General features: G+C 44.6%; 1 protein-coding gene across 4 annotated transcripts; it reads left to right on the forward strand.

Moving 5' to 3' along the window:
- Window positions 1-3432: 3432 nt before the first annotated feature.
- IRF2 (interferon regulatory factor 2) lies at window positions 3433-44260 on the forward strand. Of its 4 annotated transcripts, none has more exons than XM_084203781.1 (10): window positions 3433-4498; window positions 21036-21168; window positions 22096-22203; window positions 27044-27143; window positions 27752-27928; window positions 29898-29944; window positions 33429-33540; window positions 36377-36541; window positions 41533-41579; window positions 42914-44260. In XM_084203781.1, the coding sequence occupies exons 2-10, from the start codon at window positions 21163-21165 to the stop codon at window positions 43223-43225; spliced, it is 1074 nt and encodes a 357-aa protein (XP_084059907.1). In that variant the 5' UTR covers window positions 3433-4498; window positions 21036-21162; the 3' UTR covers window positions 43226-44260. The 4 variants fall into 4 exon arrangements, with proteins under 4 accessions (XP_084059907.1, XP_084059910.1, XP_084059909.1 ...); XM_084203783.1 differs by having other exon boundaries at window positions 3434-4498; window positions 21036-21164; XM_084203782.1 differs by lacking the exon at window positions 3433-4498 and adding an exon at window positions 5327-5500.
- Window positions 44261-71350: the final 27090 nt, after the last annotated feature.

Here is a 71350-nt window from a genome sequence, read left to right on the forward strand (position 1 = left end):
AAAAACCCCCAAACAACCAACCCTCCAACAAATGAAACTGATATCAGAGGACGAAATAATTAGAACTTCTTAAAAGGTTAGTCAACACTTTTCCATTACACTTTGGGTGATTATTTGTGTTACAGTAATATGCAAATACTTAAAATTCTTAGCCCTGAAAGTCTCATGGGTTTTTGTCTATTTTTTTCTTTTTTAATAAGAAAGGTGTCATTACTATCTAGTATCTAAAAGTATCAGTGCAAAAGATTACATCAGCATCAGAATGTTGTTCTCAGAACAAATTAAAGCTGAAAATAAATATAACTGTTCATAATGTTTAAAAATGGGTGTAGGCACTCAGGAAGATGTGGGTAATTCTATTAAAGTAAGAATTACATGACTCTTGCAATTGATTTATTTTCTTGACACTGTCCTGTAACATAAATTAGCTTTCCCACTTTAATGTATCAGAAAAATAAACAGGTCAGCTGTAGGTGAGTAGGTAAGCTTGAGTCCCAGCTCCAAGAGAAAATTCACCTCCAATTCTTCATATGAATAGTCCCAATGCCTGCAACAGTGATTTTAAGAACCAAAATAATGGTATAGTCAGCTCCACGTAAAGACAGCATAAAACCCACAAGACAAGCAGTAAAAAGGGAAGATGTAATAAATGTTATTTAACTTCTCAAAAATATTATTAAACTTACCAAACAAAATAATCAAAACAAAACAAAAAGAAACAAAAAAACCCCACACCAAAATAGATGGCATATTGCATATTTATTTACCTTCTGGAACCTAAGGGATTCCTAGTCTGAAGTTTTTTTCTCACAGAAATGAACTCCAGGTCAGAAAAAGAGACTAATTCATGAAGAAAAGGCAGTATGCTAATGGAAGCAACTAATTTCTGTAGGCAGATCCCTAAAGAAGGTGGTTAAAAGGATAAGTTCCAAACTTTGGCAGTTCTGCAGAGGAAAGGTGGTGGACACGTGATGCTTCTGGGTTAAATTCTCTGATTTTAAAGCTGCTGTATCTCACTGAAACAGCAAAGTCACAAGAGGTTAAAGTCTCTTTTTGGGGGGAATGAGTCACTGCTGAAAGTTAAGTTTAGAAAACTAAAGCTGCCCATTCCCATTACCTTTCAGCATTAAAAAAAGGAATCACAACAGAAGATTTAACTTCTGGTAAAACTTCTGATTTTGTGGTGCTAGGAGCCATGCAGGGAAAGGCCTTTGTCAATGCGCAGAATGCATCAAGATCCTTGAATGTGCTCCACTGAGATCAGGCAAAGGTGGTAGGAGGAAACGGCAAGTGGGAGCTGCAAATTCTGCCCAGTGGCTTGGCAAGTGTTTCTCAGGGAAGCTCACTGTTTCCTTTGACCAAAACCAACTCATGTAATCCATAGCAATCCCACTTAGTGAATAGTGTCCTCAGAATGAGACATTAAAGTATTAAAATGATGGTATTTTTTCTACACAATACTTACTGATACACAAATACAGTATTTTTCACAGCTGGCTCATTCTGCAAACAAATAAAAAGCACATTCTAGAAATAATAACAGCTACTGAGTAGTGCAAAAGCCAGCCCAAGTCACTCCACTCTTTGCTTGGAGGGAGGTGTTGGAGCAACATTCCTGCCCTGAACCATTTGCAGGCATTTCTATTCAGGACTTTTTGAAGGGTACCAAAGAGATTCTAGCCCCTAGAAATTTGTGGCTTTGGGGGCCGTTTGAGGCAGAATTGGTGTCTTTACATTTAATAGACCTCATGGAGTTTTTTTGTTCTGTGAATGTGTACAGGTGCTTTTTGGGATCCCCTGTGAACAACTGGCAGCTCAAAGGAGGATGTCCTACTGTTTAATTACCCGCTGCATTAAGATCTACCTCCTTCTGTTTGCTTTAAATTGGCCATCTGCTAGTTTTACTTGATGCTCTCTAGTTCTTATATCAGAAAAGAAAGCAAATAATCCACCCCTGCTCCTCTCTACTCATTATTCTCTCTGGTCTGACTGTTTTCTGTTGTTTATCACTTCTCCATCCTGAATAATCTTGGTCACTTAAATCCTTGTATCACTCTAATATCAGGGTGGCTCCATATTTTTCTTTATGTTCGTTGCTTTTCTCTGGATCTTCGCTGTTCCTGTTTCACATGGGCCAGGAGGCATGTTGCAGCCCTCCCCATTCTGTTCTTTGCATTTCATCCTGCCATCTCCCACCAGCTTTAGGACAGCTTCTGAGTGCTGGACCAATTCTTCCAGGAGTTATTGCAACTGTTAGATCTTACTTCTGAGTGGGAACAAGTTGGTTAGAAATTTCTCATTTTCAATCAGTTTACTCCTCTCTAATCCAACCTGGCCACAGTAACTATCTCCCGTCTGCTCAGAGGGCACTAAAACCCTAACCTTACCCTAGTTAGACCTTCAGTCTGTGAACATTTGCCTTTAATTATTGGGGTTTGCTGATTTTGCTGTTCTTTGTCATGGAGTTTATAGCCCCTTTCCATATAGCCACAGCCTGGTCTGACCCTCCTACATAAGATGTGGTCTGTTACTACCATGTCTTGCAGGGAAAGGAATATTTCCTTTCCCTGCACATCCATTCAGTCAAAATGCCAGTTTGAGCCAGGTGTCCCATAACCCTCATTCTCATTCCACTGTGGCTTCATGGAAATCAGTCTCTCCTGGAAGTAACTGGGAGTACCAGCCACGTGAGTAGGACCTTCCTTGCTTCTCTTGGGCAGCTGCTCTGGGAACCTGTGTCCCTCCACATGAATGTGGACCTCTCCTTACTGCTGGGAATGTTTCTAGAGAAGTTTAGAAGGAGATGCTTGATTTTACTGTCCTACCTGGCATGCTATCACAAACCTCTTCCTTGACCTTTCCTACTTCACTGGTGCGCATGTGGACCACAGCCACCTTCTAGGCCGCAATGGTTTTTTGGGAGGTGGTAGATTGCTGACAGCCATGCTCTCTGCCAACCTAATTTGTTTTGTGATTATGTTCTCAGTGCAAGGAAAGTCTTTTCACAACAGGTCTCGTCATCCACAAGGGTGGACTCCCTATCTCATTGCTAGCTCGGTGTCCTCTGCACGTCCAGGGATGCTGCCACAGAGGAACCTCAGTGCCCACAGCACCTGCAGAACAGCTGCCTCTCCATTTGCTGTACAGCTGGAGAGCACACAGCGCCTTAACCACTCCCCTGTGCCACTTCTTGCACAACCCCCGGTATCCCGGCACTTCTCCTGCCGCTGCCAGCCGTGCATCCTGTGCCTGCACAGGGAACTGCACCGCTTGGCTACCTGAGCTGTATGTACGTGCATACAGCACATACAGAGATAGATATGTGTGCGAGGGAGATATATACACCTGTCTGTCTCCATATACAGCCCTTTGAAATTACTACATTTCATATCTCCTCCAGCCTCCAAGTGCTCTTTTCCTTTCTCATTTATGGCTGGGGCTAGAAATGGCACATTGCAACCTCAGTGGATTTTATTTACTGTAGTTTGAATCGGGATTATCAAAATTCGGTAGAAAGCTTTGGTCTCTACATTGACTCCATAACTAACGGCAGTTTGTAAAATCTCTTGAAATCCAAGAGCTCTCTCTTGAAGTTAGCCAGCCGCTTGAGCCTCGCTGGGTTCAAAGGATCTGATATGTGATGGTCCTCCTTGTGGAACTCCGACATTGTACTTTTCCAAAGGCAATGACGGCTCTAGCATGCGCGTGTACCAGACCGAAACCAAGACTCCCATCTCAGCAGAGGGGCTAGAGACGCAAGGAGCGATTCAGTCCGTGCTGAGGGAGCTGAGCGGGAGGGATTTCTCCCTGGTTTCCGGGAAAACCTGCTTTGAGCGCTGGGTTTCTGCGCCCCAGAACAGTGCTCCCTCGCTCCTCGCTCCCCGGGGCTGGCTCCAGCTCTCGGTGCAGCCCTGCGAGCCCAGCGCGTGTTGCGGGAGGCCGGGGATCAGCGGGAGCCGGTGCCGGGCGGGGATCGGTGGCGGAGTCCCGTGCCGTGCCCCGGCGCTGTGCTGTGTTGTGCCGTGCTGTGCCGTGCTGTGTCGTGCCCCGGCGCTGTGCTGTGCCGTGCCGTGCCGTGCTGTGCCGTGCCGTGCCCCGGCCCTGTGCTGTGCCGTGCCCCGGCCCTGTGCTGTGCCGTGCCCCGGCCCTGTGCCGTGCCGTGCCCCGGCGCTGTGCTGTGCCGTGCTGTGCCGTGCCCCGGCGCGGCGGTGACGGGCGCAGCGCTTCCGCGCCCGCCGCCGCAGCCCTGCCCCCGCCGCCTGCGCGGCCGGCCCGGCCCGGCGGAGAGGCGGGGGGATTTCCAAGCGCCGGCGGCCTCGCCGCTTCCTCTCCTTGTTTTGCTTTCGATCTGGCCCTCTCTCCGCCCGGGCGGAGGCACTGAACTTTTAGTTTTGCTCCCGCGATTATTCAGCGCCTGTTTTCATTTCCATTTCGTGTCCCCTGGCAACGGCGGTAACCTTGAGGAATTATATAAGGGCCGCGAAAACGGGCCGGCAAGGTAATTTTGAATTATTTTCTCTTTTTTTTTTCCTATTTATTCTTTTCTTCGTGTTTAATTTTCATTTTATTTTTCCGCATTGCTGCCGTTTCCATGTGCGGGGCAGCGGGGGCTCCCGGGCAGATGCGCATCGGTTTTAAAAACAAAAGGTCGGGCTGCAGCGACCGGGGCCGAGCCCGATTCCGCCGCTACTTTTGAGAACTGGGGGGGAAGGGAAGAGGCGGCCGCGGCGGAGATGGAGCGGACGGGGGGTACCCGCCGCTTCCCGGGTCGGGAGGGAGCTCGGGCGCACAGACAAAGGCGGCGGCGTTGGGTCGGGAGGGCCGCGGCGCGGGCCGGGCCGGGCCGGGCCGGGGGGCCGCCGCACTTGTTGCGGGGCTGGCGGCTGCGCTGGCTCCGATAAGGGAAGGGGAGCGGCGGCGGCGCGGGCGGAGGGGCCGCGGGCGGGGGTCGGTGCTGGGGGGTGGGGGGGGGGGCGCTGCCCCCGCGGGCCGGGGGCGGGAAGGGGCGGGCCCGGCCCGGCCCGCCTCGCCGAGGGCCCGTTACACAAGCGGCGGGGCGGGGCGGGGCGGGGCGGGGCCGCCCCCCCCGGCCCTCAGCGCCGCCGCCCGCCGGGCCCGGGAGGGAGCCGGGCCGGGGCCGGGATCCCAGCCCCGTGGGGGCGCGGCAGCGGCAGTGCGGAGCGGGCAGATGCGGCAGGGCCGCGGCGGGCGGGCGGGTTCCGCGGGAGCGGCGGAAGGAGGAAGTGGCGCGGTCGCTCGGCTCCCTGCGGGAACGGCCTCCCGTGCGGGCACGGCGGCGCGGCCGCCTCTGCAGGCGCTGTCCTGCCCCACGCCAGCGAGCGGAGAGCCAAGCGCGGCGCGTCTAACCCCAGAGGGAAGTTAGGAACAAGGATTTCCTTTGTGCGCAGTAGGCAGGGTCAAATTTCCAGCGTCTTGCCATGGCTGGGATCGAATTTGCAAGTACCTGGAGGGTTGGATCCCTCGGCCCAGATTCCCAGAGGTATTTAGGTCTTTAACTCTCGTTTTGGTTGCTGTGAGCTCCTAAGCAGCAGAGTCTGTGTCTTAACCTTAATTCTTTAGACACAGAGCTCAGATAAAGGAATTCCGGAGCGCAGAACTTTCCTTCCGGTAAGTGTACGGTTGTAATTTATAGCCCACCTTACCATGCCAAGGTCTTGCAGACAGCATTTTCTTGAAGGTATGAGCAGTTTTACGTGAAAACCTCAGTTTCTGGAGATGAAATACAACGTGTTTAAGTTTACAGTTATTTTATTTAAGTCTTAACAGTCTTTGCAGAATGCCTGTGTTAGTACCATCAAAAGAGAGCGGAGCAGCAACATTTAAATTCACCCTAACACAGAGACAGTCACACAAAAGTAGCAGAACTGATCTCTGAGGCAGATGGTCTCAGTCTGAACCGCAGTCTTTCTTTGCTGCCAGCCCCTTCAGATGCATCAGTTTCCTTCTTTGGCCCTGTTGGTAACATGCTGCCAGGGAATTACTTCATGCGCCCCTTTCTTTTTGCTGGTAAACCACGATGAAAGATGTGAGAGCTCCAACTCCTTAGGCACACTATTGTTTCATGTGCCACTCTGCAGCTCTTCAGTGAGGTACAGGCACGGCAGTGTCAGCCTCCTGAGCCCTGTGTTATCTCCCTGAGGCTGGGGGTCCCAGCAGGTCTGCAGATGCAGGTAGAGCAGTCAGTCACTATTACTGTTTGGCACATATATTAGCACTGCTACCCAGTTACTTGCTGATGACAGAAGTGACAGATTTTAGGAGCTCTCAAGTCAGTCTCTAGAGATGAGCTGTTCATCACAGGCCATGCTGTGTGGAAATGGGTAGCCAAGAGGTATGAGGAGTAACATGCAGGCTATTAGGAAGGGGGGGATTAAAGGCCCCTTTCTTCATTGAGGAAAGGTCTTTAATGTGTGGGACCAAGTGGAGTTAGGGATGGTTTTAATACAGAGTTGAGAAAATGATGAAGAAAAAATGGTGCTAAGATTCAAGAGAAAATAAAAATCTTTTTTTGAATAAATGGAGTCTACATTAGAAGAATAGACTTTATGTAAATAAATTTGCAGCCAGGTTATGTGTGCCTTCAATGAAAACATGAGGTTATATATACAGTATATATAATAATATATGTTCAAAAACCAAACAGTGGGAAAAAGCTGTTGGATAGGGATTGCAAGGTTTGCCATGACACTCTCTCTCTCGAAGTGGTGCATCACCTTCATGGTGTTAAAACATGTCCATGATAGAATACTTGGAATATCAAAAACTTTGTGGATGCATGGAGACTGAGTAGCTTGCACATGCACAGTGTGGGAAACTTTTTGTTAAAGAGGAAATAACTGTTTGGGGAAGTAACACAGGGTCCCATGTCCTGATGTTCTAGGCCTGTGTCGGAAGAGTAGAGAGATTAGGGCTATGTGACTGCCCAACCTAGATGTTGATAATAACTGTCATGTATGAAGGGAGCGTAGAGGAATTCCAAGAGTAGGAAATATGATTGTCAATGAGGAGCCTCAGTTGCCCTTGTGTAGATTATGTCGTGGCCCAACATGAAATTTGCCCAGGTGCCAAAAAACCCTACTTGCTGGGTGTAGCTTGTACAGACACACTGGGGGAAACAACTCTGGACAAGGTCCTGGCCAGCAACAATTAAGTTCAGAATTTTGCATTCAAAATCCCAGCCAGTTCTGACATGACACTGGTCATAATGTCCTTAAAATCAATGTTGTTTCAAGAGCTGCAAAGGCAAGTGTTGTTGTGGCAGTGTTTACTCTTCCAAAGTAGTTCTTCCTATAGGGAGGAAAGAAATTAATCAAATGGTGAGGGGCAGCCAAAAGTGTAAAATAGTTGCAAGTGGCATGTAATTCTTCAAAGACACATAGTAAAGGCTCAAAGCAATTGTATGTCATCTGTCAAAAATACCAAGAAAGCTGAGCAGGCTGACAAGCAAACCAAAGCAGCTCAGTACGAGTGAAAAAAGACCTCTTTCAAATGTTAAGGTTTTGTTTTCAAATGGGAGAGGTGGAAAAGAACATAAAAAATGTGTCAAACGCAATTAGGTAAGCCAAAGAGTCATGTTGCTAAAGGCATGAGAACAATTAGAATATACTCTTTGCAGCTAATCAAACCCAGGAAGCTTGCTGATAAGTTATCCATGCGTAGAAGGAGTGCCCAAGGAAGATAAAGTCAGTGGAAGAGTGAAACAAATTCTCTGAGCCTTGCTTCACCAAGAAAGAGTTTATAGAGGCAAAAGCCTCTTTTGCAAGAGGCTTTCTATATTTTTTTAATGAGTGAACATGTCGGGGAATTTTCCAAAGTGAGGTGTTGGTGAGAGAGTCGGGAAGGATGAAGCTGAAGGCAGGAGGTGATGCTTGTTGCAGAGTTTTGAAACAACCTACATGGAAAGTTGCTGCTATGTTGCCTCTTGTGTGTAACTCCTTGTGTAGGCCTGCTTTGGTGCTCCAGAAATAGAATGTAACAAATGAGCTGTCCCTTTTTCAGGGTTTCTCTGGAGACTCCAAACTCGGGGATGGGCATTTTTGTTTGGTTGCTTGGTTGCCAAGGTTTAGTGAATGGGACTAGTGAACATGGGTATAAATGTGAAACAGTGACAAAGACTAGGCCTGGCTTTTGTTGCCAGGGAGTTGAGTGTCATGAGTCTTCTGGCGTTCTCTAAAGGTATTGCTGAGCTGTTGTCTGGTTGATGCAGTCCTTGCTAAAGCTGGGCCAGTTTCAAGGTGGGATCAATTTGCTTTGGGCTGTGTGGTCATGGCCTGTTTGCTCAGTGAAAAGAGGTTCTACCCCTCACCCCAAGTCTGCCCAGGGCCTATGCCATTCAAGGGATGGAGGAAGGGATAGGTGGGAATGTGACAGGTTTGCTGGTTGTATTAATTTCAGTGACCAATTTCAGTGTAATACACGTGGAAGGGATTGCAATCCTAATTTTCTGTACACAAAAATGAACTGGCTTTCTACTCAGAAAAAAATCATACAGCTTGTATAATCCAATGAAAAGATAAGCTCTGTGCTAAGATGTGGCTAATAAAGGACAGGACAGGTTAGGAATTATTAGGAAGGAGTTAAAAAAAGAAATAAAAAGCACCATCATACCACTACAAATCCATATTGCTCCCCTCTCCTGATTCAGGAAGTAGTGAAATTTGCTGAGCTACAGAGGAGGATGTCAAAGATGATGAAGGGTAGGAAGGAGCTTTTGTGAAAGAGTAAGTAGCTTGGAAAAGAAGTGACTGAAGGCACTGTGGGGATATTCTTTAAAATCATTAGTGTCATGAAGAAAGTGAAGAGGCAAGATAAATGAGGCCCAAATAAAACAATTGGGAGGCAACTTCAAAAAAACAGATGCTTGTCCTGCAATGCGTAAATTGTGGTGCTCACAGCCCCTGTGTGTATGTCAGGAGTTTACTCGGGTTCATGAGTGATTAGTCATTCTTTTGGAGAGAAACTTGCTGTGCAACTTAGCAGTCGGGACAGTTCAGTATCAAATTTTGGGCACTGACTGCTGACAGAGAATTACTGCAGATGCTGATCAAGAATCATTGCTGAAAAGTGCTAGTAGAAATTTCCACTGAGAAGCATAAGCTACCGTCCATTTGCAGATAACAGAGAGAAGCAAGGCTGCTTATTGCCCTTTGTTATGTGAAACTTGTGGCATAAGATTTTATCAAACTTCCAGGGAAAAAAATAGCCTATGATGATCCTGTTAAATGTGGGCTTGCTACCCCAGCCCTGGTTAACCTGACACCAGTTACAGCCAGATAAAGTGTATCCTGTATGCATTTAACGCTGCATTGGAGCGGTACTCCTGCAAAATTCCTCTGACATTTGCAGGATTAGAACCTCAGCTTGTATTTTGTGCATCATATATTAAAAGTCCTGGTCTGTTTCTAGGTAAAGATACAAAACTAATCACGTGTTACTCTTGCTTATCTCTGTGTCTCATTTGTAAAGATTGCTCTTTTGAAACCTGATTCTTCAAAGGCCTGCAATGATTGTGATATTGAGGGCATAAACCCATGAGGCAGTGTTTACAGAAGTTTTATTGTAGCTAGTGCTGCTACAAACTGTGATTAGTGCAAAACATTTTCTGGTTTGTCCTTTGAGATCTCAAGTGCAAAACAAAACAATAAATAAGCTTAAAAGATTCTGGATACAGTGAATGAGAGGAACAGATTTGTTAAGTTGCATATTCCTCATGTATGAACAGCACTATGCAAAATATTATTCCATTTAATTTAAAAAGTCCCTCTTGGGGTTTTTTTGGTTTTGTTTTGGTTTCATTTTTTTCAGAAGTTTTATTGGAATGTATGAAGGTTCTTCCTTGTATTGACTATGTGTAAACTCTTGTGTTAAGATTAAAATAGCCACTAAAAAAACCTGAAATCAACAATGAACAGTTAGTGGAATGGAATCCATGAGAACAGTTTAGAGTTTAATATCAGCCTGTATGTATGTAAATATATATATATACAGATGTACATATCTATGTATCTACATATGTATAAAATTAAGATATTTTGTATATAGCATAAATAATACATTGTACAGCACATACTTCTTATTAATAAACTGTGAAAAGGTTTTAAAACTTGCTCTTACAGTTAGTGCTGGATATGTTTGCAATTTCTTGGAAGCTAATGTAAAATTTCTGGTTTTTTGAATGACCTAGAGAAGAAAGAAAGAAGTGGTAAGCAGTACAGTAATGTTTGATTTCTTAATTTGTAATATATTGCAAGCCCAGCTTTCTGTATGCCGGAAATCTTCTGATCCCTTTGTTTGCTTGGGAGCAGATTGCATTAAATCAAGTACAGCAGTCTTTAGGACAAAGCAAACATTTTATCTTGTTGCACCTTGGACACACATCCAGGAGCAAATCTGCCTGCATGTGGCATATGGTTTCACACCAGGTGCAGAATTTAAATTTTAACTCTTAAGTTATTTTAACATTCAATTGTTGCTATATAGGTTGCTATCTTTCAAGATAAGTTTGGAAGCAATAATTTTCATATTCCTGTCTATTAAAGAGTAGGGCAGATTTCTGTTTGAGGGTTTTTCAGCTAACATTGACAGGCTTGGTTTGTAGCTCCCAGCATATGTCTGGTGTTAGGAATGGCATTGAGGTGTGTCAAAACTGGTTAAATGTGTCCTTTGTTCTGAACTGCACGGGACAGTGGATGTTGTCCAACCGTTTCCCTTTTGCTGTAAAATTATTTTAAGTACTTTTAAAAGACTTAGATACTTAAGATTAATGCAGCACAAAAGAAGGAAGAGTTGCTTACGCATTTGGTTTTGAAAAGTGTGACCTGTGGTTAAGTTCTGCTTTCTGATACGTACAGAGGGATATATGCGACTCGAAGGGCCTGATAAGTGCACAGAAGACAAAGCCTGGACTGTGATGTTTCTATTGATATTGCATCTTGCTTGACAGCATTCCAGGCAAGCCTCTTACAGCTTTATCTAAGCAAGATACTGCCTTTGTTGGTTAATAAATTAAGGTAGCAATAAATTCAGCTCTTTATGTGCACACATTTGGTGTGTGGTGTGGGTTTTTGTGCATTTGGTGTACTGTCTGCTCTTGTAAGGTGTTTTGTTGACTCCTGTATTCAGGACTATATATGCAACTGAGACATGAATCAAGTGGAAAATAGTGAAGTATTGAATTTAATTGGATGAGGCACATAAATCTGTAAAATCAAAACTAAGCAGCTCCACCCCAAAACACTTTCTAAAATTGTGACAGCATCTTAAAAAGTTTATCTAAGATAAAAATAATTCTGCAATAAGAAAACAGGCAGGATGGGAGAGTAATGTTTTTAAATTACTGAGAGCTTGCCTGCAGCATTTGAAATCCCAACAGTGTTACATTAAAAAGATGAAAGCAAAACTTGAGGATAAAATTGAAACCAAATATAAACAAAAGTGAAACCGACTCCGTTGGTTTTCATTTCCCAGTTGGCAAAAATGAAATAAGCACAGAGCAAAGAAGCATGAGAGCTTGAAAAATTAATTCAGTTTTACCATTTATTTAATCTATCATCTAAATTAGACAGTTGCATGGCAGCACTCCCTTAGCAAACTACACAATAGAGGGTAGGGGCTGCACTCCTGGTTTATCCAGGTACCACTTCTCACAGTGCAAAGGCCCTGCAATATGGGAAGTGGTGTCTTCTTCAGTCACAGAAGTGCTGTTTTGAAATGCTGTGGCAAACATGTGCACCAAGTACAGTGGAAGTGATGACATCCAGGATGATGAAAGGGAGTCAGTAACTCAGCTGGCCAGAGCATTCAAGCTTTAGTCATGTTGAGATTTGAGTTGCTAATAAAATTGAGTCTAAAATACATAAAATACATGGTTGCCTTTTTTTTTTTTTTTTTTTTTTTTTTTGCATTCCACCTTTGGGGTCATCCACTTAGACTGGGGGCAGATCAATGGTAACCAAAAGATGTAATCCAGTATCAGTTTTGCTGATGGCATGAAATGGCTGTGAATGGTTTCACTCAATTTCCACAGATCAGTCAACAGCTAGAATGTACTTTGTGATGTTGAGAACTACCCGGTGAATTAGTCAAAAGATAGACAAACATTGGATGGCTGTGTAATCTCAAATACATTCATTTGAGATTTCATTTCTCCTTCTCCTATTTAGATTTGAGATTTCATTTGTCCTTCTCCTATTTAGAGATGCATGCTCTTGGGCTGTATTGAAAAAAGGCTGGGTGTTGACAAGAAGTTTGGACAATCTCTGCTCTGCTAATGCTGTGCTGGGGTGAAATGAAAAACTTTATTTCCAGAGGTCTAATTCTCACACATTTGAACACATTGCATTCAAGCATGTAAAAACTAAATTTTTTCGATGCCAGAACAATTCTGAGATCTGAGATTGATGAGAGAATATGAAGTCTAACTTTGTTTAGTTTAATAATATTCATGCAGCTTAGATGAGAAATGAAGATGAGTTGAGTTGTCTTGCTCTAGCTCAGTAGTATTTTAGGAAACTTCCGAGATAGAAATAGCTGCTGCAGATCACAAAGTGAGGCTAATTGCTGTTGGTCTGTGGTCAACATAAAAACTTTAAATTAAAGGCACATTTTGTAACCAATCCTATTAACTATTCATATCCTGTATGTCCTGTGGCATAGAAAAGAGTAGCATTTTTAGAAAAAGGAGCATTAGATCATATCATTTCAACAAGCATAAAAGTACAAGCATTTAATACTTAGTACACTTTAAGTGCACTTTCAGTTGCGTGTACAAGAGAAAGATATTTCTTTCTTAAATTCTCCAGTGTCCAACAGTATCTCTGTAAAACTAATTCCATTTATTTTTTGTGCTCAACACATCTGTGTCTTTCATGGTGCTATTTTTGTAACTGTAAATAAGTTCATGTGACAGACATGTTTCCAGCTCACAGTGGATTCAGAGGATCCCAACCCCCAAGTATGTGCCTGCCATGATCTGTCTGTAAAGAAAGTGGCTAAGTAATCATAAGAGTGTTTTTTACAAATCTGAAGTAGTGTATACTTTTCTTGAATACCTTTTCTTAGAAATGTTGGAGAAACTGCTTTGCTGAAAGGGCTGCTTTTGCTTCTCTCAGTGAGGTTAGGCAGAGGTAGTTTTTGTCTTTTGCTGCTGGATCTGGGTGCTGTGCTAACAATTACAACTTTAGGTAGCAAAGGTGTAGTTGTGAGTTAGCTATTAACTTCAGTGGTAGAAACTGCCCTTGCTCAGACAATAAAATGAAAGCTTTAAGCAAATATTAAATCGCACTTTAGTGTAGTGTGCAAATAGTTCTTGCTGTGTGTTGCAGAACAGTGTGTTATATAAACAAAGGTAGCTGTGGGAAACAAGCCCAGTCCAAGCAAGGTGGATCATATCAGGTGCAGGCAGGTCATGGCCAGTGAATGTGAAAACTCTTCATTGAACACATTTCTCAGTGTTTGCTGTCTGGAATAATTTTTCTCTGCATCCATGAGTGCCTCTAAAATGTCATTGACTTCTTGCAATCCTGTCTGAGGCTCACAAGCCATCAGTGGGGGAACAATGAGATTAAGCACTTTTCTTTTACAATGGCTCTTTTCTAATATATAGCACCCTATAAAGCACTCACCCTGTACTTAGGCAAAGGAATGTTAGGCAGCCCACTGAGATAAAGACTGTCCAGGCTCTAAAAGGTACTCTCACAGTTTAAGATTCTGATCCTGCAGGTACGTGCATGCATAATTTCCCACTGCTTTCAGAGGGATCCAGGTAGTAAAAGTGTTTGTTAAGAGTTTTAGGGACATCTCCTGTAAACCTAGTCATGGAGCTCATGAGAATGCCGGGGTCTAACAGAACCATGACATCGAGTTGCATCAGTGAAGTGATTGTTTATAACTGTTTGAGCTTTAATAGCCTTCTAGTTTTCACCTTGGTGGAAAATTCTTTATGAATCAGGCGTCAAATGCTGAGTTTTCCTGGCAGCTTTAGAGAACACACAGAGTTTGGCTTCCATGGATCCCAAATGACACAGTTAAGGAGCAGCAGCAATTACCTGTGGGTATTCAGGAGTGGATTTGCATGTGAGTGCTTAATTCCAGAATAAAATTGATTATTTTGAGGATAACTGCTCCCCAATGCGAGGAATTAATTGCTCCCTGACAACCATGACAACAAATCTCTTGTAAACACGCCCCTCCCAAACTTGTATGAGTGAAATACGGGGGAAGTCACCACCTCTCTTTTAGGCAGCGTTTGAGAGAAAAATATTTAGAAATCCCAGGTACTGAGCACAAATCATGGTCAGTCGTCACATGTAACACAAAGCTTAAGAGGAAAACAAATCAGATATTGGACTGATTATAAATAATCGATTTATGGCTGCTTTTGAGACTCCTGGAGGAGGTGGCAAGATGTGTTGTCACCTGATGCCAGCAGATTCTGGCATCTCCTATCTTCACTCCCTGCAAGACCTGAGAAAAAAAATGAAAGAAACCCCCAGGAAACAAAGTATTCTTGTAAAGCTGAAACTAAAGCAATCATTTTGTGTTGTCACCAGACTAGCAGACGTCCATACTTGTGCAGATGAGCATTGTGGCAAGGATACCGTGCCCATGATCTTTGGCAGTCTGTTAAAAGCCTGGCCCAAATTCCCAGCTGATGTAGGTTGCTGCAATGCCAGAGAAGTGGATGTGCTCAGCCACAGACATTGTGTTCTTCAAGTGTTGTGATAGATAGAGCCATCACAAGGGAAATTTCATTGTGGCTGTTGAGAGGCTGAAGCCTTGCTTCATCATGGCTAAGTCCAGAAGCAAAAAAAGAGCAATCCTCTGGGTTTATTGTATTAAAATAAGATGGATTTTCTTCAGTGAACTTCTAGTCTGCAAATCCAAGGGCTAGCTTTAACGAAGCCTGAGATCACTGCAAAATAACTCATGTCTTTGCTGCTGAGGGAGAATAAGCTCTGCATGGAAACCAAAGGAAAGAGTCTGTTTTGATGTGTAACGCCTGAATCCCAGCCAGGGCATGTTAACACCCTTTGGGTGGAACAGAAATGCTATAGGCCTGATGAAACACACTCCATATACAGCATGAGTTCTCACAGTATATTTTCCTGGGTGTGTTTAACAGGCAGTCTGTAATACTGATTTCTGTACACGTTTAAGTTACTTTTGCCTTTGTTTTCTTTCGTTTTTGTTTTGTTTTGTTTTCAGAGAAAGACGGGTTGGTTGTTTTTTGCCCTCTGTCGCTTGAGGATAAAAGGGCTTTTCTTCATTCTACTTTGTGTATCGTTCTTGGGTACAGCAGCAAGAGAGGAGTGCATGCTGAATGCTTCCCTCCTCCATCTGCCTTGCAATGAGGTGGGCACAACCTGGACACTGCCTTGCAGGGCCTTGGAAGGTTGGGTAGCTGTTGCTAGCAGGAATCTGTCATGCTGCGGCTTGATTTCCCAGGTTTTTCACCCCACAAAGCTTTCCCCTTAGCAGCTATAGTCCTGTTGCAGCCCTGCCACATTTTGTTTGGGAACCTAGGGAAGCAGGTGAAGTATTGCCTGGTGGTTGCCTGTACAGGTTCTTCTTAATGGCCAGGCCATTCTGCCCAGGACCTGTGTTCTCCCATCCTGCCTGCTCTCCAATTCTTGGCTTTCTGGTCTTTCTTGATGAAGTTTCCTCCTTCCTGCAGGCAGCAGACTAAATAAGGTGCCACCTTTCCTGGCTGCAGTGAACTCTTTCTTGGTGAAGGACAGGAAGGGCATCATCTTTTCTGCTGCCACCAAAACATTAGGAAAAGCAGGAAAGATATTGCTGTGGCTACAGTGTGGATCAAGGTGTTACAGCCAACACAGGAGCTGGGTCTGTGGAGCAGACTGGCCGTGGTGAATACTCAAATGGAGCTCACAGCAAGAGGTGCTTAGTGAGAAACAAATCTGCCAATGATGTCTGCCCCTTCCCTCCCTGTTCAACAGGGCATCACTGACCAAATAATGGTAAGGGAAAAAGAGGCACCATTACATGCAGTTAAAAGACCAGAGAGCGTAGGTTTTGCTTTCCAACTTGCTATGAGTCTAGAAAGTCTGTTACTGGCTTTTATGGGTTTTCTTGCTTCATATCTAAGTGAGGATTTCACTTTGAATCTGTAACCCTTGTACCTCTAAGAATGCCAATGCCCACTTTTCCTCATTTACTACTCTTTAATGAAATGTTTTGCTGTTGGTTCCAAAAAAAGATGTTGGATAATTTGGAATTATCAGGAAGAAGGCATGTTCTGCAGACCTGTGGTAAGATCCTCCACCTCGTGGCAGACAGGAAAGGACCTCATGGCAGAGGTCTTGCCCCCCCACACTGCAGACAGGGGTAATTCAGGTGTCCATAGTCAAAGAAGCTGAGTAAAGTGCACTTCTGTTTTCCTTTCAGCGTCAATCTCACATTTCTGAAGCATTTCTGGGCAGATGAGTCTAACAGGTTTTTTTACCTGAGAGAAGGCTCTATCCCTCTGATGAGTTTCACTGCTAAGCAGAGCTTTTCTTGGAGTACAGATGGCGAACTCTTTGAAAGTGGTATTCCCAGCAGAATAGCTGAAAAAGGTGGTCATATTGCAAAATCCTATATGAAAGCAGAGTTCAGTCTGTGACCAAAGAGCAGAATTTTGTTCCAAGTACTGTTCTTTAAAAAAAGATCATGTTTCCGTGTATGCTGGAACAGTCTTGGCACAGACACAAGTACAGAACCCAGTTCTCTGAATCCTAAATTTAGCATATGGTCTCATTTCAGCATATCTCTTTGGTCACACGGGTTGATTGATGCTTTTCTTAACTGCATCAGCCTTAGTAAACAAAGGGAATAGTTTAAAAGTTTATCAGCAAAGCACAAGTAAAGATAACTTCTCAAAAAAATAATATTGCCTGTTCTGTATTTGCAGAGAAAAGATAAATTGATACCATGCAATATTCTGCACATATCCTCTGAGGAAGAGATGTTTTTCCACAGCTTTGAGCAGAGCCTGTGACCTACTTCACAAATGTCCCTCCAAGATCTTGTCCCACCATAACGTTTCACAACCGTTAATAATATTTCCATATACTGGCAAATCTTTTAACTTTTGTGATTGGGAAAGAAGAGCTGCTTTTCCAGAGGTTTTTTGCTTTGGGGGTTTTTTTGGTTCCATAGGATTATACTTTTAAGAAAGTAGCCACAGATACAGAGTAGCTTGTGGTTTTAGGATAACCTTTGTGCCTTTTCAGTTATCCAGATGCTGCCAGAATGAAACTGAAGGAAAGAGAACATCATGTACTGCTCAGATGTAATCCCTGCCATGCCATTGCTTTCGCTTTCTGTCTACAGCTGCTGTAATTCTAGTGAAGAGCTCTTCATTCTCAAAGGTTACACTTTCTGTATGGCAGGAGTGTTATCTCTGTGAAGGAAAAAACAAGTCAGACTTACTAGAATGTTCTTGCAGTGAGTAGAGAGGGACTACAAGCTCTTTATCAATCATTATGGAGTGAAAATATATGTATATGCATATTGCAACCAGTTTATACCTTGCTGGGGAGTAGCCTTCACCGTGTTCTTGAAGTTTCTCATTACAAAAAATAGGCTGAACCGACCACAGGACTAGCATGAATAGTGCAGTAATTAAAGCTTTGAAGAAGATCAAAATAATCCTTCCATAAACTGTGGTGACAGCAATCCATGGGCCATGCTTCTTGTGTGGGAATGGCTCTTCACAGGCTCCCAGTGACCTCCCCCTTTATGCAAATCCCAGTGAGTTGGGGCTGATGTCTTGCCCACTTTCCACTGCTCTGGGAATAATTTTATTGATGTCTTCATGTCCATCGATATATTTAAGCTCCCACCTCGGAAAGAACGAATGCCCCTGACTGTGGTCCCCTCTAATATTAAGACAAGTGGTTAAAATAGAGCAAGAAAAGGGAAATTAATTTCTGGAGCTACCAGTCAATACATTTGTAGGAGGCATGATTAAAAATACTGATTTTTGAAGACTGGCTGTCTTACTAAGAATCAAAGAGTGATATCCTAGTAGGTAGTCCTACTTACAGCATTTAAATGAGCTCCTCTTTTCAGATAGGGTGAAAAAAAGCTTTCTGAGGTCCCATCTGCAGTTGACTGTGTTTCTTGGTGATTAGTCTTCCTTTCCTCTACCATGAGAAACCAGAAGAAAAAACAAACAGGAAATATTTTCAACATAATGCCAGAAAGACTTCAAGTTTGGGTTTCTGGGAATATTAATCATTTTCCTGTGAAGCCTGCTAAATTCCTGGACTTCTTCAGAAAGCTGACAATGTGAAGTGTAGCATTAGCATGCAGCAAAACTGGGATGGGGCTGAAGGGTGATGGAGTGATGGAGTACAAGGTGCTTCTTTGCCGCTGGTGGAGCTGGTGCTGCGCCTCCCCTCTACTCCTTCCTTCCTCCCAGCTGGCTCTGCTCCTCTCCCTGGCTCCATCCATGGTCTCTGCGGTGTGCAGGAAGACGGTGTCAAGTGACCCAAGGCAGGCATTAAGCCATTTTTCTCCTGGTTAACCAGAGGGTGAAGGTTCAGGCAGTCAAAAGTAACCAGGCTTCTGGAGAGGTTTGCTTAGGCCAGCAGATGGGTACCCACAGCTCAGGAGATCGTGGTAGCGGTGTAGCCAGTGGGACCTGGGTGCCTTGGCAGCTCTGAAAATATTGTTAGATGTGCACTTGCCCCAGGTACAAAAAATATCAACAGCTGCATGTAGCTTCTTCTAAGTGTGAATGTGCAGGGAAGTGCAACATTGAGGCTGACCAGGAGTGGGAGATAGGTGGGTAAGTGCTTCTAGTTTTACAGCCAGCTCCAGATTACAAATGTTGATGTTTTGTTGTCCTTAAAAGGATGGACTGTTTCTACTTTTTTTCTTTCAGCTGGTAAACAGTGGAGAGAGGCTGGCTAGAAACTTTGCATACCTGCTGTTTTGTAGTGCTTACCTTAGTTTCTGACTTTGTAGGTTTGTTAAATAATTGATATATTCTGATGGATGGTGAAGCTGGTGTGGTGTTAGGCAATGGCCCCTGAAACTTTACATGTATTTGCTGCCTATTTTGGAGCATTTCAAATGTCCTTACAAACTGGAATGATTCTTAAAGTCAGGTGATTTAATCTGTACTCACTGATGGACGGACTCCAGATCCTCCCACCTGGAGTCAGTGAAATAAGGCTTCAAGTGCACTCAGTAATGCCATTTATGGACAGACAGGAGCTACTTTTAAGGCACTGCAGATGCTGATGTTTCTTTCTGTACAAATATGTCATGCATTTTACAGCTCTGGATGCAGATAAGGCACCTTCATTTCCCACAGGCAATTACTTGGTAGAGTTGACTTGGTATTTTCATCAAAAGAATCTTATTAACATGCAACTGATAAAAACCCTGCTACATTTTAGCACCATTGTGGTCATCGCTGTCCTGAGGCAGATAGGTCTGGGAATGTCTTCTGAAGACATCCAGCTTTATTTTCTGCAGCATGTGCTCTAAAAGGAGCACGAGGTAGGGATTGTGTTTTGATGAGCAAAAGCACGGCTGTGCTTGCTCCTTTGTGAAGGACATAACTCCAGAAGATTCTCACTGTTCCCTCCAGCTGAACATCGTTGTAGGATTATTTTTACCTGGGTTTGAATTTACTTTCAGATGAACAGTTCTTAGGAGCCACTCCTCTCTTCTCACAAGCTAAATTTCTCTCCTGATTACCTTGGATTAATTTGTCTTGGTGTGGGTGATGGATGGGAAGGTGTGTGCTGACAGCTGCAGTTGCTAATCCCAGAGGAATCCCAGAGTGCCAAAAGGAGATGAGCACCTCCCAGCAGCATCTACAGGGGAGCAGCTGGGGAAACCCCCAGGGATGTGGGAGGGAAAAGACAGGTTGGCTCAACTCTGCCGTTTTGGGCAGGACTAGCTTCCTTGTAGTAGCGATTGTTGGCAGCTTTCTCGTTTCCTGAGTTGTATTGGTGTTGTACAAAGGCAGCTTCTGTTTCTTCCATGTTGCCTGTCCCAAGTGGGATTCATTGCTGCTGCTTTCAAGATTACTTTCTTGCCTTCTGTCTAAGTTGTTCATTCAGATGGGTTTGAAATTTGTCTTAGGGGCTCATTACCCCAAAGACGAGTCCGACTGCTAAATGGGAACACTCATATTGAGTGTTGAACCTCATGCACAGTGTTTCCAGGAATTATCTCAAAGTGCATGCATACTCAAAGATAACTTACAGAGAAATGCATCTGTTGTAGAGAATTGTTTCTTCCTTGTCAGACAAATAAAAATTTGCTCATGTTTTTAGTACATTGCCATTTGCATTTTTCAGCTTTGACTCAAACTGTGGTAGGGTAAGGTGGTACAGATCAGATCTCTTGTGCACATTCTGCAGCCTGGATGAGGATTGTTGGTTCCAAGGGGAGGGGGGTGCAGTGGCATGGCTGGCTGTTTGCCACCAACCAGGGGGCTAAAAACATTGAACCCACATCACCCTTACCCAGAAAACAGCATCCCTCTTACACAGAGAGGGGATATGCACAAGGGCTTGTCTGCGGTTGGATTCCTGGGGTTGGCTGTTTTTTCATATCTGAAGTGAACCTGAAAGGGAGCTGAGCAGTTGCAGCCGTTTTCTGAGCTATTTTAGTAATTTGTAGCTTACTGCAAGAGGCTGCAGCTGAAGCATGAGTGACCAGCTCCACACAGTAGTAAACAAAATACTAATATGTTTGCTAAGAGATTAGTGTGAGCATGGCTGCTGGTAAATTCTCTGGACACATCAAAGAACCTTATTGTTACATTCAGATTTTAATTCCTTATTAGTTTCAAGGAAATACATGTCCTCAGAGCAATGAGAGGAAACTTTGAACGTTTTTCTTCCTCTTGTGCTGGGTGTGGGCTTGGTACTGCCTAATTGTTAGTCTGTCCCATGCCTGTACTCCCATAGGAAGCGAGAACAAACCCATTTACATTTGTGCCATTCCTGTGTGCTTTCAAATTTTTCTTTCTGTTTTTTATTTTTAAGATCAAAGGTGACAAGAATAGTGGAGCAGAGAAATTAAGAATGATGCAGAGAACACAGATGTGAAGAGCAAAAGAGAGAGGAAGGAGCTGAGCCTGGTGCAGAGGGGCAAGGAGAAGCAGCAGCCTAAATGCAAGTACTTGAATGTGGAAATTATGGGTTCCAGGGTGCTTAACAGGCATTTAATGTGGTGCTTTAATCTGCATCTAGTGCCAGTTGGTTAATGTTTTTAAAATTTTTGCCTCAGGTTCAAGACTTTGGACTCTTATGTCAATAATTTACAGCTCTAAACAGGGAAGTGGCATTGAGGTCATGTGTGCATATGTGTGAGCGAGAGAGAGACAGAAAAAGAAGTCAGTTTGAGTCTTAACGGGATAATAAAAGGTGGCATAGTGTAGTTGAGGGGTGTGTGAAGAACTCACTTCATAGCTGAACAGCATTGAAATGTAAAATAACAGCTAAAAAATCAGTGAGTGGATTGATCAGAGAAAGCTGGAGGGAGGTGGTCAAACTACTCAGCCAGAATCAAAGTGGTCTGCTAAATTGTTGTGATGTAAAATGTACTTTTATTAATTCTAGTCAAGTTCACGGGACTGAAACTGCCATTTGAAAGCCCTTTCATTAGCAGAAGCATCATTTTAGCTAGTATAGTGATGCCTCCTGCATGTGTTATTTTTTCATTACATATTTTTTCCCTGACAAAATAAGGTCTTCTGCAAATGCAGGTATTTGGACTGAAAAGAGGTGTCTCCAAAAGTGTAAGTGTTTTTCTTAGTGACTTCTGGTATCCCACCTGTATCAGTAGACAAATTTTTGCTGATATCCTATGTCATCTTCAGATGAAGGTTTTCCTAATAAGTGTACCAGAAGAATATTTTCTGCCATAAAGAAGATTTTATCTCAGTTGCTTTTAGGGGAGGCTCACACACAGGTCTAAAATAATGTTTATATTTACCATAGTTCAGTGCCTGCAAAGCTTTAATAAGTGTACTGTGCAAAGGTGGAGGAGCTGCCTGGGAGTTCTGCCTGGCAAACAAGTAACCTTGTCCCTTGTTCCCTGCAGCTCCTTCCCAGGTGGGTGACAATGCCTGTCGAAAGGATGCGGATGCGGCCCTGGCTGGAGGAACAAATCAACTCGAACAGAATACCAGGGCTGAAATGGCTAAATAAGGTAAGGGGGGTGTGCATGCATGTGCTGAAGGGGAACTTGATAGCAGTGGTTGAGGTCTGCATAGGTAAATCAGCTCATTCCTGGTTCTCAGAGGGGTGACAGGGAGGAAGGGCAAAGCTGCATGCTTCCTGCTAAACCTGTTACTCCGGTCTCCCCTGCCAGATCTGAAGCTCCTGCTTTGGCCTGGTGGATCTGTGGCTCATTTAAAAGCATTTTCCAACTCTTTGTTATTGAAATGAGTGTTTCTGGAGACTCTGCTTGGACTTTATTTTTAACCTGGGAACACATTGTTCAACAAGTAGCATCAGAGGGATGTGTTCAAAATACTCTCCTGAGGAGGAAGGCTGTGTTCTGTGTTAGACTCTGAGTTGAAGCAACAATCTGCTGTTTCAGACTTGTGTGACTTCTCTGACACTTCTCCACTCAGGAGAAAATAGGGTGACTTTTTCCCCTGTCAGATTCAAACCTAATATCCCTGGTCCTGAGCTCTTACTAAGTGCTCAAGACACTTTGAGAGTGCAGTCGTGAGCTCAAAAATGTCAGTGCCCAATTTGAATTTATTTTGATTGGTTGAGTAAAATCTAGGAGTGTATTTGAGACTTTGAATAGTAATGGATTGTGCAAATGTGGCACGCTTTCTGCACTGTGCAGGAGAGTAATTCACCACACTGGAAAGCATGAAGCTGTTTTTGCTACGGAGGCTACTTTATTATCAGAATGGGTGGAAATTCACAAAATCAGGGGCAGAAACATAGGAACTGCCTCTCTGGTTAAGTCACTAAGACAAATAGTCTGGTATCCTCCCTATAGCAGTTGTAGTTGTGGTACTCAGGTGCTCATTTTTAAAGTTGAAGAATGACAATTGAAATGACTACTTTTTTCATGACTATGAAATTTTCAGGAGCGCTTTAAATTTAATCTATGAACCTTGTTTCTCAGTAACTTCCTGCATCAGTGAGTCTCATGCTGTGGCTGGGTAAATAAATATTGCTTTATCCATTCCCTAGTTAGCTGCACTGTGAATTTGAGTAGGTCTTTGTTGTTGCATAATGGGGTCACAGCTGAAGAGGAGACTGCTTTTTACTGTTGTCTTTGTAATTTGAGTCCCATGTTCAGGTCCTTCTCCTTGAATATCTTTATTTTGGTGTTAGGTTTCCTATTCACAGTCTATGTCTGCTGTCCTTTGCTGGGTGTTCCTGCCTAATCTGAAATAATTTCTCTTCCTTGAGGTTTATTAAGCTCTGATTCCCCACTTCTACCCTCTGATTTGGCATCAGCCTGGGTTGTCTTTACTAAGCTCAACAAGAAAATTGCACTCCTGAGCACTTCTGTTTAAAAATGTTTGCACATTCATTCCAACAATGGATCGTTAAACCAAAAATATTTCTATTTTTACTTTAAATCCTGACCATAAACAAAGCCATGCATGAAGTATCACATGTATCACAGCCTGTTGTATACCCACAGAATCAACTTCATAGGCTGTAACTCTTTAATCAGAGTTTGGTAAAGGATAGTTCACAGTTTAGATAAGAAGGTGTGTCAGATTATCAAGAGAATGAAACTCGTGTGTGCACAGCTTTTAAGGAAATGAGGTTGAAATACGAAAGAAATTATTGCCATTCTGGGTTGTTATTGGCTCTCTGTTCTTGGGGACTTTTTCTGAACTGAAGAAAGAATTAAACCTCTCTCAGTTAGAAATTATAAATCAGGTACAGGTGACACATAATTCTTTCCCCTACTGTCAGTTCATCATTATACCTCCAGAGCAAACCCCTCCTTATAGGGTTTAAAGCATAAATACTTGTGGGTCTCTGATGAAAATGTTATCCTTCTGAGTGGCATGAAAGAGGAAGGGAATTTCTTTACCTTCCCAGAGAGACAAACTGGGAGGTGCTAGTGAAACAACATAGTTCAGCAGAGGGGATGTGAGGAGGGGAAGTGTGAGAGGTCAGTGCTCCTCATGGATCTGGGAAAGGAAACATTCCAAGCTGTAACAGAGAGGCAACCTACTGCTTTGATGGATGCTTGGAGTGTTACCTTGGAGATGGGTGCTGCTGTTTAAGATTTGTCCTATGACTTTGTAGCTCATATATGGTTTCACACTCAAGCCCTTGCTCCAAGCATTTTGCAGTGCCAGAGTTCCAAGTGATTACAGATCACAGAATATTCTGAGTTGGAAGGGACCCACAAGGATCACGAAGTCTTACTCTTAAGCGAATGGCCTGTGCAGGGATTGAAACCACAGTGTTGGCATTAGTAACACCATGCTGCTGTGACCAGCTGAGGTTTGATCTACTTTCCTTTTCATGCCTGTTTCTAAGAATGTCACAGCTTTTCCCTTTTGGTATTCCCACTGGATTTTGGTAGCAATTCCTGTTACAGCGCAAAATTTTTGTGGGTTGTGTTTTTGACTTTAGGTGAGGCTAATTTTTTAACAGAAACACAAGATTCCTACACAAAAGTCCTGTGATGGAATGCTGGACCAGTCAGCACATGGTTTTCCAAGTCTGAGAGAAAGCACTGATGACCCCTTCCTGTTAAGGTCATTATTAGGCAGCACTGGCTGAAGAAGAATATAGGTAATGTTTGATAATGTGTGAAATAAAGAAGTATTATTTAAATAGAAATTACCCAGGTAAACTAGAGCAGAGAATTCAACTACATGGTATGGATGTAATCAGCTGTCTTTGCAGGATTTCAGGGAAAATTAGATATTTCATAGTTGATGAGAAAATCTGTAGTTTCTGTATAGGAGTGTAAATTTACATATGTATTATGAAATTATTATACACATAGCTTCTGTGATTTTGTTATTTGTTATTAATTCCTGTGCTTCAAGACATCTGGGATTGGGAAGAACCTTCTGTAATGAACAGAAGCACTGTAATAACCACTTAGACTGCTGTTGAATGTCCTTGCAGCTTCTTTTGAAGCAGTGAGTACAGTTGATGATGACAGGATGCTATGTCTGGAGTCTTGCTCAGTCTGCTAGGTTTTGAATTATATATGGCCTATTTTAATCTGGTCTATTCTTAAAGTTCTTGTTGATAGAAACTGTTTGCTATTGAAGTGATGATTTTTTTTCCCCCCATGCTTATTATAGTCTATGAAAGAGTAAAGGCGGAGAAGCTTATTCTAGGTCTGATGAATACAGTAGTGTTGTGGACCACAAACAGTGGCTTTGAGTATTTCTTTTGACTGCTTTGAGTTGGGGAAAGAAGTATCTCTGTTGATGATTTACTTATATGTAGAGGGAAGAGTAAAGAGGCAAAAGACATGTGACAAAAATGATGTAACTGCATTAAGAGGAATATTGAGTGTGAGGTCTTGAGGGAAATGAGGAACATGTTAAATAATTGCTTGCACCAAATTAAAGATGAAGCCAAGCAAGAAGGGAAGAATGCAATTCCGAACAAGCAAATATGACAGAAAGGATTAAAGACAAATTGAAGGACAAAATGCAGGCTCAGAAGAAGAAAAGGTCACATGGAAGGGAGGGAAATAAACCTAGCCTTGGCATGAGTGAAATATTAACCAGACAGTCAGGAAAGAAAAGTGGTTGTTGGGGGAAGGGAAAAGGGTGAAGGATTGATCTCACCCGGCCAGATAGCTACAATGCAGTCACTTAAATGAGAGCTGCCTGTCTAGAGTTGTATGTAGTCAGTAGAGAGAAATAGGCTCTTTTAGGGTGAAATTCAGGCAGCATAGCTCAAGTGGCTGCTGCAGGAGGAGGGTGCATTTTGCCCTGGAAGTATTTTTCTTTTCATACACTGATAATTGGATGTGAACCTGCAGAGATGGAGTTTATAGTGCAAGATGTCTGCATGTGAAGCCAGATAAGTATTACTCCCAACAGGGGAGGAAAAAACAAGTGTTGTGGAACAAGCTCAGTTTGTATGGCTTTGCAGGAAACAGCATGAAGAGTTCTGAAGCAGCCTTCTAGGTCAGGACAAAGGAATTCATTACCGTGTTGTATGACATAAAAGCACATCTGATCCAGCATCCATCTGGCCCAGTATCCTGTGTGCTAAGTGCTTGTGGAAGGAGTGTAGGAAACCTGTTATTCAAGCTCTGAAAGTCATTGGGCCCCCAGAGTTGGAGCTATATCCTAAAATGATCATCTTTAATAGTTGCCAGGGATCTTCCATGATTCCTTGGGGAATCAGTTTATACTGACACCATGTAAGGCATGCCCTGATTTAGCTGTGTGTTAAAAAACCAAATTTTTTAAAACCCTTCCTTAGCATTTCTTTAAGTGCACTTTTCTTTCGTCTAAAGTTTCTGAACTAAAATGTGTTTAGGTATCTTCAATGCAGTTCTTTACATGAGTGTCTGGTTTTTTATCCTCACTGGAGAGATGTCTACCACTGATACATTCTTTTGCTTGGCATACAAATTTGCAAGATGGTCTTTTCTTCACCGTGCTAGTATTTATTGGCTGAATTCTAAATCCCTTGATTTTGCTCTGTTCCTATGGTTGTTTAGTTTCAGATTTATTTTGCTAATCATAAAAGTGTCTGTGCTGACAAAACTACCCTTTGTATGAAAGCTCAGAAATATGTAGTACTGCATGTTTTTTCCATGTGTCAGCTCGAAAAGCTGCCAGGCTCATCTTCCATGAAGTGGCTTCTGAGTATTTCATACATTTGGACTGTGTTCTGCTTTGGTGATGCCAGTGGATATTTTCCTGCTGATTTCAGTGATAGTGACACTGGGCTAGAAGGGAGCAAAACACTTGGAGATGCTGAAACAGTGCTTATAAATTAGTGACTTAAAATCATCAGAAGGTTCCTCAAGTCCATCAGTGTTGGCATTTCCTGTTTGTTTTCCCTTCCAGGAGAAGAAGATTTTTCAGATTCCTTGGATGCATGCTGCAAGACATGGTTGGGATGTTGAAAAAGATGCTCCCTTATTTAGAAACTGGGCAATTCACACAGGTATTGGAACTCTCTTTTTACAGGACAGATTTTCACATTGTTTTCCCTTTTAAAGTTACATTTTCCTTCTTTCTTGTCTTTGCTTTTACTAACACAGAGAATGAACTTAAGTTTCCAGATTTGTGGGAGGCTGTGTTTTTTCAAGGCCTGTGATACTCTCTAGCTTAATTGAAGTGCCATAACTCATTTGCATTGAGGAACACAGTAAAACTTAATTGATTTAAATGTTAGCAATTGGGTTCAAAACCATCAGGAGTAGAGCACAGTCAGCAGTTTTTTAGACACAGGCCCTTAGGCTTTTTATGCCTTTCTATGGATTTGAGGCAGACATAGTAAAGGTAAATGCTGTGCAAGCTTTTCCATGTTGTTATGGAGTCACATCAGACCTTCAGTGCCCTGGGTCTTTCTTGAGCACAAACCATTCATCATCTGTTCTAGAAATGTGCATGAGAATGAGATCACAGCACTCTCTCCAGCCTCAGCTATTGTTAGAATGCTTGTCATGGGAACCAAAGGCTGATACCTTGAAGCTAACCTACGCTGTTATTAATTTGCCTCGAATCTTCAATCACATGTCATATGTGCCTAACTTTTCTTTTCTTGCTCAGGAAAATACCAATCAGGAGTAGATAAACCTGATCCAAAGACATGGAAGGCAAACTTCCGTTGCGCTATGAACTCCCTGCCTGACATAGAAGAAGTGAAGGACAAAAGTATAAAGAAAGGAAACAATGCCTTCAGGGTCTACCGGATGCTGCCCTTGTCTGAAAGACCTTCCAAAAAAGGTAGAGGGGAGAGCTTGTCAACATGAAATGCTGTTGAGGGCATTGTGATGAGAAAAACACCTACTGCAGGTAGCTCAGTATGCAACAAGCCACCAATGCAAGCTGCACGTGGTGCCCTGGCTGGCTGGGAAATGACTGGAACTTAGGAACAGCTATATGAAAAATGGGCTGCATTCAGAAGAGAGGATCAATGAGATGTGATACCCCCCAGGCTGTTGATATTTGTCTGTTAAAGCTGATGGAGTTGTGTTCAGAATCTAGTCCTGGGTCTCCTTCAGTCGAGGAATATGATTAGAGGGTATTAAAGCTCAACACATTTAATTCAGTAGGGGTCATTCAGAATATGGTGGCAGACATTTTGTTATCTTTTTTCAAGCAAGGGTACAATTAAACTGGCTCTGTCTTGAGCTGAGAGCAGTATACTCACTCAGGACACTAAACTATGAAACCACATTGTTAGTTACAAAGACTGTGAAAAACCAACCCAGAGCACAATAACAGTGAAATGGGAAAGTGTCTGAATCCCCAAATTTAGGAATTAAAACTTCTGCCTGCCAGGAGAAGACCTAACCACCAGGTCAATCTCATGAGTATTTGGTTTCTTTCAAAGTAGAAACATTGCTTTATTTAGGGCTCATTAGATTTCATATGGCTCCCTTACTGGTTTATGCAGTAGAACAATGGTTTCCTTAGTCCTCTGGTATCCTGTGTCGTCTAGAATTTTGGATGAAGAGATAACCTGCAAACCAAACACACAGTGTTCCTCTAAAATCCAATTCAGTTCACCTGTAGCTACAGTTTGCTACTTTCCTAGACTGAGAACTGAAAGGCAGATTTTCAGTTTAAGGTCAGTGTGACTGGAAATGATGAACCATTGCATTTTTGGGTCAGAGTCATACTGTGAAAGGAAGATCAATGTGCAAAAGGTAGAACATTTATTTTGAAACTGTTTCCAGTCTCTTGTCAATGGTGTATTTTATATGTTTAGACACATTTCCCTGGACCATAAGATGTCTCTTGGCAGTAGATTCCTGTAGGAGCTACAAAAGTTCATCTTTAAAGCTGAGATTCTGGGCTGTAGCAGAAGAAGATTCTGCAGAAAGTCCAGTTACTGTAAAACCCTGACATAGTTTGTGCCTCATATATATTTTCACATGCTCTTTTTTTGTGACATGTGGCTAAACATGTGTGGGAGCAAAAGAATCTGGCTGCAAATGTTTCTAATTTTCTGTGGTATCATGTAGTAGAGATGGGAAAAGCTCCTGGGACACGTCTGTGCTGACACTGGGGCAGAGCTGAGCTTGCACCAGCAGGTCTGAGCTTCTGCATCAGGTCAGAGCAGGGGCAGCAGCACTGGGGTCTGCCAAGGGGCATGACATTTTGTAAAGGTCACATGCAGTATGGTTTTTGGGATTCCCAAGCCCATCCTGATTGCATAAACCACTTTTGCATGAATTGTAATATGTATTTCCCTACCAGGTTGCAACTATTTACAAAAATATTAGTTGAAGTTTATTGTTATCTCTTTTCACTTTAAATGAATTGACAATCTCCCTTTTCCTGTAGCTACAGAGAAAGCATCCAAAATGGGATGATATTTTTTGATTTTTCTTCCCTTTAAGAATATTTTTGTCTTCCTTTCTTTTTTTTAACAGGTCTTGTTTATTAATTTGTCATTCTTCCATATTGTCACTCTGATTTTTTGACTGTGGTTGCTTTCCTTGGTCCCATAGTGGTTCTCTTTTGTAGCCTTTTAAAAAAGAAACATAAAGCTAGAGCATTCAAGGTGGATTTTTTGCTGCCCAGGCCTTAAGGGAAGGGTAAAATTATGCAAAATGCATTCTTCCTTAACTAGGAAGTCCTGCCATTTTGAGGCTCATTTTGGGGCTATTTGTTAGTGAATATAGAAGGTGTGAAGGATAACTCATGTCACATATGACTTTATGAAATCTTCCTTCTGTTGTTGCAGGAAAAAAGACGAAATCTGAGAAGGATGACAAATTCAAACAAATTAAGGTAAGAAGTGTCTGTTTAATGGTGCAAGAGCTTGTGAATACAATCTGTTGCAAATGTTTTTTAACAGCCCCAACAGTAAATTGTGGTGGGTACTTGTGAGTGCTTGTGGTTTGGTTAAGTAACTACAGTTACCCGGGATGTTTGGGGCTGTTTTTTTTTGAAATGTGAAGGCTGCTAAAGCTGTGGCTTACGTCATCAATGGACACAGCCCTTGTGTTACAATGCCTGGAGGTTGGAAAACTGGCAGTCTCAGCAATACATTTGCCATTTGTTTGTCTCTGTAAGGAGAAATACAGTAATTAGGGAAGGAATGTTTCTGAACAATAGAGCTACCTTTTGAGCAATTAATTTCTGCATGTAAGCACTGGAAATGCATTTTCATTTAGGCAAGGGTCAGAGCTGCACCTTGTGCTCATGTTTTGTCAGTTTGAAGGCCTCAGCTGTAAAACTCTTCAGTTGCAGCCTGAGATTTTTGTTCATTCAGAGCGTGGGCCCAGACTGATGTCTGCTGTCCCTGCAAGGCATGGTGTTTCCAAGCTTTCACAGCTCTGCCAAGGGCCTCTGCGAGATGGTCAGTATTACACACCAGCAGGAGCTAGTCCACCTTCAAATTTTTAACAAAAAAGCAAATCTCAGAGATCTCAGACTCAGCTTTCAGTAAAATTGGTGTCCTTGAGGTGTATGTGGCAGCTGTGTCTACAGTGCAAGGGCAGCTTGGTCCCCCGCTGCTCACCTGTGAAGGGCTGTGCCACCCATGCCTGGGTTCAGGCTCTGCAGCCTCTGGCCAGGAGATTCTCTGGGCCAGGTGAACCCAGGAAAAAGTCCTCCACTGGAACAGTTTGGAAAGCAGGTGCTGCCACACGTGTGACTTGTGCAGTTACACGTCAGAATGCTATGACTTTTAAATTGTCTTAAAAGAGCCACTCTGTAACTATCCTGTGTGGCTCATACAGCTGCCTGTGTTTGTTATCAAGTGACTGATGGTAGCTGATGTTCAGAGGGAGCCAGTAAAACTGCTTTGGTCAGAGCAGAGCAGTGTGCCAGAACACACACCTACCTACCAGTGATCCCTCCTGTCAATTCCTGTGGCTCTGAGCTGAGGCCAGGTTGTATTCTTGTCTGCTGCCCCATTCTGACAGATGTGTGCAGTGGCTGGTCTGGATTTAAAGAGGTGCTCTTCCCGTACTCAGCCACTCTTAGGCTGACTGTTGGATGTTGAAGGCTGTAGTAGTGAAGAAGGGTAGTAGGTAAATTAAAGCAAATGCACATTTCTGAGCATGAAAGCTTCTTATAATTGCTTTGCTTGGTGATGAGAATTCCTGAGATCCAAGTTGCATGTTTTGATTTGAATGCTTACAGTTACCCTGAAAAATGTCTTTTAGTGGAGCCCAGTGGGAGGCTACTCCACGATGTACCTGGTAACTGCAGTGGGGTGATAGCAGGAGAGGGAGAAACTGAGAATCTGAGCACAGATCTGCAAAGGGACTTGAGCATAGCAAGAGCCTTGCAGTGAGCTTCCCATTGTTGCCCCTGCTGGACCCTGTGGGCACACACAGCAATTGCTGGTGGGCTGAGCTTGAGCGTGGTGCTCAGGGCAGTCGCTGCTTGTCCCTGTGCACGTGAGAGTGTTGGGCCTCACCAAATCCCTGCTCCACCTTAGCAAAGGGGCAAGCAAGTCTCCCACCCCACAGGTAGGTCTCCTGTCACTGGGCTTTTGGGCAGAATCTGTCATTACAATTCATTAAATTCTTTTAAAATGAATTCTCAATAATGGGAAGGAAACGGAAATGTCAGAGCAGCCCAGATAAAACCAGTCTCTTTTGAAACAAAGGACTGAACTGAGGCTTAATTTCTACCTTATCCTAGATGTATCCTTTAGACCATGCAGTTCCACATTCAGAGTTATTTTTAAAATCCTAGTGACAGCTTTCCCCATGCATTTGGCTTAGGCTAGACATCTGAACACTCAAAATTTAGGTGATTTAACGCCAACTATGCCAGTATCCAAGTCTCTTTGTGGATCTGGCACCATCACCTGAGTTCCAAGATGCATATTTGTTTCTGAAGCTTGAAAGGGGCTACTAAATAAACTTCTCTGTAATCCAGCCTCAGTAAAGTTGAGCAATTGCTGCCTGCAGAGTGTTTCCATGGGGGCTGCTGAGTTTGCTGTGAATGAAAGCAAACAGCACTAGATACTCAGGGCTCCAGTGTGTAGCCCTAACCTATCTCTGCCGTTGTGACCCTCAATGGATCAATAGCAGCTAATTTTATCTTTTCAAGCTCTCCAAGTCTTTGACCTGTGCGGCAGCACAACTGGTGCATCTCATCAAAGGCCTAGTTGCCATTAACACTTAACTCTCCACCCTTCTGATGTGCCAGGAATGTTGCACAGGTTGCATGTTTGCCTTGCTTTAGTGTCTGGGGAGGTGCTTGTGTTGAAGTGACAATTCTTTTTGAGATCACAATCACAGCATGAGACATCCAGGAAAAAATCTATCACAGTGCCCCCAGTATTTTGTCCCAAAGATAACAGTTCAGCAGTACTGGGATGGGCTGGCACTGCAGGTCCTGAGGCTGAGACCTTGGTCTGCCTTCGATGAAATGCTTTAGAGCAGTGAAAATGAGCACGCTGTGGACAGCTTCGCCCCTCTCTGTGCGTGCCTCTGGCTCAGCCAGCAGGGGACAACTTGCAGCCTTGCAGGGATGGTAGAGTAAGAACAGAAGACTTCAGACATTGTAACCAATAAACCTGCGAGAGAGTCAATACCGGGGAGGAAGTTGCATGTGCAGAATAATCCTTTTAAAGAAATCCTGAGTTAATGGAATTAATTTTTTCGTGTCTACCCTGAAGGGATTTTTTTAGATTCCCACTCGAGTGTATCAGGCTTACAGAGAGGCATCTTGTGGAAAGCTCACTAGAGCTCAGTAGATGCTAGTCTCTGTAGAACAGGTGGTGTTTTCCAAATGCTGTTGCCCTGTGGTAATGTTTATGATGTGATCTAAAAGGCTGTATTTAGTGTAAACACTTTGGTTTGCTTTCAGGCTTGCTGTATAGAAAAATTAAGGCTGGAATTTAGTAATTGCTGTACAGAAACTAAGACTTCCTTTTAGAGAGCGCAAAGAGATAGAGCATATTTGGAAGGGACTGAGGATGAATATTAAATAGAGTACTGTTTTAAAGCAATGTTTCTTCCTTGTTTGTTTCAAATGTTAATCTCTGTAGTAAATAGCTTGCTGCTTCCTTGCTCTCTGAAGGCTTACTCTAAATTTGAAAATTAAAAATGGCTTTCCTTTCAAAGCACAAGATTTGGAAATGAATTAGTCCCAGTCTTCTCCTCAGAGAAATACTTGTTCAAAGACAGTGTCTTGCAGAGAGCAGGGGGTATGTAGCAGGCAGAAGTGATGGGGTTTATTACTATCTCAGAACAAAGAGATAAGCCATCTCCGAAAATAAAGTAATCCAACTGTACTGTTTTCATTCTAGCAAGAGCCAGTTGAATCATCTTTTGGGATGAATGGGCTAAATGCTGTCACTTCTGACTATTTCCTGTCCTCCAGTATAAAAAATGAAGTTGACAGTACAGTGAACTTCGTAGGTAAGTACTCCTATGCTTTTTTTACATACTGAGTACACTTCAAAAACCCTTCTGGTCTGCCAGACTTATCTGTCAATCAGCATTTTGCACTTCAGGGAATGCCATGGTTGCAGTCAGGTAGACCCATCTCTCAGCAGCCTAGGCCATGCAAGATTGTGGTTGCAGGCCAGCTCCACCACTTGCAGAGCCAGTGAGCAGTACTGTGCCACTGGGGTGTTCCCTTGAGAGTACAGCACTGACAGGCACTCTTAGCTGGCTTCTCATGGTGGGACTTATTCCACAGGGTAGTCCTCAGCCATGAAGAGACTGTAGCCAATGTCACATGGGAGATAAACTGCAGTCAGATGGCAGTTTCCCATTGCTGAAAGCAGAGGTTTGTATAGAATACCATTTTGTTTGGGAGCTCAAGCCAGCAGGCAAAATGTAGAAACTTGGTTCTTTTCACTGACACCTCAGTAGCAGAGATAGTTTTTAACATCACTGAGCTACTGAAAAGGATCATCACAGACTGCATTTAGAAACCAGTACATTAGAAATTAGCTGTCATCTCAGCACCTAAATAATTGGTCCTCAGTAGAATAATTGGACTGGGCTTTTGACAGCTCTTTTTTGAATTGGTTGTCATTGCAGCAAGAGCTCCTAATAATATGACCCACATACCATTTTATCTACAATTCCACTCTTAAATATGACAAATATGTTAGTATTCTCCTTGGAAGGATGGCAGAAATCATGTGCAGTGACTATTTTTGATCCCCATATCTGAGGCACAGGGCTTTGCATAGTCATTCCCCTGAAGTACTTGTGTGGCTGAGGAGTTTGTGAGTAGTTTTGCTCTCTTTATGGCAGTTCATTTAATCAGCTGTTGCTTTGTAAGAGTATTAGAACATGCTCCTACTGTAATAGCTTGAAGGAGTAGCACCATAGTGCTATTAGTGCTTCCTGTTCACTGACAAAGGATCAGGTAGGAAACTGTTATCCAGTGTTGTTTAATTATTGAGATGTGAGGTGTGCTGCTTATCCAGACTGGAGAAAGAAGCTGTTATTTAGGATTGCAGGAAGGATTTTAATGTAAACAGGGAGGAAAAGGTAAAATAGAATTGTTCTGCAGAAAGACAGGAAATCAGCCAGAGTGGATGAAAGACAAACAGCACCTGCAGGGTTTCTGCCATACGTGCAGCTCACTGCAAACTGTGGCATAGTGCTCAAGTGAGCAGTAGTTTTTGCTGTGCATTTTATCTCTCAGGGTGGGTAAGAATTTGTCAGGTATTGAGGAAAGAGATAAAACAGTGCAGATGGCCTGCTCATTCCCTGGGTGGGTTGCACAATATTAGTCTCTCCCAGATAAAAAATTAACTGTGTGCGCTCTTGCACCACTCTCACCACACTCAATAAAAGCTGGTTGTTTCAGAACCAGGAAAGGTGAATAAAGGAGAAACAAAATATCTGAAACATACTTATACTAATTGTAGTGATTAACTTTAAAAAAGTCTATCCAGTATGTATGTAATTTTCTTTATGCTGGCATTGTTTCTTAAAATACACATGTAAGTTTTGAAGATTTTCCAGTGATTACCTGGCACTTCACAAAGCAAAATAATATGCAGCTTTTCCCTGGGAAAAATACCTGTCACTTTTCTTTTTCAAAAAGCCCTGTCTAAAGATGGAACGCAGGAGTGGATTGTGTGTATAGACATGTGCATTCATGTTTATTTATCTTAGTTCATGCAGGAATAGATGCTATCTTTTGACTTTTTCAAATTTAATTATTAGTATATTCAGGTTACTTAACTGAAAATTTGCAAGATCTGATGTATTTCATTGCCTACATGTTTTTCCCCTCATGGATCAGGAAAAAAATGGACTGTTTGAACAACACAGCGTTGTGTTTGTACAGAACTGAGCCTTTTGTTCCTTGTGAAGCTTTATGTTCAGAGAAAGAATATCTATAGTCTTTCTCTTGTGTAACCATGGTTTGAGGTTAGCCATCCTCTGAGATGACTCCATCCCTGTGCATTCTTCTTATCTAACTTATTGGCTTTCAGTTCTGTGCTGGATTAATGCATTTGTCATGTGCTCATACAGTTGGGATTAAAGGAGGAGTTGTACAAGACAGGAAATTCTGTCAAGCAGCGTCAGAGGAGTGAGATTCTGGCTTTTACCATGCTTTTGCTTTGCTCAGTAACTTCTTGGTACCTTGGTTTGTCAAGCTTTTTCAAAAGGTTGTAGTGTAGAACAACTAGTATCTGCAAAGCATTTCAGGACACTTGGAAAGCATCCATGGTTGCTTCACTTTGTAGAAATAAGTAACGCTCCTTTGATATTAAATTTCATGTGCTTTTTTGGTATTAAATATCATGTGCCTGGGGGAATAGGAAACCCCTCTGTTAATAACCAACCAAACTGTAGTTTTCTGTCGCAGACTTCTGGGATTGCAGGTACAAATTTATTTTTTGCATAGCATCGATGGCATTGCAGGGGTCAGTGACAATAGCCATCTAACTGGAGCAGAAATTTTTCGTAGATTCATGTCATATGTGCATCAGAGTCCCACAGTGTTTTGCTTGACCCCGTGGCCAGGTTTTTGCATGCTGGTTCTGGTCTTCTGTTGTAAAGTTTACATTAGATCATTCAGAGACCATGGTTTACAGCTTGCTTGTTGAGGATCACAGATTTCCTTTAGAACTCTCATTGAAACTTATATCCCTGAAAGCAGGTGGTAGGCATGGAAAAAAAGTGCTGAGACTACTGAAGACTCAGACACCAAGCAGGCTCTTAGAGGTTCAACAGGATTGAGATGTTATCAGTAATCAATATTTTTGTTTCTAATCCCAAGTTGTAGGACAGCCACATCTTGATGGCAGCAGTGAGGAGCAGGTGATAGTTGCCAACCCTCCTGATGTTTGTCAGGTGGTAGAGGTGACAACAGAAAGTGATGAACAGCCCCTCAGCATGAGCCAGCTGTACCCTCTACAGATCTCCCCTGTCTCATCCTATGCAGGTAAGCAACTTGGTGTTTCTTTGCTCTCCTTTTTCTGGAAATGTTGGGAAGACGCTGGCGGAAATTGGGCTCTTCCAGGCTAGCTAGCGAAGATTCAGAAGTGCATACCCATCTGCCTTCTGAATTGTTAATGAAACTCAACAATGCACAGTCCTCTGCTCATTTCCTTGGGAAACGACAGATCTGAGTTTGGACATGTGAGCTGCAGGTTTTAGCTTGTGAGTAATGGAAAAAGAACATTTTAGGTATAATGCAGAGATCTTTTAAAGGGGGATTTTCAGTGGTACAAACAACATGCTCCCTTCCTTACTAAAGATCAAAGGTCTTTTTTGCTCTGTGTTTACTCAGTGTCTAGCACAGTGTGCAGTGCTAAGGGCTGCACTAATGGTATATATGCAGATATGGAGCTGAGGGCCTGGGGGGAGTGGGTCTGTCTTGCTGCAGACTAGAAGAGCCATGTAGTGACTGATAACAAGTGATCTTTCAAGCAGCAGAGCTGCTGGACATCTGTGGACATCTGGCTTCCAACGTCTGCCTGCCATCTGGATTCTCTGATACCTAAAAAGAGGATGAGATAACAGGCTTCCCCCTTCTCCCTGTGAGGGTGGTTATGGTTTCCCTTTTCATCTGGCCCCTTATTTTCATATAACTGTTAGGAAGTCTTTGGCACTCATTTATCCCTTATCCAAGTCTAACAGCATGTTCAGAAGTTTCTAGGGGTGAACAGACACAAATGTACGTGTGGACAGTATACAGCTCCCACAATCATATTACTTCATAGGAAGCAGGACAAAGCCACATTTGAAAGTAGAACCAGTTTCAGATCCAACCTATCCTTTCTGTTTTAACATGGTGCTGATTTGCAAGCCTTAGGAGCCTGGGTAGAAACACAAATGTCACCTTTTAAGGCAAATTTAAGTATAAATAGTTCTCCATGCATTTTATTATTTTACACACGGTTTTGCCTTTGACTTATTAGGCTGAAATTTCTTCTAGACACATTTTTATAAAGTATGTATTTAGTAATTTTTATCTTTGGGCTCTAGTGAATTGTATGATGTTCCTTTGGATTGTCTCCACTGTTAGTCTCACACATGTTGATAAATGATTATGCTTCCCAGTGTGTTTAGTCTGCAATGACCAAAGCATTCAGAAGACCTTTGCAAAGCATAAGGCAGGGAGATGGGAGAGTACTTAAATTTATTAGCAGAAGGGAGACAAGGGCCTTTGAAACATCTTTCCTCTTTACAAATGTGTCTTGGAAAACTTTTCCATCTCTGCAAACGTGACAATGGTGCAATCTTTTATCTTCAGCTATAGGATGTAAATTCTTGAAATGCAGGCAGAAGTCACTGTCTTGGTTTGGAAGTTGTGGTGGTTTCTGGGACTGGAATGATAGAGAAAGGGTGGTCTGGTGACCACCTTGACATGAGCAAATCATGACCTACCTGCCCTAAGGTCATTGCAACCAGCCTGCATAAGGAAAAGGATTGAAGCACTTCTGCTATCCCCTTACCCTGTCTTAGTACCTGGGTGACCTTCAGTTGTCTTAACTTATACCCAGACCTGCTAGCCCAAAACTCAGATTAGAGTTTCATGCCACTGGCACACTTTTGAGCACATTTCAAGGCAGCTCTTGATGATCCTGGCTACATCCTGTAGCTAGAGGCCAGTAAGATGTGAAGTACTGCAAGGGTCCATCCTGGGAAAAGTCTTTAATATATTGATGAGCAGGAGAGATGTTGGAGACATGTTTGTGAACTTCACAGGTGACACCAAATAGGGCACATCAGTCGATATGTTTGAGGGCAGAGCCATCATCCAGAGAGTCCTGGAGAGATTGCAGGAATGGGTCAGCAGAAACCTTATGGAATTTAGCAAGGGCACATATGAAGTCCTGTGCATTGGAAGGAAGAGATCTTTACAGCAATAGCCACTGGGGCTGATGGTATGGAGAGCAGCTCTGCAGAAAAGTGAACTGAGTGCAAGACACCAGAGCACCTCAGCCACAGAGAAGGGCACCAGTTTTCAGGAGCATGGCCAGTAGGTCTATGGAAGTGATCATCCTCCTCTACTCCACGCTAGCTGCACTACTTTAAAAGTACTGCATCCAGTCTTGAGCTGCCCTGTCCAAGAAACTTACAAACAAACGGGAGCAAGGGCAGAGAAGGGCTATGCAGGGTATGGCCTCTCACTCTGTGAGAAGATAGAGAGACTGGGGCTTGTTCAGCCTGGAGAAGAGATGGCTTTGAGGATTTCATAGCAGCTGCCTCTACTGCAGGGATGTTCCTGAGAAGGCAGAGCCAGGCTCTTCATAGCAGTGCATGGTAGGAGGATGAGAAACAGCTAAATTGAAACCAAAAATTGCGGTACAGCTGGATATAAGCAAAAGTATCACCTGTTTCACCACAAGGACAGTCAGGCAGTGGAGCAGGATACCCAGATTGTGCTGCCTCCATCCCCAGATGGAGGGAAGGAGGCCCCAGTCCTCCTTCCTGTAGCTAGTGGCCCTGCTTTGAGCAAGAGGTTGGGCTGTAGACTTCCTGAGGCCCCTTCCAACCTGAATTGTTCTATGAACCACTTTTTTTTTTAAGGATGCATTTGCTCTTGAGGCTGGAGCAAGGACAGAAGTCTGTGTGTTAGAACCCTAAAATTTCTAGGACACTTTTGTGACTATTTCTGCTTTGTCTTGCTCCACACAGACCTGTATAGAACCACAGGAACTTTGGCCCTGTGCTTGTGGGTTTGCTCTGTCAGGTGCTACTGGCTGAATGGCAGGAAAGAGTACGACCATAACAGCTGTGCAGGAACAGTTAGTTGAGCTCTTCTAAAACAACAACCAAAAAAAGTAGCCAGATATGTCAGCTGTCCTACATAAATCTGGTTTATTTCAAAACACCTCTGGTTCCTTTCTGAGGTTACTCAGGCAAATGATGTGAGTTGCCCATGTGAGTTTTTTCATATATCCACTGATGTCTATGAAATCCTTTTGGGTCTTATTACCCAGGCTGTTGCCAATGTTTGACACTGATTCAAATACCCTTCTTGATAGAAATAACCTCTCTAGCTTTCCATGCCTGTGTGGCCAGCTTCCCTGGCTTTGCTAACTATAGTGCTGTCTCTTACTCAGCATTTTGTTATGTATAAACACCAAGGATGGATTCCTTTTCAGCTGCATCACTCTGTTTTTGTTGTGACACGCTTCTTCATGTCAAGGAATATCTGTTACTTGTCTCTATGTGGATTCCTTCAATTGATTCTGTCTTCAGGGCTGTTTCTCCTTTGTGTGAATGAATTTTTCCTCTCCTCCCCCCAGTATGGCTTAATTAGCCAGCTCAGTCACATTGGCACATCTTTCTGTGCCTGGGTCAGTGCAGGAGAAGCCCTGCAGTGCATTAGCTTCACAGGGCATTGCAGTTAGATTTAATGTTTTGGACTGTTCCTCTGCTTGCTGCACACTGTGGTGGAGACTCTGGCACAGGAGAGGTGCTGGCTTTGGAAGCAGCAGTCTGGAGTAGCTGGGCTGGAGTAAAAGGACTTTGAGTACAGTTTAGATCCTGGGGTCTGAAACAGTGGTTCAGCCCATTGGTTTACAGTCTTCTGCCTAAACCTAATGCTTAGCCCAGCCTTGAGAGGATGGCAAGGCACTGCCAGACTCTCTGAAGGCATGCAGGGACACGATCCATGAGGCATGATCCATGCACTCTTAGCGCTCATGTAATGTCCAGTGCAGAGCATGAGATTGGTCTCTGGGGAGGCAGAGTTGCAGGGGCTGTGCAAAGCAGTTTGCATGGACTAAAATGCATAACACAGAGCTGAGAGTGAAAATTGGGGCTTCAGAGCTCTCTTGCCTGCTATGAAAACTCATCCCATCATTCCCTGAACTGTGTGATTTCTGTGTTCCTTGTGGATAAGCCCTGTCTGTGCAGCCCTGCTGTGGGGGCTGGAGTGTTGGTATCCTGATAGATGCCTAGGGTCATCCTCCCAAGAGACAGGACACAGTGGTTCAAAGCCCCACAAGCTGAAGGAAACCTGCAGTCCAGGCCTCCACTGGATTAGTCTGGGGAACCAGTGGCTGTGCTGAAGGCAGCAGCCGTCACTGCAGACTGAAAAGAGGGGTTTGTGCCCTGTCTCAGAGGTGTCTGAGGGACAGCAGGCTCAACCACTCCTGGGCTGGGAGCCTGACCCTCAGACAGTAGGAGATGTGTCTTCAGGCACACACAGGCTTGAAAATACAGTAAAAATTCCTGGATTTTAGGCTCTTCTGCAAAGGAGGGCTGCAGCTGCAGGAGGATGGCTGTTCCACTGGAACTGTGCCCCTGTATTTGTGCCCTGGTTCAAGTGATGAGGGTGGGGGAGGCCATGTGCAGTGGGGAGAGGGGATGGGGCTGGAGACTGTGGTATTACCTCCAGTGAGGGCTGAAGGGTTGAGAAATGGGCTAGGGAGTGGTAACAAAAGCAAAACTATACCAACTGTACCAGAGTATGTCAACAGTAATAAAGCCCCAGAAGTGACAACAAGCCCATGAGGTGGCAGGTTGAGATAACAGTTAATGAAACAAAACCACATTTATCTCCTCTAGGACAGAGTTGTTGCTGATTTTGCCAGGAGACAAAGATTTGGATAGAACTTTGTCTGTTGCAGGGCCTGGAGTGGCTGCAGAGGGGCAAGGGAGAGGGGGCATCCCCTGCTTGCTGGAGATTCTTCTCAGAAATCACAAATCTACTTCTTCCCTCTCCATTGCTGTCTTTTCCAGAATATAGACATGTTAACTGTGATAACCATGTGAATTTACCCCAGTTGTTCAAGGCAGCTGTGCTGTCTAGCCCTGCTGTGGCAGGGTCTCGATGCTTCTCCACTGTTTTCTGGTTGTTTGACTTGACTCTGTTTGCTTCCACTTGTTGGACATACATCAGGCCTCCTGAGCTGGAATTTGTTACTATAGATAGAACAGCATGAGTTTCATTTTTGTTTCTATTTTGTTTGACAGAAAGTGAAACAACTGACAGCGTTCCAAGCGATGAAGAAAATGCAGAGGTAAGTGCTTTCTGGAATTTTAGCAGTCTTGAGACCAAGGTCTCAAGATCCGTGCCCTGAGATATTTTTGCCCCTTCTCTACTGCAGCTCTACCAGGAATATTAATTTTGGTAATAGCTAGGGGAGAAAAGCAGACCAGGAAGGTTCAGAGGATACAGACATTTGGATGATTGAGGCAGAATCAGAATCTCTACAAATTAACTTCTCCTCATCTGTCCAAACAGCAAGACTAGTTTGCATAATTAGATGTTCTGCAGTGCCATCACCAGTGCCAGCTAGTATGTTAACATGATGCATTGACCTTGCTGGGTAGTGAGTATTTTATCTTGGTTGAAAGCTCGCTCACTTTGTTTTCCTTAAATGGCATCTGAACTGGAGGAAATGCTTACACTTATGACTGAAATGAAGCTAGAATGTTTGAGGTAGGTGGGGCAGAAAGCTTTCCTGAGCAGTCAGTTGGGTATTGCTGGGTGCAGGGAATCCATGGGTAAAATAACCTCAGCTGCACGTATACAAAAACACCACTTGCCTTTTATTTTGGGGCTGCCATCAAGGTACCAGACCTACCAATCTCCATGAGTACTTAAAGGCCAAGCGAAGCTCACTGATGCCCTGTGCTCCAGCTGTATTTTGGATAAGGCCTTTTGCAAAGCTCTCCTTGCCCCCCACCAAAGGCTCTCTGAATCCTACTTCTTGGAGGACCACCAGTTGTGCATCTGTATAACAACACGGCTAACCCACCTGGTCTCTGCTGCCTTGGCTGGGGTGGTACCCATATGTAGACTCCCAGTAGTGACTCCACAGACCTCCTTCAACAGAGCATGCCATTGCAGCATCTGTGGTGAGCAAACAAGTAGATGCTCATCTTCCCTTGATGAACTTCTTCCCTGTGATGAGGGATGCTCTGTCAAGTGACAGTGGTTTCCCAGCAGCCTCACCTGTATTGCCAGCTTGGGCAGTGTTGGGTCTCCGTGCCTGCCTCTTTGCAGGAAGATGCTCTCTCTGATAACAGAGGAGACACTACCATTTGGAGTTCTAAATGTCTGTATCTGTTTTTGTCTCTGGCACCCCGGGAATAAGGCCTTTCTTTTCCATTCAGAAGGGCAGATAGTGCCTCTTGAGTGCTGGAGAGCCAACAAAATTTAAGCACATGACTTCAGAAAAGGAGAAATGGCTGAGACATCCTTAGCCAGTGGCTAGAGGCTCAGGCTCCTAGAGGCAGGATAATTCCTGTGCAATATGTGGATATTTCTATCTTCATCTTGTTACTTGGAGTACTTCACGAAGTTGTGTTCACTTATACAGTCTTCCTTTCTTTCTTCCCCCATTTCTAGGGACGACTTCATTGGCAGAAAAAAAACATTGAGGGCAAACAGTATCTCAGCAATCTAGGAATGAGGAACACTTCTCATATGCTTCCCAGCATGGCAACTTTTGTAGCCAACAAGCCTGACCTCCAAGTCACCGTCAAAGAAGAAAGCTGCCCACTGCCTTACAATAGCTCCTGGCCTCCTTTCCCAGACATCCCTCTGCCACAAGTAGTGTCCACAGCCTCCACAAGCAGCAGCCAGCCAGACCGTGAGACACGGGCCAGCGTCATCAAGAAAACATCAGACATCACTCAGTCGAGAGTCAAGAGCTGCTAAGCCTTTGACAGTGTGGTTTTTTAGCTTTGTTTTGTTTGGTTTTGTATTTTACGTTTCTCTAAGAGAGGTTCATCCCTTGACGCACACGAGACAAACCCTAAGGTAAAGCCTTGGCAATAGAAAACATTGCAGTGTCTGACTCCAGTGCCGGAGTGGTTTTAACTCAGGACTCCAGCAGTCAGTGTGTATACCTGAACCCATATTTCCAAGGTTGCTACATAGGAAAAGAACCCAAGAACTTTGGCCCACTCACAGGTTCCAGTGTTTCATAAGAGGACCAACCGACCACAAGGGAAGTGGTGCTGCTGCGCTTCTTGCTGTCAAGGCTGTGATGGAACTGAAAGCCTCAGAATGGGAGAGAAAATGTGAACTAGCTGGAATATTTTTAAATAAAGAAAAATCTATTGTGAATATTGTACATAGTGCAGTACTAGCAAAGTTGCAGTCTGCTTCTGCACCTTATTAAGAAAGCACTTACAAAAGGCCTTTTATTACCTTGCTCTACTTAATGGCACATTGAAGGTCCCTCTCCACCTGTATTCTTTTCCAAGGCCATTCTTGCTGAAGTGTCTTTAAAGAATAGAGGAAGGGAAAGGAAACGAAAACTTTCCATGTGGATTTCATACGTTCTGAGACTGCTTTCATCATGTTTGTTTCTAATCTGCTATGCTTGAATGCCGCGTGGTACAATAGAAAAAAGAAAAGAAACTTATTACAGAGATATTATGCAAATTCCCAGATTTAAAAAAGAAGAAAAATACTCTAATTCTAACCAGAGCAAGCTTTTTTATTTTTTATACAGGGGAATATTTTATTCAAAGTAAAATTCTAAAGTGAATATAATTTTTTTTAATCTTTTCTACAGCAAAATTTATAATTTTAAGATTCAGTCCTTGGTTATCAGCAGTTATGACATCCTTGTGGCACATTTTTTTTTAATTTTGTAAAGGTGAAATAGCTTTTATGAGCTCATGTAGCAATCAGATTATCCTGTGGATTGATAATAAATATGGTATATAGTTAAATTTTTAATAATCCTCTTGTTTGTCTCTGATTTTTAATCTTTGAGAAGCCCCAGATGGCATGGGTTTGAATAGGTGAATGTGACCTCTCAGAGTGAGCAATTAGCGTAAGCTGCCCTTGCAATTTCTGGAGCGCCCATGCAACAGGATGGGAAGCGCTGTGCTTGAGGCAGCTCAAGTGGAAAGAGCAACTAGAACTCAAAGGTGACTTATTCAAGTTTGGCCTCGAATGTAGAGGTTGGGAGCTAGGGCACCTCTTCAGCTGTTACTCCATGGCCGTGCTTTGAACAAGTTACCTCATGGAAGGGATCAAAAATCCATCCCCCACCCAATGCAAGCTCAGCTCTACTTCCACTGTTCCTCATAGATCCCCGTGTGGCTTGCTCGCAGTTTCCTTGTCTGGAAAAATCTCATTTTGCAGTTTCAACCAATTAATGGAATGAATCAGAAATCAAGTTAGCATTGTCCAGGGCTTTTGACATTACTGCACGATGGCAAGCTGTGACTCCTGGAAAGCTGTGGAGTATCTCAGTAAGGGTGCACAATGACTCGCGTGGCTGTGGCGGTGGGCAGGCTGTGTCCATTGCAGAGCACTGTGCACTTTGGGCTGGCATGGACAGAAGTTGAGAGCACTCTCCCTTTTGCAGTTTTTTAAGCTGCTGGGTGTGACACTGATTGATTCAGGCACATAAAGTATATGGACAGAGTGCCCTTCAGATGTGATCACCATTCTCATAGCAGCCCTTGGGCTGATGAGCAATAACGTGCACAGCAATGGCTGTGTCACAGGGAGATATGCTAGCTGGCTACTGAAAAGGGAAAGTAAACAGAAGAATTTTGCTGTGTTCTTAACCTGATCCTACAGTTCCAAGTTTCCTCACAGGTCCGTGTAAAACTTGTCATTTTGTCACCCACTGACTGATGGCCTGGAAAGACAGGGTTAGAGCTTTGGTTAGAGTTGGGAGTAAGAAAAATGTCCAAACAGTATTTGGAATAGATCTAAAAACTTGCAAGGGTTAAAATTAAGTATGTAAACTTCCTAGTTTCTGTCCCTTTCATTTGGTCATGCATTTACCTTTCCAGTTTCTTAGTTTCTAAGGCTGATTCAGCTGCCTACACAGAGCCTGACCCCCAACAGGGCTGCCAGAGCTGTCTTTTCTGTATGTCCTGCCTGACTTGCGTTCAGTAAGCCTGGCTGGTCACTGGGGTGAGAAGGGCTGCCCTGAGGTATACAAATGCTTGTTTGCAAAGTAAGAGCTACCACTTGCCAGGAGAAGGATTTGCTGCTCTTAGCATCACCTATCTGAAACTTAGGAGGAGGCAGCAGGGAAAGGCAGGCACCCTCAGCTTAACCCCTGAGTTAAGTTTTACACAGCTGAAGAAAGTTAAGAGGTCACATCTCCACTCGGGTCATTCCATGTGAGAGTTGACACCAGCATGCAGATGGCCAGGCAACCTGGCTTGGTCTCCCCATGATCCTACAAGGAGAGCAGCTGAGTTGCAAAACCACTGACCCCCACCCTGCTCCAGTAGCTGAGCAATAGGAGACACACACACCCCCCCTCTGGGAACAGTGTGTATGCTTGGCAAAATCCCCTTCTCCCGGGGCTTGTGTGTTTGAAGCATTTCCAGGAGGTATCCGAGCATGGGAGTTACAGTATGCATCCATAACACTGATCCATCACACACTGACCCATACACCTCGCAAACACAGTGATGCCTCTGCAGCGTGCTCAGTCCAAATGCACTGTGGGGTGAAGTAATGCAGCAGAGGATTTCTCTGGGCTGGGACATCAGACATCCATTCTGAAATCCAGGGTTCAATGGCGTTTGTTACCTGTGCTTGCACAAAGCCATAAAAGCCACCCAGCCTTTAGTTAAACTGCTATTTAAACTGCCAGTTCAGCTCTGAAACACTGGGAACCAGGCGCCTGTCCATTAGCACTACAAGAAATACCAAGTTAATCTTGTGCAATTCTGTGATGTGCTCAGCTGACAAGCCTGCAGGGATCTCTGATGGGAGGCTGGGAGGGAGGTAAGGGCCAGGCTCTCCCTGTGCAGCTGCTGCAGTGGCCAAGGCACTGCCCATGCTCGGGACACCCATCTCACTTCCTTAGATGTCTCCCTTAGTCTCAGGGAAACACTCCCTGTCCCTGTGCCCCTCTGGCATCATCCCACTTGGTAGTGCAGGTGGCAGGCCGGGTTGGCTTCATCCCTGCTGCCTTGCGTCAGCTGCTTTTGCAGTCTGTCTGTTAATTGCTTTTGCCAACTGGATTTCTTACAAGGGGCTAGTGAGGGGAGTGCTGGCACATGTGTGGGTGTTTCTTAAGCCAGAGGGGGTACTCTGTCTCCCTGCTGATGCTACAGCAGAAGAAACAGCTCAATGACCTTTTGGTGAGTGCTTTGAGGGGGATTTCCACTCTGCGGTAACAGCAGCAGGTGCACAATGTTTCTGTCAACAATAATGAAAATAGTAGTGGGGAGGAAGGAAACCATAGGGACCACAAATAGTGCTTTGCCCAAGACCCCAGACTTTCTGAGGAGGCAAAGGCAGCTGCACAAAGACTTGGGATGCACGAAATTCAGCTATGGTACATTACTGCTTTTCAAACTAGCTTCTCTTCTGTGTGTGGCAGCTTTAAATAACTCAGCAAAGGCACAAAAACCCTATCAAAGTTTGGTGTGTTACTTTTTGATGAGTAACTGGTGATAGGTAGCTCCTTTGGGCTAGGTCTGCTCTCAATTACACACCCATGGTCTAAATAATTCAGCAGCGGCTAAAAGGTGTGTTGTCAAGCTTCTCACCACTGCAGCTCAAGCACTGCCCAGCCTTCTTGGTGAATTTGTGTTCAGAGCTAATTTTGGACTGGTGTCAGAAGGTGAAATGTCAGTGGAAATAGCTCCTTGTTTTATTCAGGCTAATACTGGTGTAGAGACAGTGGAGAGGAATCTGAATCACTGATTTTACTTTAATTTTGCAAGGAGCATCTCTCTCAGACCTCTGTGCTGTAGCTGTTCTCTGGAGAACACTTGACAGCGCCTGCTGTGGTACTGCCTTCATTCCCTCTGCTCTTTTGAGGTACGGTTTCTCAGCTGATTTTTACACCTCATCCTGCCCTTTAAGGTTACTGCCTTTATATATGTTTCTCCAGACTGTTTCTTAGGAGAAGGTGAACTTTTAAGGTGTCCAAACCAGGTAGCATGATGGGGATTTGCCAAGGTGCTGCGTTTATTAACCCCTGACAGTTTCTGCCCTGAAAGGTGGGGGAGCAGCAGGAAGCTGGGCGGGCTGCAAAGTGCCCGTTTAAAGATGTTATCTCTCACAGTCGGTGGTGTTAAGTTTCAGTTTTCGGTAGTATTTTTACTCTCAGGCAATTTCATTTTTTCCCCCCTGCCCTTTTTTTTTTTTTTTTTTTTTTTTAAGAACTTTAAAAAATACTGCCACACAAGTCACTGTAACATTTCAAGGGCCACTTTTTGTTCCTGTTGCACATGACAAGGCACAGGTCTGTCCGATCCAGCAGCTGAGATACTTTTCTGAATACAGTTCTCTTGAGGGCAAGAAAATATAGACATATAAACAGGGGCGTGGGCTTGTTTCTGGTGCAAGCCCTCAAGAGCTGATGGCTGTTAAAGCCTGTTTTGTGCCTGGGGTGGGGTCAGTCTCAGTGCCCCGGGAGGCTGTGTCAGGCTCCCAGGTGGTCATGGCATTTGTGTGCACATTCAGCCACCTGGGTAGTTGTGAGGCTGCTGCAGCCAGCCCAGCTCCTCCTGCCGTCATTTTTGTTTTCCATTTGGCTTCCCTTCGCATCTTTGGTTCCTTCAGCCAGGCTTCAGCCCTTTGACACGTGCACTGCGTGACTCCTGCAGCTGGAGTCTGCCTCATATCCTTTCCAGTCTGGTCCTCCTTTATCCCTCCTTCCTGCCCTCTTCCCCCATCACTCCTGCCCACCCCCCTCACCCCACCCTCCAGTTTTCCCCAGCGGTCTGACTTGGTGCTTTATCCTCTCCCAAGCAGCCTCCAGCAGCGCTCTGGGCATCTGTAGGGAATGGCTCCATCCTGTACCACCCTTGGGGCAGTGTGCTGGTTTTGGCTGGGGCCAAAGTCTTGGACTAAATGAACTTCATGGACATTCTGTGGACATTTTATGGACGTTTTGCAGGGGTGGTCCTGAGGGAATGACTTATGTATATTTTTCAGAGGGTGGGAAGGGGGTGGTGGTTAATTAGTGTAAAAAACTCCAATCACTTCTTTTTAAAATTTTAAAGGTTTAATAGTAATGAAATGGTTATAGAAATAGCAATACAGTTAGAATAATAATAATTTGGACAACTTGAATTAGGACAATATGAGACAACAAAAACAAAGAGTTACGGACGTCCGGGTACCTTTTTATGGGCAGCACAAGCCCGAAAAAGGACCCCCGTTTACAAAGGATTAACCCTTAAAAACAACAGCCTGTTGCATATTCATACACTTCACACATGATGCATAAAGTCCGTTCAAATAAAGGATTCAGTCTGGTCATCGTCACCTTCTTCCTCCTAATCCTAACAGCGCCTTGAGGCGGGAAGAAGTTCATTTCTTCTGATAAGAGGGCAATAAATTCTTCTTCTCTGAAAGATTTAGGTGTCCTGTGGCTGCTGGCTCACTTCAAGTCATTTCTTTAAAAAAAGTATCTTACATAGCATAGTTTCTATTTTAACATTTTGCTATAACCCAAAACTATATTTAACACACTACTTAAGAGAATTAATACAGCATTACTTTCTAACACAACACATATAATATTCATTTTAATATTTGCGAAAAGCCGATCATAAAAGATGCATTTTTCACAATTAGGATTTCTTGGATACTGTGGGACCTAAGCATGACATAAATGGTGTGGGATAAGGAGTGGAGAATGTGCTGGTTTCAGCTGGGGTAGAGTTGATTTTCTTCACAGTACTAGGAGGAGGCTGTGTTTTTGATTTGGAACCAGAATTGCCCACTGTGCCACCTAAGCCTTTTTGCCTCCAGTGGACAGCCACTCCATGAAAGAGGATAAACAGGGATTACATGAAACATGGCATGGGGCAGCTCTGAGTCACCAGTGTGGGGCTTTCCGTGCCCCAAAACACTGCCCTGCTCCTCCCAGTGCTGCTCATGGGGCACGAGCTGGGGGTGTGCACCCACCCTCCCGCACCCCTGAGGGTGCTGCTCCTTCTCCTGGGGTGCTGTGGTACCCACTGTGCACAGCCACATCCCTGCTGGCACAGGACAGAGCGCCCTGCAGGTGAGGCCATTCAAGGTGGCTTTCCCTAAAAGCCATTTCCCTAAGGCTTCCGCTGCCCCAGCACACGTGGTGTGACTCATCCTTGTATTTGAACTTTTTGCAGCTTCCTTTGGCATTTGCCACACTTTGCTGGAGAAAATGAGATAATTCCTGTTTTGCTGGAAGGCCTTACAGTGCCATGGGTCAGTGCATTTTGGGAGAATATTGCTATTCCCATTTGGAGACACAAGTTTCTTGGTATCACAGAGAGACTTCGTGAGCATTTGATGTTTATTGGTAGTGTGAAAATTTACAGGGAAAATGTAAATGATGGGCATGAGCAAAGCTGATACAAGACCTCTTCATGAACATTTCAAAGGGTTCTTCTAAAATGAATTCTATAAAATTGATTCTATAGAATAATAGAATCTCCTGAGGTTGAAGGGACCCACCAGGATCACCAAAATCCAGCTCCTGGCCCTGCACAGGACAGCCCCAAGAGTCACACCATGTGCCTGAGAGCGTTGTCCAAACACTTCTTGAACTCTGTCAGGTTGGTGCTGTGATCACTTCCCTGGGGAGCCTGCTCCAGTGCCCAACCACCCTTTGGGTGAAGAACCTGATATTCAATGTAAACCTTCCCTGACACAGCTTCCTGCCCCTCCTGTCAGTCCTGTCACCGGCCACCGCTGGTCATCCCTGCCTGACTCTGCTTCCCCTCCCAAGGAAGCTGTACACCATGGAAAGGTCTCCCCTCAGTCTCCAGCTGAACAGACCAAGTGACCTCAGCCACTCCTCACACAGCTTCCCCTCAGGGCCTTTCTAACAGAATGAATACTTCTAAAATTAATTGTGTGTAGATGTGGCACCTAAGAGATGTTGTTTAGTGGTGGGCTTGGCAGTGTTAGGTTAATGGTTGGACTTGATGATCTATGAGGAAATGATTCTATGACGAAAATATAAGCGCAACCTTTCTGAAAGAAAAAAAGAAAGAAATATCAGTTTAGAATCAGTTACCTAGAGATGAACAACCCACTCTGCTATGCCTGGCCCCTCAGCTCTTTGGGGGAGTCTGCCTGGGCACCTGCATTCCCTGTGTCAGCCTGAGTACACCCTCCCTTCGGGAATGCACCCAAATGTCCCAGCCAGCTCCTGCTGCAGCCGCAGTCACTGTCCTCACCGATGGCACAGCAACTGGTAAATGTGAGCTGGGAGCTCACGACACTGGGACAGCAGGGCTTCCTTCACACAGCCAAGGGGCCACCTCTGCTGAACTTATCCTCGCCTGAGCTTGTCCATTTTATGGTTTTATATTTTCAGGTTCCAGATGGGATAGAAGAAAAGCAAAACCAGAGCAGCACGATAAATAGTAGGGAATTACATTTACAGCAAGTCTGCATTTATTCATGGAAATCTGGTTAACTGGGTTCTAAATAGTTTTATTTAAATCTCTTAAGTTTCCATCTGAATAAGGTCTTTAAAAGCAGACAGATGATGATAAATCAAGTTCACTGCAGGCTTAGCTGCAGGGACAAATTATCCCATCCCAGTGATCCACTCTGACTGTCTGCTGCAAATGCTAATTTGAGGTAACATAGCCTTGATGAAGGAAAAAAAATGGAATTAGCTAAAGGAACATCCATCCCAGTAAGTCAGGGTGATGTGATTTTTATTTAGATGCTTTACTTAACCAAACACCATCTTCTTGTGTAAAGAAGCTTCTTCTTGCTGCTCTGTGGGACTCAGAGCATTCAGGGTCAGGACAGCGGTATCCAAGGCCACTTCATCAGAGTTATTGCCCCTCTCACTCTCTGTGCACATAATCACCACAGTCCCGCCAAGCTGAAACAATGTCCCAGCTGGGTCACTTCAGGTGAGGCCAGCAGGATGTGCACTGGCTTCCCTTCCCTTGGCAGCAGCACAGCATTCCCAGCAGCACGCCGGGAGCTGGTGCCCGTGACCAGATGCATGCTGTCCAACAGCGGCTGGCACCCTCCAGACAAGAGGTGCCTTTTTTTCTCCTGTGCTAAATGACACACAATGCCAAGCCATTCTATTACCTTACCAAAGAAAGCCTGGTTTCAGCAGGCATGAAGCTGCCTGGGTTATTTTGGTCCTCCTTTGGATGTTTCTTCATGCGCTAACTTGCATTGGTTGAGGCCAGTTCTTCTGGATTTTTAGCAGCGGCCAAATTGATGAAGACCTTTCTCTTAGTGGAGTCCACGACCTTCAGCTTCATTTGATGATCTTTTGCATGCTCCTTATTGTAGCAGCAGCACCTTTCACAAAGTTCAGAGTTCTTCGTTTAGGCAGTAATGTCCTTCAGCTGACAATCTGCACAACTTCTTATGCATCCAGAAAATTCCAGTAGCTGCTTTTGCTGCAGTGCTGCCCTGAAAACTCACACTTGATTGTTTCTCCAGTGGGAACCCCACACTGTCTATCACCTCTGCTTTCCACGATCCAGGGAAGAATCTACCCACCTTGTTCCCAAGCTGCCTACCTTCATGCTTACAAAAAAACCCAATCTAAATACTTCAGAATCTCTTTTAAAAATGAAATATTATTCTGCTTTGACCCTATTTCTATTTAAAATCCTGCCAAACTGGATTGGATTTGTCTCCTGCAAATAGGAGACTGGATTTGTCTCCTGCAAATATGGGCACAGTTACTGTCAGATGGGCAGTACTGCCCAACAACATAGAGCTCAACTCCATTTTTGTCACAATTGGGCTGCAGTTTTGCAAAAGTCCAACCATATCTTCCACTGAGACCACACTCTCATTCTGCTTTTGTGGATCTCTTGTAGGTGTTTCTGCTCTGTTTGGAGTCAAACTACTTTTTTCATTGCTTTCCCTGACTGAGTAAATATGTACTCGGTGCCATGACATTGTTCTTTGGGCTTGGGCTGTTTCCAGCTGATTAATTATTACAGCCATGCCGTAGTTTTTACAACAGGAGGACGGGGATGTGCGTCAGATTGCTGGCCTGAATGGACCGGTATCCTGTCTCCAAGATTTTGGATAAGTATTTGGACAAGATTATTGGAGCCAGGGCAAGTGAATTTGCCTTCCCAGAGTGAATTTGTCCTTGGTAAATCCCCCTGCCATTTGCTAATCAGCATTTTGAGGAGTTTGTGAGCTGGAGGTTGTATCCGAATGATTATTTAATCCCAATGGACACACCTTGCACAAATGGGCTCTCTGATGTTCCCTGGCAATGAGTTTCTTCATCCAGATATATGCTGTGTAAAAAAGTACTGCTCTTCAACTGCTTCAGAGCAATTTCCTGACAATTTAACCATAAAACAGGCATTCTGTTTTTGTCAGATATACAGAAAAGTGATGACATGCCCTATATGTTCCCATTTCCCAGATGGGTCGCACACAGCCTCTGTGTAACCCATCCCTGCTGTTCTGGAAGCATTCTGGAGCCTCCTGCCATTGTGCTCCCTGCCCAACCATGGGCTATGGCACTCTGCAAGGAGACAGTGCATGCAAAATCTTGCACATCTGTATTTCCACCTATGCAAAGAAAATAGCCCATTGTGTGCAATCAACAAACATCTATTTGAGGTTTTTCAAAAAGCTTTTCTTTTGGACCGCTGTCTGGTTTTCACTGAGGAGCGTTACTTTCTTTCAAAGAGGAAGCAGGTGCTTAGAAAGGATTTGGTTTTGCAGTGAGGGGGAATTGCAGGAACCCTTGGCCATAGCTTGGCCCCACTTTGCCTGATTCAGAAAGCCCCATGCTCAGCAGAGCCGTGTGCGCTGAGCCCCCCTCCCAGCCTGCGGGGTGGCAGCAGGAGCAGCCCCTTCCCCGGAGCCCAGGGGCACAAGTGTCTGTGCCTGCACACAGGCTGTCCCTGCCCTCTGAAGGGCAGCAGGCTCTCCTCACCTTTTACTGCTTGATAGAAAACACAGATAAAAGAGGAACTTCTATGGTGACAAAGGGGCCTGGAAGCAAGTGTTGCTGTCGGGCTGTACATGGCACCCCGTACTTGGGGGGTCTCACAGGCTTTAGCCAAAAGCCTGGACTTGACTGGGATGGGAAGGGGGAGGAGAGGAGAGGAAGGTAACATTGACTGGTTTCTCTGTCCTTTTCTTTGGCTACCTTTTCTTTCCTACTCGAGTGAAAGTGCCACTGGGTTGAGAAGCTTTTGAGCAGGATTTACTAACTGCTGTGCCACCTGCTTCTCCACAAACCTGCCAGAATCCAATTTTTTTTCTTCTTATTCACAGGCTTTTCGAAGAAATAAAGACAGGTAATCAGTTTTAACCAGAGATTTATTGCATCTCACTGCCTCACCAATACTTTGACCATTTCAGAGCAGTTGTGGATGAAATGCTGCTCCATCACACAGGAATTACTCCCAAGTGTGGGGAGAGTTCCCACTACCCACCCTCACCTTGGGTGGCAGTGTTAGTGTGTGTGCTGAGCCGGGGTGGCCGCGGTGTCTGTGCCCAGATGGATGCTCCATGTGGCAGTGGGAGCTGGCAGTGGGAGGGAGCAGGCTGAAGAGCAGCTGATTCCCAGGCTGTCTGCTGACAAGTGACCCCCGGGGCAAGGCCAGCACGGGGGTGAGGAGCAGGGCTCGGCTCCCTCTCAGCAGCCCACGTCTGGAATTGCTCGGTGCCAGGGCTGCCTGGGCATGGCATGGGACAGGCACAGCATGCTCACCCTCCTTCCCCTCCAGCAGCCCTTTGCACAGGCCTGCTGAATGGAAGGGAGGAGAGAAGAGAAACAGGAACTGCTCTTTGGAATCACATCAGCCCAAAACTGAGAGAAGAAGCGAAAGTTAAATAAAAGGGACTGTTTTTAGCTAAGGCTGTTGAACTTCCTAACCTCACTGTGAGCAGTTCCTATGCTACAGTCTGTGGAGGCATGGCTTAATTCAGGGCAAAAGTTTCAGCTCCATATTTCCTGTCACTAATTTGTATTAATTACCAGCTGGCATTATATGAAACATTCTCTTGGTGCCTTCTAATGCAGAGGGAAATCTCAGACTACTACTACTCAGAGTGAAATTTTGCAAAAAGCATTAAAGTCTCAGATTCTGAGTTAGTAGGGAAGCATTGGATGAAAGTAGGAGCAGCTTTCTCCACCCACTGTGGTTAGTTTGACATATCACATGCTTATCCTAGCCTAAAAAAGAAACAGCACCTTGACTATTCTTCGGTGCCTGCATCTCTCAAAAAACTCTGGCACAGTAGAAGTATGGGCCTCAGATGAATGGTTCTTACAATTTTCAGTTCTGAAGGCTGAGAGCAGCATAGTGGGAACTCACACCCAGTGGGACTTTCAAAAGTGGGCGGGTGGTAAGGTTGAACGGCAAGTCAGGAAGATTTTAGCATCAACTCTAGTGCAGATCTAGCTTGCAATCCTGTTAAACTCTAGGAAGACAAAACATTAGCAGGTACCAGTGACCTCACAGGCGTCACCAGGAACTTGCCAACTCTGCTCCAGCGTGAAAAGGACCCTGATATTTCTTCTTGTTTCATCATTGCATGCTCCAGATGTGGTCAAAACCAATTTTGATCAAAAGAGGTAACCTTTTTTTTCAGATTGCAAAAGAAAAAAAATGGGATAAGCACAAGCATTGTTCTGTAGTGTAGATGACTAAGCCATGAAAGATGTACAGATTTACAATTTCCATGGGAAAATAAATGAAAAACTATGGCATGCTCCCCCACAGCTTCCATAAAGTAAAACTTCATTGTGATCCAGGGATCAAAAAGCAATGTCTCCTGTCAGAGAGACTCAGAATAAAGAGTTTCTTGAAATGTCATAGAAAAATACTGTACTGGGCACTTGATAAGCTTCCCATCCTTAGGATGATATTCGCATCTGTTGCTCTAGGAATAAGAAAACATTTCCTATTTCTTAGACAAAACTAGGCTAAGATGGAATTATAGCTGGAGCAGATTAATAAACTCCAAAAGTAAAATATATTACAGGACTGAAGCAATTATCTATCAAAACAAAGTATGTTAAAACTCCAGAAATATCAGAGTTGCAGGTAAATTTAAATGGAAATGTAAACACATGAACACAGAGAGACGTAGGGGATGATGGTGCCTCTGTGAGCATGGTGTCAGTCCAACCCCACAATTTTGGGGCAGCACCTGCTTCACCTGGTGCATTCAGCTGAGGGCCCTGGGGCTTGGTTTTTACACAGTTTTACCTCCATTTAAATGAAAGTATATGTGAAAAATGCTGCTGATTTGTTTTCATCAGGTCTAGACATTATCCTGGAGCACTTACCCCTTAGCTGGTATAGACATTAGAGTATGTCAGTCCAAAACCCCAATTTTATTATCAGTCCTATGGAAAGTCCTACTACCATGAGACCCTGCCTTACCCTGTCTTTAGCTTTCCAAGCATGCTGCCACATTGACTTTTTATAAATTTTTAAAGCAGTTATATCATCTCTTCAATTTAAAAAGCAGTTATATTCCCCTGGCATTCATGGGAAGATAGACACCAAATCTCTTATTTTCTGACGTCCAGACCCAGCTTATGATTGGTTAGATGGCATGCCTAGCTATAGCTCCCTCACCCAAATGTTTACTCTTGGCTCTAGTTACAACAGCAATCCCACCTAATTCATACCTAAGGAGCCAGAACCATCAGCCATCCCCCAGCTCCAGGTCTGCCTGCTGGCTGAGGAATAACTTCTCCCCCTCCCACATAGATTTCTTTAAACCCAAACCTGTAAATAAACTACTTTGAGGTTTTTTAGGGCAGACTGAAAAATGCTTCCAGTAGCAATACAAAAACTCCCCACCCTCCTTTCATTTCAGCTAAGTTTGAAACAGACCTCATCCAAGTTGATAACGTAAAGAACCTCTGACTCCCTCTCTCAGGTGGTTTGATGGGGTTTTACATCTCTCTCTGATCTGCAGGGATTTTATCCGGGCATGTACATAGCGCCCGCTGTCCCTGGGGCGAGCAAGCAGAGCTGCTTCTTGCCTCTTGGGCTTCGCTTCAGCTCCTTTCTTAGAAAGTACAAGCCATGCAGAAAACCCTGCTGAAAAGTCACTGCATGCCTTAGAAAGTGAAAAACCTGCTCTTGGGCAGGGCCTGAAAGTGCGACTGTGCTCTGAAAGCTCGGGGGCGATGGGGCTCCCGCAGCCCTTGGAGGCAGTGGGGGGAGGCAGGGGGGCAGAACACCCCAGCCCCACCCTGTGGCATCACCCCAAGCAGTTAGGGAGGGAGTAACCATCATGCAGCCTAATCTCATATTACGTTATGCAGCAGAGACAGTTTAAAAATAGGTTTCTTGGTGCCAGCCCAAGCTTCCCATCCCCTGATGTGTGTCTGAGTCTGGCTGTGACGGTCATGGAGGCAAGGGCTTTGCTCAGTAGAAGATGAACTGAGCAACTTTTTCTAGCTAGTTTCTGCAGATACTTTGAAGGGTGCCAGTGAAGCTGCTGCTGTGGTTTTGTCTGTATTCTGGAACTGAAATTTATCTCTAACAAAAGGGTAGAGGGAAGAAGAAACACTGGGATCTCCACTACTGCAAGCTCTTTGACACAATGGATTTAGATGAAAAGTAGGTGTGCCGCAGCCTGGACCAGAGTATACAGAAATGAATGTGACACTGATGAGCAGAGACAGCCCCAGCAGCAACAACTCCTCCCCAGGAGTCCTCAGATGAGGTGTGAGGAAGAATCAGGTATGGCTGCCCTGAGGTGGGGGCATTTCCATCCCCCTCTCCACACCAAAGCATTTTTACCATTTCTGTTTTCAGGCTGTGCTGCTCAAACTTCTGCAGAAACCAAGTTACTGTCCCATAGCCCAAGGCTGTCTTACTGTTCCCTAGCAGGCTGAGAGTGTTAAGATCATTCTTGCAGTGCATGTTCCCATGGGAAGGTTATCAGAGAGTACTTGTTGTGCCACGTGAGTGTGAGACTACCCCATGACCCACAGGCATACACCAAAGCCAGTACAAAACTGGCTTTGGAAAAACTGAACTTTGTATCAGGCTGACTTGAATTAGATGTTTTAATGAGAAAACTCACAGACACCGCCTGTTCTTTCTATCTTCCATATCACATAGAGGTTTGCAGATGGTTTATGAGATGTGATGGTCTGAGCTCTGACAGCTGCAAGATGTTCAGGTTGTTTATAGAGCCTGGCAGAGAACAAATTCAGCCTTGGCCCTTTCTCCACCTACAAGTGAAGCTATATGTGGAACAAAGTGTCCAATGTTTGCACTGAACCTCGCTTCCACTTGCAGAGCTGAAGACAGGAGGAAACGAGAGCAGAAGACTGCAGGACCTGAACACAATCACATTCACTGGAGGCTTCTTTCAACACCCCACTCTGCAATACAGCTTTAACCTTTTCGCTGTTATTCTGATCAATACTTCTTTCTGATATGATCTTACTGGGGAGAAAAGGTGCTTCCTGAAGGGATCGACAGCTGTGCATCCACAACAGACACACTCAAATATCTGTAACCTCAAATGACAGGAAAAATCTTTGCTCTGCCAACACCAGCCCTTCTTGGGCTTGTCATCACTAGGCAATTTTTGGTGTTCAGACATGCTGCTGACAGAATTTGTGTGAATTGCTTAAACAGGAGAATCTGTGCTCTGGATAATGCTGGTGAATCATCATCAAACTTCTGGGAAAAGGTTTTTACCAAGGTTAGCCAACAGAGCTGTAAAGCCACCTACCTCAGAGAAAAATGTCACTCCTAAAGCAGCAGAGGGGAAAAGTCTTGGCTAAGTGAGGGAAAGGCTCAAGAATCGACATTACCCTCTGAGGGAACGGATGAGTGTCATGTGCACTTTTATTTGCTGTGAAATAAATTTGGCACAGCAAACAGTAGCATTTACAGAGACTTCTGCCTGGTCCTGCAACAGCTGTGAAACCCAAGACTACCAGAAAAGCAAAATCTGGAGCTTTTGCTCAGTGTGTCTTGAAGGGACTGCTCCTGTCTCTGATGGGTCAGCCTTTCCCTGCCCCAAAGTGTGCCAAAAGCTGACACTGCTTTGTGAAGGTTGGTGTGGCTAAGGAGCTTCATCTACAGCTGAGAATATGACCTAGCTGACTGAAGTAAGAGCAGTGACATCTGAAGGCTCGTGCTTCATGCTCCCAGAACAGGTGCTGTGGTGACCAGGAGCTTGCTAACTGGCTGTCTTGCTCTGAAGCAGGTTTCTCACAACACAATGGGACATGTGATTAGGCAGAAAGCCTGGGGAGAATTCTTACTCTTGGATTAAAAGAAAAATTTATTTTCACAGTTTCCAGGAATTAATGGTGAATAGCTAAGATCAGCTAGGTTGATTTTTGTGAACATTATGTTAAGGACATCTGAGAAGAGCAAAATGTGATTGAAGACAAGTCAAAAGAGTGGCTTGCTCAGGATTTTGTAGGGGGCACAGCTTCTCTTGGGACTCTGACAGCAAAATAAATATGAAATGTAACAAACCAGGACCCATCTGACTCCAGAACAACTGAAAGGTCCATATGGAATTTTGAGCCACAGAGGTCAGAAATAGATTTCAGGGCACAGTATGGCTGAAGCCATGAAAAAGTGTTACACTTAAGAGACTGCAGAGCACAATACCACTGCCCAAGAAAGGGATCATGCTGCAGAGATCAGGAATGGCATAACAGGCAATGAAATAAGGCCTAAAGCTTTGCCTTTGTGGATTCTTTAAACAAGTGCAACTCCTGGATTCCGGAAAAAGAACGGGTGGGAAGGAAGGGGAGGGGAAGGGGAGGGGAGGATTTAAAATCTAACTGAAGGAAATCTTATGTACTTGTTGCAAGTTAAAAGCTTAAAAAGGTACAGCCACTATAGCCACAAAGGCACTAATCTTTATGCTATTTGACTGGGAAATTCCGATGCACAAGGCTCCTGTTTCTGTGTCATAGTGAATATTGCTATGAACCATGAATATTTTGTTCATTTTGGCACTGAACAGATGGCAAGAAACTGGAAGGGATTAAAACAACAGTAGACATGATTTAGGAGACACTGGAAGAACTGGCTTGAGAAACAAGCAAACAAATGTAAAATGGGATGAGAAATGTGCTAGAGCTCTTTAGAGACTATAAAACCACTGAGAGAGGAACTATTTAGTTTTATAGAACAGAATATAAACAAAATGAATGTGCCATGAGTAACAAAGAGCTCTGCAAAATTAACTCTTGCTGCTCTCACTGCACTGATTTAAGTTACCAGTCCTTTTTCTTGCATCTCAGCTACAAAAGGGGCAGCAGCAAGACAGGCAGGGCAGCCTCCCCTCCACTGGCAGCCCCCTGCATGGCGGATTTAAATCCTCACTTCTTCCAGGATAGAAGAGCACACCAAACTTGGGCGAGCTTGGGTGGCCTGTGCAGGTCTGCTGCCAGTGTTCCTGTCCCAATATCTCCAGTAGTGCAGGGATGAAGAAGAAACAGTGGTTGGCAATTTCCACGGCTACCCCAGCAAGAGCTTCTCGTTGCTGTGAGTAGCCTCCAGCAGCAGCTTCTCCATAAATCTGTATGGAGGTGAGGTAATAAAAGCAAACACCTTGATGTGGTGCTCCACACCTGAACCCCTCTTTTGGGTACTGCCAGGTCCAGTATGGACTGTACCCAACTTCACTTGCTCCTCACAGCTGCCTGAGCAGCAGCTGCTGGGCACTGCTTTTCCTTGGCCACATTACCTGCAGTGCATCAACAGAGCAGTGAGCCCCAACAATTTCAGGGGATCTCTCCCGCTCCTTCACAAGCCCAGTGCACAGCAGGAGAGAGGATCAACAGGAGGGGTGGGCTGCCTCTTCAGAGTAGTCCACTTCTTGAGCTCCTGAGTGCCTACTTGTGTTTTGTCACCTTCATGACTTGCACATGCACAGAGAGCTGGCAGCAGGTTGAGCATCCCGGCAGCTCCACCCCTCCCTTTCCAGCACTCATCCCTATTGCTAAAGCAGGCATGAAGTTGCAGATGCCCACACTGAGCCCATGCAAAATCTCTCAGCCCATTCACATCAGACCTTTTCTGTGAGGCATGGCTTGCTCCCAGCTGGTGGCTCTTTGTAGGAGGCTCATGCCTGTAAGTGACCAGAGAGATGCTGTGCCCCCAGTGGGATGCCTGCCCTCGCATCCATGCACTCCCATCCCCACGCACTGATGCACCAGTGCATTCCTGCACCTGCACACCCATGCACCCACCTTCCCATGCACCAGGACTCCAGGAAGCTGCAGCAGCTCCTGCCAGCGCTGCAGCAGTGCTGTTTGCTGCCTGCACTTCAGTGGCCATGGCAACTGTTGTTGTGTAATGAAGTGTTGCCAGGATCCAGGCCAGGAGCAGAGCTTCGTAAAGGAAATGACAAATAAAAAAAAATCAAACCATGGGAAGGCATGATGTCAAGCCAATGGAGTCCAAGCACCCCCTCTGCCTGGCGTCACACGCCCTTTTCCACATAGGCTGCCTGCAATTCAGCCTTGCCACGGCTGACCCAAGGACCAGCAGCTGAAGAGTCACTGCTCAAACCAGTGCATGTGGTCGTTTGTGCTGCTGTGTTCTTTCTTTCTCCCAGCAATAATCAAGAACAAATTGTATCCATCACCCATCTAGTTGTTCTTTAAGGAAGTGGTTCAGACAATGAAACACATCTCACTGGGCAGCTAAGCCAACAGAACAGGCTACCTACTGCAGGATACCAGGCTGGAGCTGCTTAAATACTTGTTCTTTTGACCCAGAGCTGTTTGCATTTTCTTAGCTGAAAATCCCTTCATTGAAAGAAGAGGTGTTTTTAAAAGTGCAAGAGCTTGAAGGTCTCTCTAGGTTTGTCTCCATGAGGGGCAAATTCACCAAGGAAGCAGGAGGCCTAGGTGCAGGGATGCCTGAGCCCTTCCTTTGCCAGCCAGTTCAGATGCAGAAACCTCATCCCTGCTGTGGTGAGCCCTTGCCAGGCCAGGGGTGTCCCAAGCAACCATATGGGAAGTACACTGCACCCTGTGGAGCTGGAACCCAGCTGGGTTCTGCCTGGGTGATTCCTGAATGCCTCTGATTGCAGAACAGGACTGAAGGAAAGACAGGCACTGGGCAGGGAAAATGAAAAAAAAAGAACAAACCCAGAGGGTGAAGAAGAGGAACAGAGGTGAAGGAGCAGTTATTATCTGCCAGCCTTTAATCCCTGGATTCCACAAGGGCATCTCAGCTCTGTAGCCTGTAGCCCTTGCCAGGCTGGCTTGCCGGAGAGTGAGTTTGGGAGAATGAGAGGGAAATGGGGAAGGAAGGCTCTTTTCTAAACAAGGGAAGGGGAAATTGCTTCTGTCCCTGGAGTGGAAATATGAGGAAATGCACGTTTTCACTGGGCAATTTCTGTTTTTCTCTCTGGGTTTTCAGTCAACACTAACCCTGGTAACTGGTGTCTGTGAGCTAAACAGTCTGGGACAACAATGCCGTGAGGAGAAAAAAAAACATGAACGGAGCTTTAAATAACTGGCCAAAAGTACCCTGGTGAGTGCTGTTTCCCTGCCACTGCTTTCACTCACTGTAACACCCAAGGTGCCCCATCTCAGGCTGAGCTCAGGAGAGCCCAGAGCTCGGAGTTCCTTCAGGGCAGCAGTGGCAGCCGCTTTCCCCCTCCAGGGCCACGAAAGCTCGCAGCTGTCAGCCTTCCCTGGCAGGCAGACCCTCCGGGACAGCCTCGGCGGGAGCAGGGAAGGCGCAGCTCACGGTGTCCGGGAGATGTTAGCCGCCCTCTGTCACGCCTGGCAGAAGGGCAGGAACCTCGGGTGAAAGTATTCACCCCTTAGCACGTATAAATACACGTTTATTTAAAAAGGGACTTTGTGCGAGGAGGCGGGGGCGCTCCTTTCCCACTGGCCAGGCGGTGCTCCGCGCCCGGGAAGGCTCTGCCGCAGCCCCAGGCTCCCCGGCAGCTCCGCCGAGCGGCGGCGGCACCGCGGCTCGAACAGGAGCTCCCGCGGGCTCGGGCTGACATCTAGTGTCGGCGTGGAACGGCGCCTTCCCTCCCAACAGGTCTGCGGCGATCTGCAAGGAAGAATGAAGAGGAGTTTTCTTTGGATTAGCGCTTTTAATCTGGTTAGAGACCTGACCCATAAACCCGCGAGTATCTTTGCTCCATTAAAGACCGAATCATTACAGAATAAATGTTATAAATTATCAAATCGACAGCCAAATTATAAAAAATTTAACAAAGATTTATTAGATCAATAACAAAATATAATTTCGAAAAACCCACCACAGCTAAGGCAGCATCAACTCTGGAATTTGGCGCTGGGTGAACTTGGATTCAACTGACAGAGTGCCAGCGTCTCCCCGGTGGTTCACCCTGACTGTCTCATACAGCCAGCTTATATCCCGTGTATTCTGCCTGGGGCAGAAATGACAGGATGTCTTATGTGTCCCTTCACCTGTAGAGCTGGGACCATATAGATACAAAGCCAGTCCAGGTGTCCCAATGACTGACTGAGCTCCTCCGGAATAGCCTTCTTCACATGTACAACTGAGACCATACCGATACAAAGCCAGTCCAAGTGTCCCGATGGCTGTCTGGATTTCCTTCTTTCACATGTAACCGAGTGGTGCCAGTACTCGAGATGGTAGATGCAGTCTGCTCCAGGTGCAGGTTTTCGTGAAAGGCTCAGACATTTCTGGAAAGTCGACATTCATGGTCCAGGAAGCCTTCATTCTTAAGCTAACAGACTTGATATTATCTTAACGTTGTCCGGGAACTAATTGAATAGAAATAAGACTCTGCTCCCAAGCAGGGTGGTCCAGAGACATGAGTTGGATTTTTACAATATTTTATATACACATATATATATAAAGAGCATGAATTAACGCTAATATATATAACAATAAATAATCACAGAACGCTCAGAAGTGGAAATAAGTATTGTTAAGGAAATTTCTCAAGCCCAGATTTCCTGCAGCAGAGTGTCAGGCATCTGATTTCAGCAGGACGAAAGATTAGATAACCGAGTGCTACAGCAATAGGAACAGTTCAGCCTGGTGGCTGCAGGGAGGGACCCCTAACAAAGGAATCCCTGGGCTTCTGTACCCTTGTAGTCTACATCCCTGTTCCAGTGGTTAGTTTTGGGACTAGGGTCTTCCAGTTGTTCACTGGCTGGACAGTTATCACCCTCTGTCACCTTTCACCTGTGTCTTTCTATTTTTTATTTAGATCTGCTCTGACTTTTCCACATGGTACAGTCATTAAAAAAAAAGTTGTAGCAGGCATTTTATCTGAAGCTGCAGAAACAGACTTCAGGCTTATAAATTTGTGAAGGAAGAGGAAAATGTGTTTGTGCTCTACTTTCCCCAGAAAACTGTGATGGATTCTTGTGCGAGAGGGTTCCCTAGGTCCTGTTGGTGAAAGTCTATAGTGTTTATGCAGGAGTTGGCTTTGCTAAAAGGGTCAGATGGAGTCAGAGAGCAGATCTTATCACCCTGACAGAGCAGGCATCCTGCCATTGAAGTTTCCCCAGGAAGTTTCCTGTTGCTGTTTAACCTTTAAATATGTGGTCTTTCTTGTCAGATTTCCCATCAGATAGCCCATTTCAGACAACCAGGGAATTCATACTTAAGCAAAGATGGTGCAGGGAATCTTGTGGAACCATAAACTGTTTGCTCTGTATACACACTTGAACTTCAGGCTGTACACAGAGATACTTTACATTAAACTTTGGCCCATTTAAGGACAAAATAATCCCTCATATAGTTTTAGTCACAGTATCTTTTACTTCATAATTGTCTTCTGTGATACCAAGGCCATCAGAGCACTTGAAGAATAAGAGTTCTCTTCCAGAAGCCTTATTCCTGAGCCAGCTGCTGCTGGAGGTACTCACCTGGGCAAACTCTGCCTCTGCCTTGGCAAACTGCAGCAGAAGGGGCTGTTTTGAGACCACTCCTCAATTATTAAATCTGATGTGTTGGCTCAAAAGAAGACAAAACCCACTTCTCTTTTACAATGTATTCTTTTAGAGTGAGTGCTGTAAAGCATTAGTAGTTTCACATTTCATAAAACCATGTAATGCTCTTGTTTTGAGGAAAGGCATACTAGCAGCTGCACAAAGGCCACATAAAAAACAACAACTTTGGATGAGTAATCATGAGTTTCTGCCTATGGGCAATCCAGCATGAAACTTGGTTCAGAGACTGATGCTTTTCTCTTCTCTTCTCTTCTCTTCTCTTCTCTTCTCTTCTCTTCTCTTCTCTTCTCTTCTCTTCTCTTCTCTTCTCTTCTCTTCTCTTCTCTTCTCTTCTCTTCTCTTCTCTTCTCTTCTCTTCTCTTCTCTTCTCTTCTCTTCTCTTCTCTTCTCTTCTCTTCTCTTCTCTTCTCTTCTCCAGAAGAGCTTTTCCAAGCTCCTCTGATCAGTATCCCACAGATGAAGTTGCTCAGTCCAGTGTTTTGGCTGCTTGGAAGTGCTGACTTGCTTCCAGGGCACTTTTGAGTCTCTCCTTTTGGCTGGTGGCAAAATTGCTGTGCCACCCACAGAGAGCTTTCTAAGGAAAATATCTCACACTGGGGTATGAGCAGCATTTACCTTTCAGTTTATTTGGCTTCAGATGTGCTTCAAGTGTCATCATTTAATGGCTCATGTAACGTATCTTTAATTACTATTCATCCAGTGTCTTGCTGATAGATGCTCATATCAAACATTTTAAAATAACGTGTTTGTAATTCATGTTTAGAAAGTATTGGTCCAATCTACCACTTGTAGGTGATTCCTGTGGCATATTCCACCATGGCAACAGTGCTGTGCTGATGAGGACTGGATGAGCTGGGAGTGGTAGCCCACAGCACTCTAAGGGATGTGCCTGACCCCTGCGCAATACTAGTTCCCAAAGGAGAACAGAAATTGGAAATCACCTTCCCAGCCTACCAGAGCCACGAGGGATGCTGGAGATGCTGGGCACAAGGAAGTGCCTGGGAAATGTCACAGTGACTGGCAAGGGGCAGCGTGAGCTGCCAGCACTCAGATGAGAGGAAACCACATCAGAGAGACTCAAGCTGGTGTTGGACACAGTGACACTGACACTACCCCCAGGAAAGGGGATGGATAACTCCAGTACTGTGTACAAAGCAGGGACAGCATGTTGGCACAGGCTGTGCTTCCACAGCAGAGGATCATCTCCTGGATTTGGGCTTCACACCCAGGTGTAGGGACCTCAGTACTTCTCCAGTCCAGCCAGGGTGGACACAGTTTGAGATGCTCCCTTAAAGAATGCTGTAAATCCCTGCCTGCAGTACTGGCAATATTCCTGTTTTCCTGAGACTCTGCTGCCTCTGGTGCAACCATTTCCAGCTTGTGGAGGAAACTGCAGCTGTGGGGAAGTATAACAAAATAAGTCAAACTCCAAACAAGAAGAGCAAACAAGCTCTCAACCTTATTTCTTGGAAAAAAAACTATCCATTTCAAATGTTTCTTGCACCTGAGAAATGCACTAGCAGTAGTGTTGTATCCTGAACACTGCAGTCCTGATGAAAGAAAAATAGCTTCTTTGTTGTGACCTGGTGTGCTTGTGACAGCCATTCAGGAGATGATTTACAGCTCTGTGCTGGAAGCTGGACAACCACACTCAGTGCTCACATGGTTGCTCTCCAGAGTTTCCAAACTTCCTTGAAAGAGCTAAGCACTTTGCCACCTATTTTCTCTTTCAAAAAAACCTCAGAATGAGGTTTTGCACATGTTTGCTATGCCAAGGAAAATAAGTCCTTATTGGGAATTGGAGGCAGAGGGCCATTGGCCCTGGAGGTTATTACAGGGTGTCCAGCTCCAGGAGCTGACAGCACTGCAGGAAATCTCAGACTTTTTTTGCTGCCGTGCTGTGGATTAACACATCAGCATAATGTCAGGAGGAAAAACACAGAAAATATGAGCCACGTGTTATTAAAACAGACTGAGCAAAGAACTTGGCTGGCATCAGGCTGCTCCAGTGGGCTGGTGCTGGAGGAACTGCAGGCTTTCCACCTCGGGCCACCAGCTGCCCCTGCTCTGCCCATGTGGCTCAGCCAGGCTTTTCCTCTCCTCTGCACGGGAGGTGGCCAGGGACGTGCCTAGCAGGATGCAGCCCTGAACACAGTGCCACAGTCCTGGCCAGCCCTGACCTGTGGCAAACAAGAAGCCATTTTTTCAAACAGGTTTTCACTCCAAAAGCGTGGTGGGGCAGGGGGCTGACTACTTCTGACACAGTATATCAAAGGAAACAGTTGTGGCCTCCAGCACTCACAGGCACAGCACAGGGCTCCCTGGAAACAAGGGGAAAATGAACTCTGGGAACCTGAACTACTTTGCCATGACTTTCTGTGGTGCCTACTTAAAGTGGCAGTGAGAGCACATCATTTTGTCAAGATGCACGTGCCATTTTTGTGTGCTATTTGTTTGGGTGATAAAAGAGGAAGGATGACAAGGAAAAGTTTTTACTGGTTATGCTGAGCAGAGGAAAGGGCACATTTTCACCTGCCTCTCTCTTGGTGGTCAGCGTGGTGCCTTCCAGCCCATCCCACTCCTCCCTGCCCTGTGTCAGCCTCAGGTGTAGCTACAGGGAACAGTATGGGGAAAGAAGAGCCTGAAGTGATTTGGCTTCATGACAACCTTCCTTGCTCCCTGAACAGGTGATAGATCAGGCTGCTGATGTTGGAGGGCTACCCCAAGAAAAGCACCTCTCAGAAACAATGCAAAGCACTGTGACTTCAGGGATCCCCTGGGATGATGGTTTCCCAAGAAGTAAGCCTTCCTACTGTTTATTTCTCTTCACTTCAGGTAATCAGAGCTTTGTTTAGCTTCTTTTCCAAGAAAACCATAAAACTACCTACAGCTTTATCTTCTCTGAGTCATTCCAGCTGAAGGGATCACTCCAGAGCAGCCCAGTGCAGTGGCCAGTCACTCAGGCACGAGGGGCAACAGTGTGCAGACATGCTTCACACATGCTCCCCCTTTGCTTGTTTGCCAGTGTCCAGATGGGCTTATCTGGGCTAGAGGAAAAGCTGTGCCACAGAGGATGTTTAAAACAGCAGGACAAGCAGGATCCCCTTGGCTGGAGGCAGGGAGGTCTCTCCACAGGCAGGAGATGGCCCCTGGAGTCCAGAGTCATTTATGAAAGAGGGAGAAAAGGAAAGGGGGGGCTCTTCAGGTTTTCAGCTTCTCCTGGCAGCATGAACTGTTGCTTTTTAGAAATGGTGATATTGATTGAAAACATGTTGACTTCAGGATGTCCATACAAAGATAAAAGCATTTTTACATAGCACTAAATAGGAGCCTCCACACTGGGGGCATATTTCAGGGAAAAGAAAGGTATGATTTCACTCAAGTCTATTAAGGGCCTTGACAGAGAGCAGAATAATGTCAAATGACAGACTGTCTTCACTACTGGAATTGAAAGATGTGATTATAAATCTCAGTACTGTGGAGAAGAGCAGTAATACAAAGCCACAAAGTCAAGGTAACAGAAATAGGATGCAGATGTGGCATAGTGAATTCAGAGCAGACTAAACATCCTATCTACAACATCCAGATCGCACTGAAATCCTGCTGAAGTCTGCTTTGACTTGCAGTAAGAGATAATGAGGACAGAAATCAAGGGAATTTGTCTTAAACAGAGACCTCTGAGTACTCAGATGGAAAAATCAGAGCAGATACCCCAGGACTGAGGGCTGTTCTAGCTCCTGTCCTCAGATAAAAGATTCCTGCCATCACTGAGACCAGCTCCAGCCATAAGTAATACGTTAGGATTTCCCAACCTGAACCCACAGCTGGTGAGAGAAAGTGATGCTGATCCTGATGTCCAGATATGACCGTGCCTTCCTGTAGGGAAGGACGTCATCCATGGCGCTGAGACAGGGATGGGAATTCACCTGTAAGAAAATCTGATGCAGATAAGGCTTTGCTTGAGAAGTTGTAGCTTGTTGATGGAGAAACACCCAAAGCTGGGAAACAGCTATCATGAGAATATTTCTTTACCCAGAGCAGTGGTTGGGTTGTAAAACAGCTGTCTCTTCTCTTGGGAGCAAACTCCCCAGGGGTGACTCAGCAGTCAGCAAGATGAGAACCAGACACTCATAGTTTCTGAACAATGGGAAAAATTGAGACTTTAATTTGTGTCCTCCAGGTGAGGATTTCAACCTCCAGCATAGCCTTACTAATGAATAATATACAGCAATGAAAAGCCAGGACTGATGAGATCAAAAATAGGAAAACCAGGATGGACAATTTGCAGTGGCACTCCAAAAAAAAGTGAGGGCAACCGTAGGCAGCAAACTCTCTGTAGCACAGGGCATGCTTGCTGCAGGCAGCCTGTCAGAGACCAGCCTTTGGCACCTAATTGTAAATATTCTCAGGTTAGCTTAGATAACTACTGCCAGAATAAAGGCCTGCTTCTTTGTTAGATCATGATGCAAGCCCAACTCCCTCAGTTCTTAAGCACTAATGCCAAAAGTTAAAGCTGAACTCCCTGTAACCTCTGGGCTATAAAGGATGCTGAATGCCAAATATTTTTGAGCTTTAAAATGACATTTTATGCTAGACCTGGATAGTTTACTATGTAGGTATACTAAGTTCAAGCCAATGTCTTAAGTTCTTTGTGCTCCATGTAGAAATCTAGCAGAAAGATCAAACACAGAAATTTTTTTTGTTCTTGGAAAGTAGGCACTGGAATACTTATTTGCCAGATATTTTAACCTCTCAAATTACCCCTCATTTCATGGGAAAATCTGAAACTCAAATACTTTGCTGAAGAGGTCTATATTTGACTAGCACTAGATGGCTGTAAGATTGTGTAAGACTGTTGGATTTAATCTCATACTTTCATCTTTTAAGGCTGATGCTCCAGCAAGAGCATGAACTGGCAGGAGCTGCTGTGCAGGGCACTGGTGGACGTGCAGAATACCCTGTTGTTTTCTTGGGGGAGCCACTGGCATATGAATGGATGTGCTGAGTTCCAGTGCTGAGGAACATGTTAGTGTCACGGCACAGCAGGATTAGTAACACCTACTTTATCTGGCTGATTATAGTTTTGTATTTTTATACTAAATAAACTAAATAATCTTAATCAACCTGCTTAGCTTGCCAAGTTTTCATCCCCACTCACACCATTACATGTTGACAGCAGTTTCTAGAACAGCAGCAACCCTCACCACAGCCCCTCCCCCCCATATGAGAAATGACCACACAGCATAGATGGAGTAGAACATACAGTATCCAGGTGCTTAGGAGTGACTATCTGGTTTTGCTGTCTGGCAAACTTAACCCCTCTGATTTCAACAGAGAAATACATTGCACAAGGTTTCCTCAATGAGATCAAAACTCCTGTGTTACAGAACACCAATGCTCAGACAAGCACAGTCTTGGGCTAACTAAGCAGTAATGTTGCAGAGATGTGAGTTATAAATGCTGGGGAAATAGTGGTGGTGGAGATGGGTTGATATCCAAGCAAAACTCAAATTCTTTGGAAGGGTTGAAGACTAGTTTCAGTCCAAGAAAATGACACTCTCCCCTTGAGCTGCACAGTCCTGTGCTCAGGCTGCCACATCATGGGCTGAGGAAGGAGGTGGTCTTGTGTCACATGCCATCAGCTGGTGCAGGCTTCCCAGGGATTTTTCACCTGAGCTCCTACATATCTTTCAGTGACAGAGGTTCCTGTGTAGGGAGTGTAAGCCCACTGGTGAACTGTTTGTTTTTCTTAATTGCTTTCACGACCGCTAGGAAGTAATTCATAACCCTCTGCAGGGTTCAGGCCAAAACTGTTATTCCATCCCACACCAGCTAGGTGAAACATGCTTTTCCTTAGGGGCCTCTTTTGGGAGCTTATTTGAAGTGATATTTGCATCCTCTCCTTCCCACCTCAGGCGTGCAGAAGTGCAGCCTCTCCTGCTGGGCAGCACCTGGCTGATATAGGGGGCTGACATTAGGCAGCACGGACTGGGTTCAGTCCTGTTGGAGACACATCCCTCCTGCTGCTGGCCCCCCAACACTTCTCTTCTTGGCTATGAATGTCCACTGCAGCAGTTCAGATATCTGTGCAAAGTGGGCAAGAGTGAGCTGCAATTACTGCCCAAGAGAAACCATATAAGAAAAGGTGCTCTTGGAGGTCTGGGTAGTGATCATACAACACTGGGTTATTAAGAGAGGTGCTAAGCAAAACACTTGAAAGGTTCTCCCAGTGATTAAATACTCCTGTTCAGCCTCTGTAAGAACATAAAGTTCTAGGGTGGCTGGAGTGTGTGTGATTGCACCCAGCCCTTGGTGCCTCTTCTTCCTGTGAATCTGTCCCACCTATGCCTTTAGCAGTCAGGGTGTCCAGGCAAAAGGCCTTGCACACACAGACAGAGCTATGGTGCCCAGAGCCACCCTCTTTGTTCCTTCTAGTTACACTTAATGAAAGCACAGCCTGTTCCCCAAGGACACCATTGTCAGGGAGCATTCACAGAGCAATGCTGACAATGATGTACCAAGCCCATGCAGCTCCTTGCAAGGAAACTGGGACCTGAAGGGGCAGCAGACGCCTTGCCTAATGCACACCTCCATGCAGGAGCATTTGTGAGAATGCACAGGGCAGGAGCAAAGAAACTGATACTGAACTCCTGCAGCCCAAACTTCTACCAAGGTAAAACCTTCTGCCAGCTCAGAAGCTGATACACATATTGCCAGAGGTTTTCTGTGGAAGTCAGCAGTGGGCCTAGCACCACCTGGGACTTTTTAGTCTTAGGTTTGGTGGGGAGAAGAGGAAGAAGAACATTAGACCAGCAGGATTAAAACTTCAGACTGGCACAAACCCTCTTCTTCAAAGAAATGCAAGCAGCTCAAAGCTTTTATGTCTGGATGTGGCCTGCATTCTTGTCTAATGACAGAAAAGAAACAACCAAACTAGTCAG

Source organism: Fringilla coelebs (genome assembly GCF_963513975.1).
Source record: "Fringilla coelebs genome assembly, chromosome: 4".
Lineage (NCBI taxonomy): Eukaryota > Metazoa > Chordata > Aves > Passeriformes > Fringillidae > Fringilla > Fringilla coelebs.

Coding starts and splice junctions, on each gene's coding strand:
- IRF2 (XM_084203781.1), top strand. Junction 22,204..27,043: donor GGCTGAAATGGCTAAATAAG/GTAAGGGGGGTG, acceptor TTTCCCTTCCAG/GAGAAGAAGATTTTTCAGAT. Junction 41,580..42,913: donor GCGATGAAGAAAATGCAGAG/GTAAGTGCTTTC, acceptor CCCCATTTCTAG/GGACGACTTCATTGGCAGAA.